This window comes from Schistocerca gregaria, chromosome 7, assembly GCF_023897955.1.
Source record: "Schistocerca gregaria isolate iqSchGreg1 chromosome 7, iqSchGreg1.2, whole genome shotgun sequence".
Classification (NCBI taxonomy): domain Eukaryota; kingdom Metazoa; phylum Arthropoda; class Insecta; order Orthoptera; family Acrididae; genus Schistocerca; species Schistocerca gregaria.
The window spans coordinates 83,913,251-83,985,339 of NC_064926.1; the positions used below are offsets into that span (position 1 = coordinate 83,913,251).

At 44.6% G+C, this 72,089-nt stretch overlaps 4 protein-coding genes across 4 annotated transcripts; all 4 read left to right on the top strand.

Annotated features, from left to right (window-relative positions):
* Positions 1–31,646: 31,646 nt before the first annotated feature.
* On the top strand, positions 31,647–32,540 carry LOC126282293 (uncharacterized). Its single transcript, XM_049981946.1, has one exon. It carries the CDS (start codon positions 31,647–31,649, stop codon positions 32,538–32,540), a length of 894 nt encoding a protein of 297 aa, XP_049837903.1.
* A 2-nt stretch (positions 32,541–32,542) lies between these two features.
* Positions 32,543–33,499, top strand: LOC126282294 (uncharacterized). The gene has a single exon (XM_049981947.1). The coding sequence runs from the start codon at positions 32,543–32,545 to the stop codon at positions 33,497–33,499; it is 957 nt and encodes a 318-aa protein (XP_049837904.1).
* A 1,177-nt stretch (positions 33,500–34,676) lies between these two features.
* Positions 34,677–35,915, top strand: LOC126282295 (uncharacterized). Its single transcript, XM_049981948.1, has one exon. The coding sequence runs from the start codon at positions 34,677–34,679 to the stop codon at positions 35,913–35,915; it is 1,239 nt and encodes a 412-aa protein (XP_049837905.1).
* A 139-nt stretch (positions 35,916–36,054) lies between these two features.
* Positions 36,055–37,212, top strand: LOC126282296 (uncharacterized). Its single transcript, XM_049981949.1, has one exon. The coding sequence runs from the start codon at positions 36,055–36,057 to the stop codon at positions 37,210–37,212; it is 1,158 nt and encodes a 385-aa protein (XP_049837906.1).
* Positions 37,213–72,089: the final 34,877 nt, after the last annotated feature.

The window sequence follows — 72,089 nt, forward strand, 5'->3', positions numbered from 1 at the left end:
ATCATATTTTCAAAGTCTTGTCTTAATACTGTTTCAGTACTTCTACTGGGTACAGTAACACCATCATTCTGTTTTTAATTTCAGAATAGGGTGGACTAAAAAGGATGCCGTTTGTGGTAACAGCATAATATGATTTTGCGTGTATTTTAAAGGAATAATCGTTAAACTAACTGCTAATATGTAGTCTTCCAGATCTGCAGATATAATGAACCAGATAATGCTCTGTATATCGAAAAAGCGAAATTCATCGAAGAAAAGGTAGTTTTCGTCCCTGGATTAAGTTCATTCAGAAATAGATGTAAATACATGTCAAACTTTATTTGTTGCCGTTTTTCCTAAACGAAAGTAAATCTGATAACCATTGAACTGATGCTCACCAGTAAGTGTCAAAATGGCCTTGCCAGCAGATCACTGACATACTTGTCGACATGTACTTTTTCAAAACAGTAATCAGTAATCCTGCACAATTTATTACATATATCCAAGTCCACCACGATTTACGAGTGGTAAATGTACATACTAAAGAACCAGGAGCCCAAAATCCTATACAGTATATTCACTGGTAAGTTTGAAAATGTCAGCAGGAATTTATCAGTGTCAACACGTATGTCCTTAGGAGGATGATACATCCCGAATGAGACGACCTCACAATCCACTTCAGATCGCGATAGCCTTCACGAAGTTATGCTTGAAACACAGTTTAACAGTCCACCCTATATTCTGTATTAGACGCTTCATCCAAAAGTCCCCTGTCTCACCCAGACTACCATCTGTTACTTCAGTAGTGCATGAAACGGTAGACTTAGTAGCTACAGCATCTGCGTCAGAGTCTCCCAAAAAAGGTAAATTTTCTGAGTGCTCTTCTGTAAAGTCTTCGCAGTAGCCAGAACTTAATCTGCCTTGTAGTTACGCCACATCAGTGACGTCATTCTTTTGACCCCCTCCAAAATTAAAAACCAACGAAAAGTTAGTAAGTAATCTGTCTATTACATTCATGTGTGGAGTTTCATCATGCTACATATTTTCAGTAATCATGCTAAATGTGCACTGCCAGCAGAAATATTAGCCCAATGCTATTCTTTATTAGAAGCATCATTTCGTAACATATAATCAGTACAACTGAATGTACATGGAAACTTGATTTAAAATGAAAAATAAAAATAGCCGTAAATATGATTAAATAAGGCCCTCGTGTCGATTTTATGCTTTATAGTGTAGGAAATATTTCTGTGAGCTACCCTTACCGTCGTTTATATCAGATCAATCGACACCTTCACTGCGTAAAAACAACGGTGAAGTCACTGACGACAGTGCCACTAAAGCAGAGTTATTAAACACGGTTTTTCGAAAATCCTTCACCAAAGAAGACGAAGTAAATATTCCTGAATTCCAATCGAGAACAACTGCCAACATGAGAAACATAGCAGTAGATATACTCGGTGTAACAAAGGAGCTTAAATCACTTAATAAAGGCAAGGTCTCCGGTCAATATTGTATACCAGTCAGGTTGCTCTCAGATAACGATGATGCGATGGCTCCATATTTAGCAATTATACACAACCACTCGCTCACAGAAATATCCGTACCTAAAAACTGGAAAATTGCTCAAGTCACACCAGTGCCCAAAATGGAAAGTAGGAGAAATCCGCTGAATTACAGGACTATATCACTAACATCGATTTGCACTAGGGTTTTGGAACATATACTGTATTCGAACATTATGAAGTACCTCGAAGAAAACGATTTATTGACATATAGTCAGCACGGATTCAGAAAATATCGTTCTTGTGAAACACAATTAGCTCTTTACACTCATGAAGTTCAAAAATGGTTCAAATGGCTCTGAGGAGTATGCGACTTAACATCTGTGGTCATCGGTCGCCTAGAACTTAGAACTAATTAAACCTAACCTAACCTAAGGACATCACAGACATCCATGCCCGAGGCAGGATTCGAACCTGCGACCGTAGCAGTCGCGCGGTTCCAGACTGAGCGCCTAGAACCGACACTCAAGAAGTAATGGGTGCTATTGACAGGGGATGTGAAATTGATTCCATAATTTTAGATTTACAGAATGCTTTCGACACAGTTCCTCACAAACATCTTCTAACCAAACTGCGTGCCTACGAGGTATTGCCTCAGATCTGTGACTGGATTCGTGATTTACTGTCAGAAAAATCACAGTTTGTAGCAATAGACGGAAAGTTACCGAGTAAAACAGAAGTAATATCCGGCGTTCCCCAAAGAAGTGTATGGGCCCTCTATTGTTCCTGATCTATATTAACGACATAGGAGACAATCTGAGTAGCCGTCTTAGATTGTTTGCAGATGATGCTGTCATTTACCGTCTTGTAAAGTCATCAGATGAGTAAAACTACTTGCAAAATGATTTAGATTAGATATTTGTATGGTGCGAAAAGTGGCAATTGACCCTGAAGAAAAGTTTGAAATTATTCACATCAGTACTAAAAGAACTCAGCTAAATTTTGATTACGCGATAAGTCATACAAATCTGAGGGCTGTGAATTCAACTAAATACTTAAGGATTACAATTAAAAATATCCTAAAATGGAACGATCGCATACATAATATTGTGGGTAAAAACAAAAACAAAGACTGCGATTCTTTGGCAGAACACTTAGAAGGTGCAACAGGTATACCAAAGAGACTGCTGACACTAAGCTTGTCCGCGGTATTCTGGAGTATTGCTGATCGGTGTGGTATCCGCATCAGGTGGGACCGACGGATGACATCCAAAAAGTACAAAGAAGGGTAGCTCGTTTGGTATTATCATGAAATATGGGAGATAGTGTCACAGACATGATACGTGAATTGGAGTGGCAATCATTAAAACAAAGACGATTTTCTTTGCGACGGGATCTTCTCATGAAATTTCAATCACCAGTTTTCTCCTCCGATTGCAAAAACATCATGTTGACACACACCTACATAGGGAGAAATGATCATCACGATGAAATAAGAGAGAGGGCTCCCACGGAACAATTTAAATGCTCGTTTTCCCGCGTGCCGTTCGAGAGTGGAACGATAGAGAGACAGCATGAAGGTGTTTCATTGAACCCTCTGCCAGGCACTTTATTGTGAATAGCAGAGTAATCACGTAGACGTAGATGTAGATGTACCTCATGCGATATCGTTATCAAAAGACTTACGAGTTAAGAGCGACCCATTCGCAGAATCGAAACTTTCGACAGTATGAACTACCGGTTCGATTTCCAAATTATGTTTAGTTGTTTACGTCACCCACAGTCGACAGGCAACGGGACCTAACACAGGCTTTCGGGCTGGACCAACCGGTTAGCTGGAATTGAATTATTAGTCAGTCAGGCCAAACACGCCGACTTTCGGAATGGAAAGTTTCGCCAACGGGTAGCGTGTCTCCACTTGCGATGGCGCTGATACGAAGATGAACACTGGCTGGAAAAAACTGCACCACAGAAAATACATCTGCCTGGGTCACATACTTATGTGACTGACATTGCAAGATCACAGGTTAATGTAAGTGCGAGATGAACTACTGTAATGATCAAATTCTGGTACATTAATAACCTGTGCAACCGCCAGAATGTTGAATTCACACAGGCAGACGTGCAAGCATTGTCTTTTACAGGTTCCTGAAGTCAGTTTGTAGGCTGGAGTTCCACGGACTTGGTTTGTCAATAGAGTGGAGGTTAGTGCTGGTCGTGGGTGACGCTAGAGTTGTTTACCGTTAACGTTCCGTGTGTTCTCGATTGGAGACAGATTTGATGATCAAACAGACAAAATGACCATTTCGCCACTCTACAGGATGGTGGTTTACAACAGCGGTATGTAGACAAGCATCAGCCTGTTGTACAACACCCCCTGGAATGTAGTTCACGAAGGACAGGACGACATGTCGAATCACCATTGGCGTAGAATTTTGCAGTCGGAGTGCCTGGGGATAACAACTACAGTGGACGAGCGAAACTCCGACTGCACTTGATATGATGCATGGAGACCTTCGCAACTTCAGAGTATTTCACTTGTTGTTGTTGTTGTTGTTGTTTTTGTGGTTGTCTTCACTCCTGAGACTGGTTTGGCTCAAATGGCTCTTGGCTCTAGGGGACTTAAATTCTGAGGTCAGCAGTCCCCTAGAACTTAGAACTACTTAAACCTAACTAACCTAAGGACATCACACACGTCCATGCCCGAGGCAGAATTCCAACCAGAAACCGTTGCGGTAGCGCGGATTCAGACTGTAGCGCCTAGAACCGCTCGGCCACTCCGGCCGGTTGAGACTGGTTTAATGCAGCTCTCCATGCTACTCTATCCTGTGCAAGCTTCTTCATCTACCAGTACCTACTGCAACCTACATCCTTCTGTATCTGTTTCGTGTATTCATCTCTTGGTGTCCCTCTACGATTTTTACCTATCAAGCTGCCCTACAACGCTAAATATGTGATCCCTTGATGCCTCAGAACATGTCCTACCAACCGGTCCCTTCTTTTTGTCAAGTTGTGCCACAAACTCCCCTTCTCCCCAATTCTATTCAATACCTGCTCATTAGTTATGTGATCTACCCATCTAATCTTCAGCATTCTTCTGTAGCACCACATTTCGAAAGCTTCTGTTCTCTTCTTGTCCAAACTATTCATCGTCCACGTTTCACTTCCACACAAGGCTACACTCCATACAAATACTTTCAGAAACGACTTCCTGACACTTAAATCTATACTCGATGTTAACAAATTTCCCTTCTTCAGAAACGCTTTCCTTGCCATTACCAGTCTACAAATACATCCTCTCTACTTCGACCATCATCAGTTATTTTGCTCCCCAAATAGCAAAACTCCTTTACTACTTTAAGTGCCTCTCTTCCTAGTCTAATTCCCTCAGCATCACCCGATTTAATTCGACTGCATTCCGTTATCCTCGTTTTGCTTTTGTTAATGTTCATCTTATATCCTCCTTTCAAGACACTGTCCATTCCGTTCAACTGCTCTTCCAAGTGCTTTGCTGTCTCTGACAGAATTACAATGTCACCGGCGAGCCGGCGCAGTCCGGAACCGTGCGACTGCTACGGTCGCAGGTTCGAATCCTGCCTCGGGCATGGATGTGTGTGATGTCCTTAGGTTAGTTTGGTTTAAGTAGTTCTAAGTTCTATAAGGCAGATGACCACAACAGTTGAGTCCCATAGTGCTCAGAGCCATTTGAACCATCATCGGCGAACCAAAGTTGTATTTCATTTAATAGGCAAAAAAAAAAAAGCTACAGTTTTTGACCTGATGGGTGAAAGGTGTATCTGAATCTAATAGCGTACAAACCTAAGCCAGGACATAAAGCAATCAGTAGTTACATCACTAGATAATTTTCAATGACGATTAATCAGTTACTGAGGCATAGCATCAGCGGCTCAAAAACTGCAACACTCTTTCGGATTCATCATGTAACAGAGAACGAAATTCTAGGAATCTATCACACTGTGTGAGTTGCAGGAAAATCTGTCACGACCAAATATTGTAAGGGAAACGTATATAACAAAACACGTTAAAAAAACCAATAGCTTACACCCGAAACACACAAATTGAAATTAAACATTGGTCAAATTTTTCTGGCGATGGAACATATGAGAGGTGATGCAGAGAGCCTGGGAAGTACTGGTAGCAGCCTGACTGGTCGGTGACTGGCGAGCACCGTGGAGTGGAAGCATAGAGGAACAGGCCAGCGAACGGGACGCTACCCGCAGCTCAGACGGCGAGGTCGGCGTCCTGGAGAGACGGCGCAGGAAACCTGCAGTGCAGCGGAGCAGCCAAGTTTCATATCAGCGCACACTCCACTGTAGAGTGAAAATACCATTCTAGAAACATCCCCCAGGCTGTGGCTGACCCATGTCTCCACAATATCCTTTCTTCCATGAGTGCTAGTCCTACAAGGTTTGCAGGAGAGCTTCTGTGAAGCTCAGAAAGTAGGAGAGGAGAAACTGGCGGAAGTAAAGCTGTGAGAACGGGGCGTGAGTCGCGCTTGGGTAGCTCAGTAGATAGAGCACTTGCCTGCAAAATGCAGTGGTACCGAGTTCGAGTCTCGGTCCGCCACAGTTTAAATCTGCCAGGAAGTTTCAGTTTCATGATCACTTCTCCTGATGATCTCTTGAGTGCTGATATAGTTGTAGTAACCAGTCTTCACGTAACTCTTGTCGACATTATTTAAGTAGTGGCACTGCTGAAGCTACACTACCGGCCATTAAAATTGCTACACTAAGAAGATGACGTGCTACACACGCGAAATTTTTCCGACAGGAAGAAGATGCTGTGATATGCAAATGATTAGCTTCTCAGAGCATTCACACAAGGTGGCGCCGGTGGCAGTACAACAACGTTTCACCAGGCAACGCCAGTCAACTGCTGTTTGTGTATGAGAAATCGGTTGGAAACTTTCCTCACGTCAGCACGTTGTGGGTGTCACCACCGGCGCCAACTTTGTCTGAATGCTCTGAAAAGCTTATCATTTGCATATAAAAGCATCTTCTTCATATCGGTTAAATTTCTCGTCTGTAGCACGTCATCTTCGTGGTGCACGAATTTTAATGGCCAGTAGTGTATATAAAATTTGGTGGTTTCGGTACTGATGCTGTGTGGGACTGACATTTCTGTATATTTCATTGTTTTTGTAGCATGTATGTGTCCTCTCTTTTACGTGTGTAAACTGGAGAAGAACAGTTTAGGGTTTCATCCTATGACACATATGCATACCGTTTCGGAGTAAAACTGCTTATTTCATAGAAAGTAATGTTTATGCATTGATTATCTCCGAGATGCTGATATGATTATCAATTTATGTATGTGTCAAACGCCATGTGGAATAAATAAACTGTTTCTCTTCTTAGTTATGGCGCTGGCACTCCAGAGATTACGTAACTCAGGCAATAGTTGTAATCTGAATTGTAATCACTGAAGTGGTACGTACGGATATCAACGGTAGTTCATGTTTGAACATGGTTCGTGCGTGATGTTAGGTGTAATCCGCGTTTTTAATTCGCTCCCACATCTAGTGATGAGAAGATTGGTATGTACATTCATTTAGTATTGGGGTATTTCGACGGTACCCGTGGTCGAGGAATAGCATAGCGTCTTTGACTAACAATGTAAACGTCCTCAGTCCCAGATTTCAACACCGCCACTGTTTTAAATTTGAATTAAAATCATCAGCAATGGAGGCATAAAATTTCCGTCATTCGAAATCAGTTTCATTCTGCCAGCGGCCTTCTCAACGAGGTGGAGGGGCGAAAAGATCAGGGCACTAGCTTGCCATTGTACTGAAAAACTGATCCCAAAGGTGGTAGAACCATCAATGATCAACGGCATGATGATGCAGAAGGTAATGCAAACCACTGCATTAAAGACACGTGATTTACATTAACATGACATGTAGCCTATATCTTAAAAGGTCTCATGATGCTCTCTCCGGTGGCAAAAGATTTCGGACTAGGCCGCCGATCGGATCTCAGGGGCGTCTGCCAGGTGAAAGGTGACCACGAGAAAAATAGTGAATAATCAACGAAAGGATAACGTCTACGAGTCTTGTCGTAGAATGTCGGAAGATTCAATGTGCTGGGAAGCCAAAACATCTGAAGGCTCAGTCTAGATAACGTGGAAGTCAGTTACCTGAAATGGAAAGAAGACAAGGATATCTGGTCAGGTGAGCATAGTTTAATATTAACAGCAGTAGAAAGTCATGTAATAAGCACAGGATTCGTTATGAATTGGGAGGTGGTGCAGAGAGGGAGTTACGGTGATGTCTTTATGTTAGTTAGGTTTAAGTAGTTCTAAGTTCTAGGGGACTGATGACCTCAGATGTTAGGCCTCATAGTGCTCAGAGACAAGTTATAGTGAACGGTTCAGTTATAGGGTTGTTCTCATCAGAATCGACAGGAAAACCACACATACAACAGTAACTCGTTACAGATTCCAACATCGCAAGCAGAAGATGAAGAGAGAGAAAACACATGAGGGCAGTGAAAGGATAATTCAGTACTTAAAAGCGAATAAAAATTTAATATTCATGGGGCATTAGAAAGCGGTTCTAGGGGAAGAAGAAAGGGTTGGTGGAGGATATGGGTATGGTAGTAGAAATGACAGAGAGGAGAGAAGCTAATAATAGACAATTATCTGTTCAAAAATCACAAAAGGAGGAGGTATACAAGGAAGAACCCGGGATATGAGGGAAGATTTTAGTTAGATTACATGACGGTCAGGTAGAAATTGTGATATCAGACATTGGATTGTAAGGCGTATCCAGAAGCAGTCATCGGTTCAGATCACAGTTTAATTATCATCAAGTGTGGGCTGAAGGTTCAGAAACTAGTCAGAAAGAATCATTGCCCAAAGAAGTTGGGTATGTACTAGGGAATGAAGAGATACGCTTGAACTTCTGTGATAATTAATAGCCCACTAGGCAGTTCAGTTGAAAGAGGACTGATATCTCAGTCACAGAAGGTGGAAAGAAAAACATATGTACAAGAAAGGTAAATGTGAAGGAATACTTCAGCTAACCTATGAAAGAAGGAAGTTGAAAAATGTTCAGTTAAAGTTTCAAAAATTATAGCAAACAGTCGCAATAACGGATAATGCATAAAATATCAGGTAAATTCTGCGATACAGAAATATAAATCACTTAGGAAATAAACAAATAGGAATTATAGAGAAGATAGGGAGAAATGGCTGCATAAAAAAGGCGAAGAAATGGAAAAAGAAATTATTACCAGAAGGACTAACTCAGCACACAGAAAAGTCAAAAATCGAAATTAAAGCAAGGGCGATAGCATTACGAGTGCAAACGGAAGTCCACTGTTAAATCCAGAGGAGAGAACTGATAGGTGGAAAGAGTACATTGAAGGCCTCTATGAGAGGAAGGATTTGGCTGCGGAAGAGATAGAAGAAGAAACGGGAGTCGATAGCGAAGGGGCTTGAATCGGAATTTATAAGGGCTTGGGAAAACTAAGGATGAAATAACTCATAAGAGGTAGACAACATTCCATCGAAATATCTAAAATCACTGTGGGAAGTTTCAATAAAATCACTATTCACGTTGAGGTGTAGAATGTATGAGTGTGGCGACATAACATCTGACTTTCGGAAAAATATTATCCATACTATTCCGAAGACTGCAAGATCTGACAAGAGCGAGAACTATCGCACAGTTAGCTAAACAGCTCATGCATCCAAGCTGAAAAGAAGACTAAGGATGTGTTAGATGACGATCAGCTTGGTAATGGCACCTGAGAGGCAATTCTGACATTGCGGCTGATATTGGAGGCAAGACTAAAGAAAAATCAAAACACCTTCATAGGATCTGTCGACCTAGAAAAAACGTTCGACAAGCTGCAAGATGTTCTAAATTCTGAGAAAAATAGAGGTACGTTTTCGGGAAAGACGGGTAATACACAATATCTACGAAAACACCGAGAGAACAATTAGAGTGGAAGACCAAGAACGAAGGGCTCGGATTAAAAAGGATGTAAGACACGGATTTAGTCTTTCGCCCTACTGTTGAATCTATGCACCAAAGAAACAACGACGCAAACAAAAGAAAGAAGAATTACAGGGCTGTTATATGGAATGAACAGTCCAATGAGTACAATACATGGATTGAGAGTAACTACGAGAAAGTCTAAAGTGTAGTGAAGTAGCAGAAAGGAGAACATCAAGAAAACATAAGAATTGGTGGTAACAAAATAGATGAAATTAACGAACTCTGCCACCGAGACAGTAAAACAACCCGTAACTTACAGGGTAAGGATGACAAGCAAAGGAAACTGGCACTGGCAGAAAGGGTATTTCTGACCGTGACAAGCTTGCTAGTACCAAACATACACCTTACTTTGAGCAAGAAATTTCTGAGAATATACGTTAGAAGCGTGTTATGTGAGGCAAGGAAATTGGGGAAAGCGGATCAAAAGAGTATACGGAAAATACTGATACGAAGAAGAGACCTGATGATAGTACATCTGCGAAGACATCAGGGAATTACTTCAGTGGTAGTAGACGGAGCTATGGGGGATAAAAACTGTTGAGGAACATAGAGATGGGAATATATCGAGCAATTAATTTATGACGTAGATTGTAACAAGTGTTCGACCGTGGTGATGAGGTTGGCACAGGAACGAATTCTGGGGGGTCTCAGCAAAAAAGTCGAAAGAACATCAAATTATAAACCTGACATTCCTATTCATGTTACTAATACTAAACGATGAAATTAGCTTACATTAATGAAATATGCTAATCATTTAGGCATCTCAAAAATTATTGGTTGGATACTTAGTCACAATTTGGGACACGATTGTTTTAGAGAACGTCGCATTAAATTTAGTTCTTTAGGAAAGGTAGTTTCTGGGACTCACCGAATCCACACATATTGTAAAAATGTATATATGTTTGTGCGACATCTGCTTCTAAATCACTGGACAAATTTCAACAACGTTAAGTACACGGATCAAAATGGCTCTGAACACTATGGGACTCAACTTCTGATGTCATCAGTCCCTTAGAACTTAGAACTTCTTACACCTAACTAACCTAAGGACATCACACACATCTATGCCCGAGGCAGGATTCGAACCTGCGACCGTAGCGGTCGCGTAGTTCTAGACTGTATCGCCTATAACCGCTCGGCCCTAAGTACACGAATCAGTTACTGTCCAGTAAGTATCGCTGTGTTGAAAGGAATGGCCTACCTGTCGAAGGAGTGGGGCTGAAAAGTATTTGAGAATGAATGCACTTCCTGAGTTGCGACAAATTTCATACATTATTTCAAACCTTTATGAAACTTTAGAAGGCGGAAGGAAAGATTTTTGTCTCATACTACATTTTCACTGTTCATGCAGAAAAACACCCACAAAGGTGATGATGATGATGATGATGATGATGATAATGACGATGTTTGGTTTGTGGAGCATTCAACTGCCGGAAAGCAGCGCCCATACAAAATCCCAGTTTTTACTAAGTTCAGTTTCTTTCACAGTGCAATCCACCCAGTGTCACGAATGATGATGGTGATATGATGAGGACAACACACCCAGTTCCCGCGCTGACAAAAATCCGCCACACGGCCCGGTATCTAACCCGGGACCCCGTGATCCAGAGGCGCCCACAATGCTAATGATGTTTTAATTTGTTACTACTCTACTGCCAACAGTATTCATTAACACGTTTTGGGGACAATAATCACATATACCTCTGAATGTAGGTGCTAAATTATATCACTCTACGACTCACATTTCAGGGCGCATGCCGTCATAAACAATGAGATACGTGGCAAAAGTGCTGTGTCGTACGTAATGTTTTAATCTTTTACGTCTTTTTTACTAATTCTATTTACAAAACAGTAGATATTATCCAAATACAGTACTGGATATACCTGAATAACTATATCATTTTATGACACATTTTTCCTGAGCTATGACGTCATAAAAGCAGAGCTGCATTTATGTGTACAATTACGTGTGAAATATGTTAAATGTATATGACATGTACGTGATATATGCGTACTCCAGCAAAGCCGTGGGTAGCAAGCTATTAAATTTCTGGATAGATTTCAACCAAACATTGTAGACATATCACTCACTATGTGGAAAGAAATACTGTGGTGTAGAAGACAACAGTATGCTGTTGTGATGGAGGTATAAGTTAGTGATGGAAAGAAAGGTTCGAAGAGAGAGATACAGAAAGCGGGGGAAGTAGCAGATGGATACAGACGGGGTGGAGGTTGACAAGTATAGGGGAAAAGGGAAATGGACAAAGAAAGGAAAGATGGATGAATAGAGAGAGGGAGGAGGAGGAGGACATGGAGAGGGAGAGAGGCGAGAGGGGCGGGTTGACAGAGGGGAAAGGATGCAGGTGGCCTAACAGGCGATCGGGATACACGACCGGCCATTAAAATTGCTACACAAAAAAAATGACGTGCTACACACGCGAAATTTTACCGACAGGAAGACGATGCTGTAATATGCAAATGGTTAGCTTTTCAGACCATTCACAGAAGGTTGGCGACGGTGGCGACACCTACAACGTGCTGACATGAGGGAAGTTTCCAACCGATTTCTCGTACACAAACAGCAGTTGCCTGGTGAAACGTTGTTGTGATACCTCTTGTAAGGAGGAAAAATGCGTACCATCACGTTTCCGACTTTGATAAAGGTCGGATTGTACCTATCGCGATTGCGGTTTATCGTATCGTGAAATTGCTGCTCGCGTTGGTCGAGATTCAATGACTCTTAGCAAAATATGGAATCGGTAGGTTCAGGCAGGTAATACGGAACACCGTGCTGGATCCCAACGGCCTCGTATCACTAGCAGTCGGGATGACGGGCATCTTATCCGCATGCCTGTAGCGGATCGTGCAGCCACGACTCGATCCCTGAGTCAACAGATGGGGACGTTTGCAAGACAACAATCATTTGCACGAACAGTTCGACGACGTTTCCAGGAGCATAGACTATCAGCTCGGAGACCATGGCTGCGGTTACCCTTGACGCTGTATCACAGACAGCGCCTGCGATGGTGTACTCAACGACGAACCTGGGTGCACGAATGGCAAAACGTCAATTTTTCGGATGAATCCAGGTTCTGGTTACAGCATCATGATGGTCGCATCCGTGTTTGGCGACATCACGGTAAACGCACATTGGAAGCGTGTATTCGTCATCGCCATACTGGCGTATCACCCGGCATGATGGTATGGGGTGCCATTGGTTACACGTCTTGGTCACCTCTTGTTCGCATTGACGGCGCATTGAACAGTGGACATTACGTTTCAGATGTGTTACGTCCCGTGGCTCTACCCTTCAGTCGATCCCTGTGAAACCCTACATTTCAGCAGGATAATGCACGACCGCATGTTGCAGGTCTTGTACGGGCCTTTCTGGATACTGAAAATGTTCTACTGCAGCCCTGGCCATCGCATTCCTCAGATCTCTCACCAACTGAAAACGTCTCGTCAATGGTGGCCGAGCAACTGGCTCGTCACAATACGCCAATCACCACTCTTGAGGAACTGTGCTATCGTATTGAAGCTGCATGGGCAGCTGTACCTGTACACGCCATCCAAGCTATGTTTGACTCAATGCCCAAGCCTACCAAGGCCTGAGGTGGTTGTTCTGGGTACTGATATCTCAGGATCTATGCACCCAAATTGCGTGAAAATGTCACCACATGTCAGTTCGAGTATAATATATTTGTCCAATGAATACCCGTTTATCATCTTCATTTCTTCTTGGTGTAGCAATTTTAATGGCCAGTAGTGTACATACACTCCTGGACAACGCCGGTTGCTTACCTAGTCAGTTATACAAAAGTGGAAGTTTTTTAGGATATTACCTAATCTTGAACAAATTTCTACAGAGGTCAACGTCTTTGATGAACACTGTGACAGTGAAAGCTGCTTACCACATGTGGTGGATGAATATCGTCATGACCGTTTATACAGGTGTAGGAACTGTCGCACCAGCTACATCCTCCAGAGGTATCCATGCGCACTTGTTTAGTGGTTATATGTGATTATACTGAGAGCTAGGAAGTGCGCTGCACCCACTCAGAGCCCAGTGGCTTCAGGCTGGTACACAGCGTCACTGCCAGTTGCGGACCGGTCTGGCGCCCCAGCAGTTGGACAGCGGCCTTGGGAAGCTTCGCTGGTGAGGTGATGAACTGAAACCTTACACCAGCGAAGACCTCTCTCTTTCTCTCTCTCTTCTCTCTCTCTCTCTCTCACTCTCCCTCTACACCTTAGTTACCTTTCGTGTGTGTGTGTGTATCGGCAAGCGCGCCTCCACCACTACGCTAATCCTCCAAGTGATGTCCGCAGGTGTACAATACCACTCGTTTTAAAAATCTAGTACTTCATTTCTGCATGGACAGAGTGTCAAAGGCAACTGGAAGACCGTCTGTACAGCATCGGAGCATCATTGTCGTCGAGAGTAAGGACAACAACCGACTACTAATCAAGCTGCGGGCCTATGGGGTATCGTCTCAGTTGTGCGACTGGATTCGTGGTTTCCTGGCAGGAAGGTCGCAGTTCGTAGTAATAAACGGCAAATCATCGATTAAAACTGAAGTGATATCAGGTGTTCCCCAGGGAAGCGTCCTGGGACCTCTGTTGGTCCTGATCAATATAAATGACCTGGGTGACAATCTGAGCAGTTCCCTTAGGTTGTTCGCAGATGATGCTGTAATTTACGTCTAGTAAGGTCATCCGAAAACCAGTATCAGTTGCAAAGCGATTTAGAAAAGAATGCTGTATGGTGCGGCAGGTGGCAGTTGACGCTAAATAAGGAAACGTGTGAGGTGATCCACATTAATTCCAAAAGAAATCCGCTGGAATTCCATTACTCGATAAATAGTGCAATTCTAATGGCTGTCGCTGCAGCTAAGTACCTGGGTGTTAAAATTACGAACAACTTCAGTTGGAAAGACCACATAGATAATATTGTGGGGAAGGCGAGCCAAAGGTTGCGTTTCATTGTCAGGACACTTAGTAGATGCAACAAGTCCACAAAAGAGACAGCTTACACTACACTCGTTCGTCCTCTGTTAGAATATTGCTGCGCGGTGTGGGATCCTTACCAGGTGGGATTGACGGAGGACATCGAAAGGGTGCAAAAAAGGGCAGCTCGTTTTGTATTATCACGTAATAGGGGAGAATGTGTGGCAGATATGATACGCGAGTTGGGATGGAAGTCATTAAAGCAAAGACGTTTTTCGTCGCGGCGAGATCTATTTACGAAATTTCAGTCACCAACCTTCTCTTCCGAATGCGAAAATATTTTGTTGAGCCCAACGTACATACGTAGGAATGATCATCAAAATAAAATCAGAGCTCGAACAGAAAGGTTTAGCTGTTCGTTTTTCACGCGCGCTGTTCGGGAGTGGAATGTTAGAGAAATAGTATGATTGTTGTTCGATGAACCCTCTGACAAGCACTTAAATGTGAATTGCAGAGTAATCATGTAGATGTAGATGAAATCAACAGTCACTATATAGTCTGGGACAGACTACGAAAACCTGCCATCTACTGTTGACCAGGGTTGGATTATCCTCTTAGAAATCGTGGAACCTTCATAATGCTTTGCAGTTGGCGAGAAAGAGGCCTAGCCTTTCCGTTTTTGCTTTTGTTCTACGTAAATTATGTACACGCGACCAGCGTTAGCGAACTGCACATAACTAGAATCGCCATACCACATTACGTTTCCATTAATGGTACTTGTTTCGAATTCCTTGCCCTACTGTGGCGTATATTACGTTGGAATTCACAAGCTTGTGATTGCACACATTACATTGCCTCTTCGGAAAAGACAGACAAACGTAGCCTATAGCTGAACTACCGTCCACGTGTAGTAATGAGAGTAGAAAATACTATGACGTACCCAGCAGAACGTAGAAAGAACAAAAAATTACTCATTGGAGAATGTACGCTCTTTTTATTGTGCACATAATCTTAGTCTCACCTAATGTAGCCGCATTCCTTCGTTTAAACACTCAACCTGAAATGTCTAAGCTTATAGTTTGCATGTTACTGTGACGTGTTGGATCTTTTCTGTGAAATGTGCGAAATGCCTCCCACATTTACGTACTCAAAACACAAACCTCATATTAGTTAGTGTACACCATGTGTAACATTAAACCATAGAAGTCCTAGCGAGTGTGATTGTGGCTCTCTAAAATATCAGCACTGTGGTAAATTCAACTGAGAGCAGTTCTCATTAATCATTAATGTTGCAAATGAAGTAAATTTCCTACACCGCACAATAAATGTTCAATGTATGAACACCTGCCTAACAATATAATGCTACCACAGTGACAGTACATTTTAACTATGAAAAAAAGGCCTTCAAATATGGCTTAAGTTTTTCAAGTTTGAGTAACAGTTAAATGATTTACAATTATAAGATCCAAAAGGAGAAAATCAATTCAGTTAATTATGTCAAAGGCGATTGGTTACTTGAAGCTCAAAAAATATTACGCTTCTCTAATTGAGTTTATCAGTTCAGCAATGGAATACATGTTAATATACGAAAAAATACGGTAAATGGTACAGAATGCTGTGCTGACCACTGGTAGCTACCTCTAACTTCATGAAAAATTGATATGAAACCGGGACTGTCTGTCCAACTCTATGGAGCTTCCAAACGCAAGTACAAAACTCATCGAAGATCCGAATAAGTGACCTCACTTATGAATAAATACATGTTGCAGGATAGACCTCGTAAATTTGGAGCTGCGCAGAGCAAAGGCAGCGCAAACGCTAATATTGACACTTACTCAAGTCTCAGCAAATTACACCGAGCTGCGCCTTGGCGAGTCTCCCTCGTTATAACCCCTTGACCATTGGTCTCCGCACCGTCTTTGGTCTTTCGTCCGTCCCTCTACCCTCCCAAAAACTGAGGACTGGCTGAGGAGGATTCAAGACTTCCTCCACAGTGAGGAGCAAGAATATTCCTGACTACACCAAAACGCAGGAAAAGTCTGTTAAATCTATCGTTAATTGTATGACACTAAATTAACTAGTGGTTGATCCATAGTATTTACTGTGTCTCGACACATTGGCTCAGACATTCTGTTCACAGTCCCTGTGCTGCTGACCCGTGTCGTTGACTGACACCCAGAATGTAAAATTCAGAAATTTTCCCACACCGGAGACGCCAAAGTGGCGGTTTCACGAGTTTGTATAAGCCTACAGGATGCTCAGATTCATTGCAGGGTCGTTGCATTCCTCGTTTGAGAAACATGATATATCGCACATTAATCGGGAATTAATACTTTTGAGAGAGACAGGGCACTTGGAACTTGTGCCAACAGAACACAGCAGACTGTAACTGGCTACATCATGTCGTTGTCAGAAAATTCGTTCACTAAACTTTATCTAGTGCCTTAACAACAAATAAAAAAACTTTCTTTTTGTTCTCGCACAAACTGAGTTCGGGGATTGTTCAAGTGTTCCTTTGCGAGTGGATTTCATCTGACACTACTCGACTGAGTGAGCGATGGTGGCACACATCCTCACGAATTCTTTCGTGCACTAAATTGCCTATCTTTCCCTGAAACAAAAGCACTTTTTTCTGGATCAAGCGGGGCTGCTTTACGAGATGGGACCTTACCAAAGCGATCTCCAAATCGATATTTGTCACTGTTTCGGAGGCGGTGGTGGTATGGCGTGGCCGTGTTTCTCATCAGCACAGGCCTACATTGATGTTTCAAGCATCTTATAGCTTCACACTGCTGAAGAACAATTCGGGAATGGCGATTGCATCTTTCAAAACGATCGAGCACCTGTTCATAATGCACGGACGATGGCGGAGTGGTTACAATACAATAACATTCCTGTAACGGACTGGCCTGCACAGAGTCATGACCTGAATCCGGTAGAACACCTCTGGGATGTTTCGGAACGCCGACTTCGTGCCAGGCCTCACCAACTGACGTCGATAACTCTCCTAAGCACAGCACTCAGTGAAGAGTGGACTGCCATTCCCCAAGAAATCTTCCAGCAGCTGATTGAACGTAAACGTGCGAGAGTGGAAGCTATCATCAAGGCTAAGAATGGGCCAACACCATATTGAATTCTAGCATTACCGATGGAGGGTGCCACGAACTTGTAAGCCATTTTCAACCAGGTGTCCAATACTTTTGATCACGTAGTGTACCTGTCCATAGAGCCTTTTCGGTATCACCGGATGAACAAGTTCCTTGTCTCTGGTACGATGCTCAAAACGTTGCTCTCATACTGGCCACTCTAATAATTTAACATAGTACAGATTTTTTCGTATGCACTAGTAAAGGCCTGCCGGAATGGGTGAGCGGTTCTAGGCGCTACAGTCTGGAACCGCGCGACCGCAAGTTCGAATCCTGCCTCGGGTATAGATGTGTGTGCTGTCCTTAGGTAGTTCTACGTTCTAGGGCACTGATGACCTCAGCAGTTAAGTCCTATATTGCTCAGTGCTATTTGAACCACTAGCAAAATAAACTTGTGTCAAATATCTTTCGACGTAGTTAGACGTAAGTATACCAGATTCTGGCGACGTCACAGAAAAATTTTACCGCCTCGAAAAGAGATCCTCTAATTCATCAGGTAAGCAATTTTCCCACTGCAGAGGCTCTAACTGAATCGTGAAAGTGAAATTCTCTTCATGGCATGTACCAATGGGCTCTCGCGAAGAGGACCTCACAAAGAGTTAAACAGCGTCTCTACTGTCAGCAAACGCAAATGTCTTGCGACGACATGTTCAAATACATTCCTTTAGAGGTTATCGTCATTGTAGTGATTTTGAGTCATTATAATGACTCATTACTTTTATTTAACATAACAAGTGTATACGAATCGGTTAACTTAAAAAAGGAAGTAAAAGTAATGATGATTAGAGTAATATTGTAAGTTTGTATCTTGTACTTAGGTAAGTTGAAAATACTCCGACAGTGCATTATATTCAAGAAATGGAATTTCAGAAACTTACTTTTTTTACAGAAAAATATCTATTTTCCAAATATGGATTTTCAGAAACGTACTCTATTACACGAGGATATGTGGCAGCCTAAGATTTCAATATGGAAAATAAATTAATGGTGGTAGGGTATTTGGCAAAATTTCAAATTACACTACTGGCCATTAAAATTGCTACAACAAGAAGAAATGCAGACGATGAACAGGTATTCATTCGAGAAATATATTATACTAGAACTGACTTGTGATTACATTTTCAAGCAACTTGGGTGCATAGATCCTGAGAAGTCGGTACCCAGAGCAACCACCTCTGGCCGGAATAACGGCCTTGATACGCTTGGGCATAGAGTGAAACAGAGCTTGGATGGAGTGTGCGTATACAGGTACAGATGCCCATGCAGCTTCTCACGATAAGACAGTTCACCACGAGTAGTAACTGGCGTATTGTGACGAGCCAGTTGCTCGGCCACCATTGGCCAGACCTTATCAGCTGGTGAGAGATTTGGAGATGATGCTGGCTAGGGAGCAGTCGAACATTTTCAGTATCCAGAAAGGCCCGTACAGGACCTGCAACATGCGGTTGTACATTATCCTGCTGAAATGTAGGGTTTCGCAGGGTTCGAAAGAAGGGTAGAGCCACGGGTCGTAACACATCTGAAATGTAACGTCCACTGTTCAAAGTGCCGTCAATGCGAACAAGAGGTGACGAAGACGTGTAACCAATGGCACCCCATTCCATCACGCCGGGTGATACGCCAGTATGGCGATGACGAATACACTCTTCCTATGTGCGTCCACCACAATGTCGCCAAACACGGATGCCGCCATCATGATGCTGTAAACAGAACCTGGATTCATCCGAAAAAATGACGTTTTGCCATTCGTGCACCCAGGTTCGTCGCTGAGTACATCATCACAGGCGCTTCTGTCTGTGATGCAGCGTCAAGGGTAACCGCAGCCATGGACTGATAGTATATCCTACTGCAAACGTCGTCGAACTGTTCGTGCAGATGGTTGTTGTCTTGCAAACGTCCTCATCCACTGACTCAGGGAACAAGACGTGGTTGCACGATCCGCTACAGACATGAGGATAAGATGCCTGTCAACTCGACTGCTAGTGACACGAGGCCGTTGGGATCCAGCACGTCGTTCCGTATTACCCTCCTGAACCCACCGATCCTATATTCTGCTAATAGTCATTGGATCTCGACCAACGCGAGAAGCAATCTCGCGATACGATAAACCGCAATCGCGATAGGCTACAATCCGACCTTCATCAAAGTCGGAAACGTGATGGTACGCATTTCTCCTCCTTACACGAGGCATCACAACGTTTCACCAGGCAACGCCGGTCAACTGCTGTTTGTGTATGAGAAACTGGTTGACAACTTTCCTCATGTCAGCACGTTGTAGGTGTCGCCACCGGCGCCAACCTTGTGTGAATGCTCTGAAACGCTAATCATTTGCATATCACAGCATCTTCTTCCTGTCGGTTAAATTTCGCGCGTGTAGCACGTCATCTTCGTGGTGTAGCAATTTTAATTGCCAGTAGTGTATTGCAAACGTTGATGTACATTCTCCAAGGACGTTAATTACATTTCAACTTGTATGTGAAATAAATTTTTTTTTTATATTTCAGTGTTTCGAAGATATTCTCTCTTATCCTAATGTCCCACATTACCATTCAAGTTGTCTTATACCCCTCAAAATTGAAACTGGACAAAAACGAATTATATGAGACCCGAAGACTGGCCACCGTTTCTCCGGCGCGCCTGTCACTGTGATGTTTCCTCACATGGTACTCGCCTTTATTTAATTTTTTGATTTTCAGTTATTTATTTATTGAATCATAAAAACCTGCTACACAAAAAATTGAAACAGAACTGAGTTCATGCTGAATGGCTTCCGCCACTAAAAATAAAGAATATATATTATTACCAGTCGTTGCCTCCTACAAGTTTTTGTTAATTTCCTTTTTGTTAATTAAAGAAGGAAAACAAAACAAACAGGGCCAGAGAAATGAAATAAACTGTGTAACGATACTCTCGAACTGGGCCATGACAAGAATAGCACAAGGATTGGTGAAATTAGCCGAAACCCCTTCACGACGAAGTACAAGGTTCAACATATTGTAAATTAGTCCCGAAACGGTGGCAGGCGCAAACACTTCCAAATGCAGTGTTCATACATTGGTCGAAGGCGTGTGGGTCCCTAACGCCACCTCAGTCTGCAATGTAGCGAACAAAGCGGTCTGACAACCATTCAGTGGTATTTCACTTCACTTTCTGAAAGTAGGAGGGCTATGGGCGCAGCAGAGATAAGGCATTCTCAACGGATCGAGTCAGAAACGGTAATTGCTTTTCAAACGGCTCACGAAATGACTAGTAAGTTGGTGAATACATTCCGGCTGCCGTTGTGTATGACCCAATTTTCCAACAAAGCCAAGTCCTTTACAAGTGTCTGAAGCGCCGGGCTGATGGTATAGTGTGGCACCTGGTAATATGGCCTGAGCACTCAACTCAAATCTCCGCCTACTATCAAGTGGTCGTCATTGCCCTGGAAGAGCAGAGCTATGGTGCGGTATTCTCTTCTTCTGTCGGTGCCGGAGGGAGCATACAGGTTCACCGGACGAACTGTACCAACCTCGGCCGAAGCTAAATAGGATACATGTTACCATGATCCCTTCCGTCAGTAGAATAGCCCTACCTTCTCCACCCACATCAAAAGGCATAGCGTGGGAATCATATTCGTAGTATTCGACACATATTTCTTGAAGGAAAACAACATTCAGATCCGAAGCTGGCAACGTATCTTGCAGCATATGGGTTTTGAGAGCAGAAGTAACGCCGTTGACATTGATCGTGGCGAGGCGGTAACCCTGTTCCATCAAGTCGCAGAGGGTGTCCTTGGTAGTACAGGTGGACATTAGTCGTGGTGTGGAGTGTCGCTAGGACGTAGAGACAGGAAGCGACTGATGTGGATCATGTTGGGCTAGGTGTCTGTCGTCGACAACGTAGACGCTACCAACGGCATCGATCGTCAGGATCCTGAAACACGTCCTGCATCTTCATCTCCTGGGCCCAGTCTCTCAAGGTCGTCGATACAGTTGGATCTGGAGAGGCAGACCTAGTTGTGGACGCATCCCGGAGTCGGGGCTCCGATAATATCCCGTATCCCCACCGTGCGCAGACCGACCGGTAGTAGGAGAAGACGTCCGAACGTGTGGTACACTATTGGCCATTAAAACTGCTACACCAAGAAGAAATGCAGATGATAAACGGGTATTCATTGGACAAATATATTATACTAGAACAGACATGTGATTACATTTTCAAGCAATTTGGGTGCATAGATCCTGAGAAATCAGTACCCAGAACAACCACCTCTGGCCGTAATAACGGCCTTGATACGCCTGGGCATTGAGTCAAACAGAGCTTAGATGGCGCGTACAGGTACAGCTGCCCATGCAGCTTCAACATGATACCACAGTTCATGAAGAGTAGTGACTGGCGTATTGTGACGAGCCAGTTGCTCGGCCACTGTTGACCAAACGTTTTCAGTCGATGAGAGATCTGGAAAAGGTGCTGGGCAGGGCAGCAGTCGAACATTTTTTGTATCCAGAAAGGCCCGTACAGGACCTGCAACATGTGGTCGTGCATTATTCTGCTGAAACGAAGGGTTTCGCAGGTATCAGACGAAGGGTAGAGCCATGGGTCGTAACACATCTGAAATGTAACGTCCACTGTTCAAAGTGCCGTCAGTGCGAACAAGAGCTGACAGAGACGTGTAACCAATGGCACCCCATACCATCACGCCGGGTGATACGCCAGTGTGGCGATGACGAATATACGCTTCCAATGTGCTTACACCGCAATGTCGCCAAACACGGATGCGAGCATCATGATGCTTTAAACAGAACCTGGATTCCTCCTAAAAAATGACTTTTTGCCATTCGTGTATCCATGATCGTCGTTGAGTACACTATCGCTGGCGCTCCTGTCTGCGATGCAGCGTCAAGGGTAACCGCAGCCACTGTCTCCGAGCTGATAGCCCCTGCTGCTGCAAACGTCGTCGAATTGTTAGTGCAGATGGTTGTTGTCTTGTAAACGTTCCCAACTGTTGACTCAGGGATCGAGACGTGGCTGCACGATGCGTTACAGCCATACGGATAAGATGCTTGTTATATCGTCCGCTAGTGATACGAGGCCGTTGGGATCCAGCACGGTGTTCCGTGTTATCCTCCTGAACCCACCGATTCCATATTCTGCTTACAGTCATTGGATCTCGACCAACGAAGCGGCAATATCGCGATACGATAAACCGAAATCGCGATAGGCTACAATCCGACCTTTATCAAAGTCGGAAACGTGATGGTACACATTTCTCCTCCTTACACAACAAAGTTTCACAAGGCAACGCCGGTCAACTGCTGTTTGTGTATGAGAAATTGGTTGGAAACTTCCTCATGTCAGCACGTTGAAAGTGTCGCCACCGGCGAAAACTTTGTGTGAATGCTCTGAAAGCTAATCATTTGCACATCACAGCACCTTCGTCCTGTGAAGCACGTCATCTTTTTGGTGTAGCAGTTTTAATGACGAGTAGTGTACGTTAGGATTGCCCATGTCAGATCGGTTTCTCTTCTGAGGCACTTTATTAGCCATCGTTGCGGTCTCGGACTGTTCCACTGAGTCGGTCGTTATGCGCCGTTTCTTATGGCGCTTTGGCCATTTCTGCTTACGCGCCCCCGCCTCTGTGTCCGGCGCAGGGCAGGGTGTGGACGCGGCATCCTGTTCTTCAACTTCCACCGGCGGTGCGCCTGGGATCGACGAGAGGGCAACAGAGGTATCAGCGCTGGGAGACGCAGGGGGCTCCCGTCTCCCCGCCGCAACGTACGTAATCGACACAGAGGCCGCTATCGATGGCGAATCTGATCGGCTGAGGGTGTCTGCTGAAGTGCTGAAGACGGCGTTGCAGGCAGTAAGTTCGCATATTTGTTCAACTTTTTTTTAAAATTATTCTTTATTTCATAAACAATGCGATTTATACAATGTTTACCCCCCTCCTAAGATGATTAGTGGGTCATAAAATGATACATGAATCAGATTACAATCCAGCTTTTACAGTTACAATTATGTTAGTGAGCTATAGCTTAACTCCTACAATGTGTTAGTTTTAGTTTACTACGACAATGTGCAATTTTATCTAACTGCTTGTTACTTAACTAATCTACTATGATTATTACCTGCAGCGTCACAGGTGTGCCACTTGAGTATAAACCTACTTAGGATAGCCAGGCTCCAGGAGCTAAACCAGAGGAGCATGCCCCTGGCACTGGGCTGGCCAAGGTAACTAATCGTTGACGTTTCCTAAATTAATGTCCTAATCTAAGTCATACGAAACTAACTTAACCTACGTCGTATCCTGTGCTTTATGGTAATCGGTGGTGTTGACCCCCCACCCACCTAGTCCTGTACGTGGCGGATTCCAGCTATGATGGATGTAGGCCAGCCCACGCACAGGCGGTATGGGAATGAGATCTGGTCTCAATCGGTTTGATCTACAAGTTGATACCTAATCGAGGTCCCTCAGGTACTCTGCTAACACTTTTCGTGATACCCCATCTGCCAATGCATTCAAAACGTGAAAAGTGTCTTCTTGTCTGAGTAGTTGAAATGTGTCGTTATTTGGAAGTCTGTGTCGGAGTGTTGTCGCGACATCATTGAGCCGGCCGGATTGTCCGTGCGGTTCCAGGCGCTACAGTCTGGAGCCGAGTGACCGCTACGGTCGCAGGTTCGAATCCTGCCTCGGGCATGGATGTGTGTGATGCCCTTAGGTTAGTTACGTTTAAGTAGTTGTAAGTTCTAGGTGACTGATGATCTCAGAAGTTAAGTCGCATAGTGTTCAGAGCCATTTGAACCATTTGACATCATTGAAGAGAGGACACTCGAAAACAACATGGTCGGGAGTACCCTCCGCCGCGCCACAGTCACACTCGGGGGTTCCCCTTTTCCCAGACCGACATAAATATGTCGGATAGGGTCCATGACCAGTGAGAAAGTGAATGAAGTATTTCATGCCCCTACGCTCTTTTACGTCTGGCAAAAAATCGAAGGTCCTTCTCCCAGATTCTTCTTCCTCCCAAGCCCTCTGCCAAAGTTCCTTCCCTCTGTTTCTTATTTCCCTGTTATCCTCCACCCTCACACCCATTATCTCTATTATTTTCTACATATTCCCCTTTTTTGGCCCAGTCCCACGCCGCTTGTTGTCGTATCTTGATGTCTAACGTGCAGAGCCCCAATATGACTAACTGAGGTCCCTCGGAGATGTTCTGTTAGGCCCCCACAGATCTCAAAATTATGTTTCTCTGGACCCTGCTCACTGTCATGGCGGGCACGACCCACGTGAGCCTGTGTGCCCAGACTCCCGAGCCGTAACCCACTACTGAAGTTAGAATACTGTTATGATAGAGTTTTATGAGGAGGGAGATGAAATTTTTTATGTCCTATGGAGATGAGGATGTTTAGTGGTTGGAGAGCTATTTGGGTTACGGTGTCAATGTGTTTCCCGATGTTCCATCTCTCGTCAATGATAACTCCCAGGTATCGCGTCTCCCGTCAACGAAGAACTGCTGAGCTTTCGATTCTAACAGTAGGATTCCTGATTAACTGTCCTTTTAATAGCAGATATGTACACTCCTGGAAATTGAAATAAGAACACCGTGAATTCATTGTCCCAGGAAGGGGAAACTTTATTGACACATTCCTGGGTTAGATACATCACATGATCACACTGACACAACCACAGGCACATAGACACAGGCAACAGAGCATGCACAATGTCGGCACTAGTACAGTGTATATCCACCTTTCGCAGCAATGCAGGCTGCTATTCTCCCATGGAGACGATCGTAGAGGTGCTGGATGTAGTCCTGTGGAACGGCTTGCCATGCCATTTCCACCTGGCGCCTCAGTTGGACCAGCGTTCGTGCTGGACGTGCAGACCGCGTGAGACGACGCTTCATCCAGTCCCAAACATGCTCAATGGGGGACGGATCCGGAGATCTTGCTGGCCAGTGTAGTTGACTTACACCTTCTAGAGCACGTTGGGTGGCACGAAATACATGCGGACGTGCATTGTCCTGTTGGAACAGGAAGTTCCCTTGCCGGTCTAGGAATGGTAGAACGATGGGTTCGATGACGGTTTGGATTTACCGTGCACTATTCAGTGTCCCCTCGACGATCACCAGAGGTGTACGGCCAGTGTAGGAGATCGCTCCCCACACCATGATGCCGGGTGTTGGCCCTGTGTGCCTCGGTCGTATGCAGTCCTGATTGTGGCGCTCACCTGCACGGCGCCAAACACGCATACGACCATCATTGGCACCAAGGCAGAAGCGACTCTAATCGCTGAAGACGACACGTCTCCATTCGTCCCTCCATTCACGCCTGTCGCGACACCACTGGAGGCGGGCTGCACGATGTTGGGGCGTGATCGGAAGACGGCCTAACGGTGTGCGGGACCGTAGCCCAGCTTCATGGAGACGGTTGCGAATGGTCCTCGCCGATACCCCAGGAGCAATAGTGTCCCTAATTTGCTGGGAAGTGGCGGTGCGGTCCCCTACGGCACAGCGTAGGATCCTACGGTCTTGGCGTGCATCCGTGCGTCGCTGCGGTCCGGTCCCAGGTCGACGGGCACGTGCACCTTCCGCCGACCACTGGCGACAACATCGATGTACTGTGGAGACCTCACGCCCCACGTGTTGAGCAATTCGGCGGTACGTCCACCCGCCCTCCCGCATCCCACTATACGCCCTCGCTCAAAGTCCGTCAACTGCACATACGGTTCACGTCCACGCTGTCGCGGCATGCTACCAGTGTTAAAGAATTCGATGGAGCTCCGTATGCCACGGCAAACTGGCTGACACTGACGGCGGCGGTGCACAAATGCTGCGCAGCTAGCGCCATTCGACGGCCAACACCGCGGTTCCTGGTGTGTCCGCTGTGCCGTGCGTGTGATCATTGCTTGTACAGCCCTGTCGCTGTGTCCGGAGGAAGTATGGTGGGCTGACACACCGGTGTCAATGTGTTCTTTTTTCCATTTCCAGGAGTGTAGATTTACTAGGAGATATTGTCATTTTGGTATTTTGGCACCATTGGTGCAGATTCTCTAAGGCCCAATCAATCTTTGGTTCTATATCCTCGGCTGCGACCGCCGACCAACAGGAGGAGGTCATCCGCGTAGGCTATCACCTCTAGCACTTACTCACTTTGCTGTAAGTTGTCAAATAACGGTTCCATATGCATGTCCCAGAAAAGGGATTCCAAACCGGAGCCTTTGGGACATCCTTTGGTGATTGCTTTCCCAAATCTTCCGCTAGGGGATGATAGCCATGCCTTCCGATCCTTGCAATTGCTCCTCAGAAACCCATATAGCGGTCCTGGACACTCTTTCTCCTTCAGACAGGAGAAGAGCGAAAGCCACCACAGGTTGTCAGAGGCACCACTGATATCCACCATGATGCCAACTACGTACTTATGTGAGGTTGAGCCACAGACCTCAGCCACCAGAACGATAGCATCAGATGCCGACCGCCCCGGATATTTGTTCTACTTGTCCACAGAACATTTGTTTTACTTGTCCACATCCGGGTCAGGTCCTCGGCTGACCGTCGTAAATAATTTTCACCCTGCAGCCAGCGATCGTGAGATACAAAGGTATATGGCGGTGCAATTCAATACGGAACTATCGCACCCCGTTAAGGACGGGGTAAGTTTCGATTTTTCGGCCTTATGGCCCAGGACAGCCATGGGGTCGAAGAGCAAGGATGGCCGCATCCACTGGAACTTCAAATGGCAGCTCACGCGCACATTTCTTATTCCCAGTTGTAATGATTCTTTAGTTACGTGACCATTATGTCACTCCAAATCCGCTTCTACCAGTAATATCTAACTACTTTTCTGCGAAGTAACAGACATATTTTTGTAACAATATTCACATTTGGTTTTATTAATGTATAGGCACTCCGATGTATCGATATGTTACTGTGGTACGGTTCTTGTGTGATTTCATTTCTGTGAGACTGTCATAATCTTTGACTTACTTGTAACCGTTTTGGCGCGAATGCGCACAGAGCAGTCTTAGTTTGACTTTGCAGAAATTAAGTTGATATTTCGCTTTGTAAAAGAACAGTCAAGTCTTGTGTTTGATTACAGTGGAAATTATATATATGAAGAGTGATAAAAGAACTGCTCCCTTGATGATGTGACAATTAAGAAGAAGTATATGTGAATTTAAAATAAGTTACAAGTGGTTCAAGTGGCTCTGAGCATTGTGGGACTTAACTTCTGAGGTCATCAGTCCTCTAGAAAATAGAACTACTTAAAAATAACTAACCTAAGGATATTACATACATCTATACCCGAGGCAGGATTCGAACGTGCGACCGCAGCGGTTGCACAGTTCCAGACTGTAGCGCCTAGAACCGCTCGGCCACTCCCGCCGGCTACAGTAAGTTTTCTAAAAATGTGGATCGTGAACACCAAGTCAAAAGTTATTTCTACCTTACCATTATTCTGACCTGGGATTGTTTGATCATTAAGAATTTCCTGAAAACGCATTTGTTAGGTCTTCAAATATTGCTAAAATACAGATCTGGACCTTCTAGCAGTCAAAGTGGAATCACCCTAGAATCAACAAGATGAGTCATAACAACTTCGACGAAATCTGCGCGGGAATCCATTCAAGATAAGTGCCAAAATTAATGACTTTTTTACAGTGACAACATTATTTCCGTTCTGACGATACCATCTACAGTCTATAACTTTGTTGTTGCCCGATGAAACGAAGATATGCTGTGTGAGCAACATTATTAATCTGATTTCTAACCTGCTTTGCAAGTGGTGGTCTTGTTAGACATTCCAGCACATTCAAGCGTTAGCACACCCACGTTTCCGTCAGATTGGCAGTACATATAACCATCCGTCGAGCGTCTAAGAAGTTTGTTTTAGGTTTCATAGTCAGTCGACTTAAGATATACAACGCTGGAGACGAGAGACAAGTCGATACCTAGCAGCCCTACCGGGTCAACATTCTTCACGTCGTATAAAAATCTCTCAACTTCGTGGTACAAAGGTATATGGTGGTGCAATTCCATACGTAGCGTCGAACTGCAGCATGGTCCCGTCTTTCTGATACGAAAGACCCATCGGATGTCAGGAACGCAACTATAGCTCTAAACACCAGCGTGGTGGTGCGGCAAACAACAACACACCAGGGAACGCGACACGGAGAGGCCGGGACGTACGGCACCGCTTCATAGCCTACGGCTGAATGTGCCAACTGAGCTGCCGAAGCACGACTCACGACCGGTCCGTTTTAACACGTTCGCTGCCATCGGCGGACGAGTGCGCCCGGCAGATACTGGTGCACATGCCGTGAAGGTCACGGTTAAAGCAGCCTCAGACATGGTAATTGGATGTATCTGCAGGCCCCCTGGCTCAGCAGCTGTTGTGGCTGAGCACCTGAAGGATAATTTGGAAAATATTTCGAGTAGATTTCCCCACCATGTTATAGTTCTGGGTGGAGATTGTAATTTGCCGGATATAGAATGGGAGACTCAAACGTTCGTAACGGGTGGCAGTGAAATTTTTTGCAGTGCTTTACCTGAAAATTACCTTCAGCAGTTAAACCGAGAACCGACTCGTGGCGGTAACATATTAGACCTAGACAAACAGACCCGAACTATTTGAAACAGTTAACGCAGAACAGGGAATCAGCGATCATAAAACGGTTACTGCATCGATGATTTCAGAGGTAAATAGAAATATTTAAAAAGGTAGGAAGATTTTGTTGTTTAGCAAAAGTGGCAAAAATCAGACTCAGAGCACCTGACGGCTCAACACAAAAGTTTTGTCTCAAGTGCAGTTACGGTTGAGGATCAGTGGACAAAGTTCAAAACCATCGTACAATATGCGTTAGATGAGTATGTGCAAAGCAAGATCATAAGGGATGGAAAGAGCCATCGTGGTACAACAACCGAGTTAGGAAACTGCTGCGGAAGCAAAGGGAACTTCACAGCAAACATAAACATAGCCAAAACCTTGCAGACAAACAAAAATTACCCGAAGCGAAATGTTGTGTGAGGAGGGCTATGCGAGAGGCGTTCAATGAATTCGAAAGCAAAGTTCTATACACTGACTTGTCAGAAAATCCTAAGAATCAAAACAAAATGTCCAGACACTCTGTGACCAAAATGGTACTAAAACATAGGATGACAAACTAAAGGCCGAAATTCCAAACGTCTTTTTCCAAAGCTGTTTCACAGAGGAAGACTGCACTGTAGTTCCTTCTCTGGATTGTCGCACAGATGACAAAAAGGTAGATATCGAAGTAGACGACACAGGTATAGAGAAACAAAATCGCTCAAAAGAGGAAAGGCTGCCGGACCTGATGGGATAACAGTTCGATTTTACACAGAGTACGCGAAGGAACTTGCCCCCCCCCCCTCCCCCCATTTTGCAGCGGTGTACCGTAGGTCTCTAGAAGAGCGTAGCGTTCCAAAGGATTGGAAAAGGGCACAGGTCATCCCGGTTTTCAAGAAGGGACGTCGAACAAATGTGCAGAACTATAGACCTATATCTCTAACGTCGATCACTTGTTGAATTTTGGAGTACGTATTATGTTCGAGTATAATGACTTTTCTGGAGAACAGAAATCTACTCTGAAGGAATCAGCATGGGTTTCGAAAAAGACGGTCGTGTGAATCCCAGCTCGCGCTATTCGTCCCCGAGACTCAGAGGGCCATAGACACGGATTCACGGGTAGATGCTGTGTTTCTTAACTTCCGCAAGGCGTTCGATACAGTTCCCCACAGTCGTTTAATGAAAAAAATAAGAACGTATGTACTATCAGACCAATTGTGTGATTGGACTGAAGAGTTCCTAGATAACAGAACGCAGCATGTCATTCTCAATGGAGAGAAGTCTTCCGAAGTAAGAGTGATTTCAGGAGTGCCGCAGGGGAGTGTCGTAGGACCGTTGCTACTCACAATATACATAAATGACCTTGTAGATGATATCGGAAGTTCACTAAGGCTTTTTGCGGATGATGCTGTGGTACATCGGCAGGTTGTAACAATGGGAAATTGTACTGAAATGCAGGAGGATCTTCAGCGAATTGACGCATGGTGCAGGGAATGGCAATTGAATCTCAATGCAGACAAGTGTAATGTGCTGCGAATACATAGAAAGATAGATCCCTTATCATTTAGCTACAAAATAGTAGGTTAGCAACTGAAAGCAGTTAATTGCATAAATTATCTGGGACTACGCATTAGGAGTGATTTAAAATGTAATGATCATGTAAAGTTGATCGTCGGTAAATCAGATGCCAGACTGAAATTCATTGGAAGAATCCCAAGCAAACGCAATCCGAAAACAAAGGAAGTGGGTTACAGTACGCTTGTTCACCCACTGCTTGAAATACTGCTCACCAGTGTGGGATCTGTACCAGATAGCGTTGATAGAAGAGATAGAGAAGATCCAACGGAGAGCAGCGCGCTTCGTTACAGGATCATTTAATAATCGCGAAAGCGTTACGGAGATGATAGATAAACTCCAGTGGAAGACTCTGTAGGAGAGACGCTCAGAAGCTCGGTACGGGTTTTTGTTGAAGTTTCGAGACCTTCATCGACGAGTCAAGCAGTATATTGCTCCATCCTACGTATATCTCGGGAAAAGGATAAAATCAGAGACATTAGAGCCCCACAGAAGCATACCGAAAATCTTTCTTTCCACGAACAATACGAGCCTGGAATAGAAGGAATAACCGATAGAGATACTCAAGGTACCCTCCGCCACACACCGTCAGGTGGCTTGCGGTGTATGGATGTAGATGTAGATGTAGACGCGCCTGCGCGGCGAGAGACTCAGCTGTTGCGAGGCACCACTGTTTAGTCGGGCACAACCATTTGGTGTGGTTTGTGTACTATCGGATGCGGTATTATTGCGAATATTAGAAGAAAGCGATTCGGAAACGGAATTGGCCAGTGGGGACGACGGTTCGGAATCCATGAAGAGTCTGACGGAGCCGAGTTTGCTTTACATAAGGCTATAGAAGTGGCTGTGAATCCAAGCGACAGGGAAAGGGCAGACGGAGCCGAGTTTGCTTTACATAAGGCTATAGAGATGGCTGTGAATCCAAGCGACAGGGAAAGGGCAGACGGAGCCGAGTTTGCTTTACATAAGGCTATAGAAATGGCTGTGAATCCAAGCGACAGGGAAACGGCAGACGGAGCCGAGTTTGCTTTACATAAGGCTATAGAAATGGCTGTGAATCCAAGTGACAGGGAAAGGGCAGACGGAGCCGAGTTTGCTTTACATAAGGCTATAGAGATGGCTGTGAATCCAAGCGACAGGGAAAGGGCAGACGGAGCCGAGTTTGCTTTACATAAGGCTATAGAGATGGCTGTGAATCCAAGCGACAGGGAAAGGGCAGACGGAGCCGAGTTTGCTTTACATAAGGCTATAGAGATGGCTGTGAATCCAAGCGACAGGGAAAGGGCAGACGGAGCCGAGTTTGCTTTACATAAGGCTATAGAGATGGCTGTGAATCCAAGCGACAGGGAAAGGGCAGACGGAGCCGAGTTTGCTTTACATAAGGCTATAGAAATGGCTGTGAATCCAAGCGACAGGGAAAGGGCAGACGGAGCCGAGTTTGCTTTACATAAGGCTATAGAGATGGCTGTGAATCCAAGCGACAGGGAAAGGGCAGACCGAGCCGAGTTTGCTTTACATAAGGCTATAGAGATGGCTGTGAATAAAAGCGACAGGGAAATGGCAGACGGAGCCGAGTTTGCTTTACATAAGGCTATAGAAATGGCTGTGAATCCAAGCGACAGGGAAAGGGCAGACGGAGCCGAGTTTGCTTTACATAAGGCTATAGAGATGGCTGTGAATCCAAGCGACAGGGAAAGGGCAGACGGAGCCGAGTTTGCTTTACATAAGGCTATAGAAATGGCTGTGAATCCAAGCGACAGGGAAGGGCAGACGGAGCCGAGTTTGCTTTACATAAGGCTATAGAGATGGCTGTGAATCCAAGCGACAGGGAAATGGCAGACGGAGCCGAGTTTGCTTTACATAAGGCTATAGAGATGGCTGTGAATCCAAGCGACAGGGAAAGGGCAGACGGAGCCGAGTTTGCTTTACATAAGGCTATAGAAATGGCTGTGAATCCAAGCGACAGGGAAAGGGCAGACGGAGCCGACTTTGCTTTACATAAGGCTATAGAAATGGCTGTGAATCCAAGCGACAGGGAAAGGGCAGACGGAGCCGAGTTTGCTTTACATAAGGCTATAGAGATGGCTGTGAATCCAAGCGACAGGGAAAGGGCAGACGGAGCCGAGTTTGCTTTACATAAGGCTATAGAAATTGCTGTGAATCCAAGCGACAGGGAAAGGGCAGACGGAGCCGAGTTTGCTTTACATAAGGCTATAGAAATGGCTGTGAATCCAAGCGACAGGGAAAGGGCAGACGGAGCCGAGTTTGCTTTACATAAGGCTATAGAGATGGCTGTGAATCCAAGCGACAGGGAAATGGCAGACGGAGCCGAGTTTGCTTTACATAAGGCTATAGAGATGGCTGTGAATCCAAGCGACAGGGAAATGGCAGACGGAGCCGAGTTTGCTTTACATAAGGCTATAGAAATGGCTGTGAAACCAAGCGACAGGGAAAGGGCAGACGGAGCCGAGTTTGCTTTACATAAGGCTATAGAAATGGCTGTGAATCCAAGCGACAGGGAAAGGGCAGACAGAGCCGAGTTTGCTATACATAAGGCTATAGAGATGGCTGTGAATCCAAGCGACAGGGAAAGGGCAGACGGAGCCGAGTTTGCTTTACATAAGGCTATAGAGATGGCTGTGAATCCAAGCGACAGGGAAAGGGCAGACGGAGCCGAGTTTGCTTTACATAAGGCTATAGAAATGGCTGTGAATCCAAGCGACAGGGAAAGGGCAGACGGAGCCGAGTTTGCTTTACATTAGGCTATAGAGATGGCTGTGAATCCAAGCGACAGGGAAAGGGCAGACGGAGCCGAGTTTGCTTTACATAAGGCTATAGAGATGGCTGTGAATCCAAGCGACAGGGAAAGGGCAGACGGAGCCGAGTTTGCTTTACATAAGGCTATAGAAATGGCTGTGAATCCAAGCGACAGGGAAAGGGCAGACGGAGCCGAGTTTGCTTTACATAAGGCTATAGAGATGGCTGTGAATCCAAGCGACAGGGAAAGGGCAGACGGAGCCGAGTTTGCTTTACATAAGGCTATAGAGATGGCTGTGAATCCAAGGGACAGGGAAAGGGCAGACGGAGCCGAGTTTGCTTTACATAAGGCTATAGAGATGGCTGTGAATCCAAGCGACAGGGAAAGGGCAGATGGAGCCGAGTTTGCTTTACATAAGGCTATAGAAATGGCTGTGAATCCAAGCGACAGGGAAAGGGCAGACGGAGCCGAGTTTGCTTTACATAAGGCTATAGAGATGGCTGTGAATCCAAGCGACAGGGAAAGGGCAGACGGAGTTTGCTTTACGTAAGGCTATAGAAATGGCTGTGAATCCAAGCGACAGGGAAAGGGCAGACGGAGCCGAGTTTGCTTTACATAAGGCTATAGAAATGGCTGTGAATCCAAGCGACAGGGAAAGGGCAGACGGAGCCGAGTTTGCTTTACATAAGGCTATAGAGATGGCTGTGAATTCAAGCGACAGGGAAAGGGCAGACGGAGCCGAGTTTGCTTTACATAAGGCTATAGAAATGGCTGTGAATCCAAGCGACAGGGAAACGGCAGACGGAGCTGAGTTTGCTTTACATTAGGCTATAGAAATGGCTGTGAATCCAAGTGACAGGGAAAGGGCAGACGGAGCCGAGTTTGCTTTACATAAGGCTATAGAGATGGCTGTGAATCCAAGCGACAGGGAAAGGGCAGACGGAGCCGAGTTTGCTTTACATAAGGCTATAGAGATGGCTGTGAATCCAAGCGACAGGAAAAGGGCAGACGGAGCCGAGTTTGCTTTACATAAGGCTATAGAGATGGCTGTGAATCCAAGCGACAGGGAAAGGGCAGACGGAGCCGAGTTTGCTTTACATAAGGCTATAGAGATGGCTGTGAATCCAAGCGACAGGGAAACGGCAGACGGAGCTGAGTTTGCTTTACATTAGGCTATAGAAATGGCTGTGAATCCAAGTGACAGGGAAAGGGCAGACGGAGCCGAGTTTGCTTTACATAAGGCTATAGAGATGGCTGTGAATCCAAGCGACAGGGAAAGGGCAGACGGAGCCGAGTTTGCTTTACATAAGGCTATAGAGATGGCTGTGAATCCAAGCGACAGGAAAAGGGCAGACGGAGCCGAGTTTGCTTTACATAAGGCTATAGAGATGGCTGTGAATCCAAGCGACAGGGAAAGGGCAGACGGAGCCGAGTTTGCTTTACATAAGGCTATAGAGATGGCTGTGAATCCAAGCGACAGGGAAAGGGCAGACGGAGCCGAGTTTGCTTTACATAAGGCTATAGAAATGGCTGTGAATCCAAGCGACAGGGAAAGGGCAGACGGAGCCGAGTTTGCTTTACATAAGGCTATAGAGATGGCTGTGAATCCAAGCGACAGGGAAAGGGCAGACCGAGCCGAGTTTGCTTTACATAAGGCTATAGAGATGGCTGTGAATCCAAGCGACAGGGAAAGGGCAGACGGAGCCGAGTTTGCTTTACATAAGGCTATAGAAATGGCTGTGAATCCAAGCGACAGGGAAAGGGCAGACGGAGCCGAGTTTGCTTTACATAAGGCTATAGAAATGGCTGTGAATCCAAGTGACAGGGAAAGGGCAGACGGAGCCGAGTTTGCTTTACATAAGGCTATAGAGATGGCTGTGAATCCAAGCGACAGGGAAAGGGCAGACGGAGCCGAGTTTGCTTTACATAAGGCTATAGAGATGGCTGTGAATCCAAGCGACAGGGAAAGGGCAGACGGAGCCGAGTTTGCTTTACATAAGGCTATAGAGATGGCTGTGAATCCAAGCGACAGGGAAAGGGCAGACGGAGCCGAGTTTGCTTTACATAAGGCTATAGAGATGGCTGTGAATCCAAGCGACAGGGAAAGGGCAGACCGAGCCGAGTTTGCTTTACATAAGGCTATAGAGATGGCTGTGAATCCAAGCGACAGGGAAATGGCAGACGGAGCCGAGTTTGCTTTACATAAGGCTATAGAAATGGCTGTGAATCCAAGCGACAGGGAAAGGGCAGACGGAGCCGAGTTTGCTTTACATAAGGCTATAGAGATGGCTGTGAATCCAAGCGACAGGGAAAGGGCAGACGGAGCCGAGTTTGCTTTACATAAGGCTATAGAAATGGCTGTGAATCCAAGCGACAGGGAAGGGCAGACGGAGCCGAGTTTGCTTTACATAAGGCTATAGAGATGGCTGTGAATCCAAGCGACAGGGAAACGGCAGACGGAGCCGAGTTTGCTTTACATAAGGCTATAGAAATGGCTGTGAATCCAAGCGACAGGGAAGGGCAGACGGAGCCGAGTTTGCTTTACATAAGGGTATAGAGATGGCTGTGAATCCAAGCGACAGGGAAAGGGCAGACGGAGCCGAGTTTGCTTTACATAAGGCTATAGAAATGGCTGTGAATCCAAGCGACAGGGAAAGGGCAGACGGAGCCGAGTTTGCTTTACATAAGGCTATAGAGATGGCTGTGAATCCAAGCGACAGGGAAAGGGCAGACGGAGCCGAGTTTGCTTTACATAAGGCTATAGAGATGGCTGTGAATCCAAGCGACAGGGAAAGGGCAGACGGAGCCGAGTTTGCTTTACATAAGGCTATAGAAATGGCTGTGAATCCAAGCGACAGGGAAAGGGCAGACGGAGCCGAGTTTGCTTTACATAAGGCTATAGAGATGGCTGTGAATCCAAGCGACAGGGAAAGGGCAGACAGAGCCGAGTTTGCTATACATAAGGCTATAGAGATGGCTGTGAATCCAAGCGACAGGGAAAGGGCAGACGGAGCCGAGTTTGCTTTACATAAGGCTATAGAGATGGCTGTGAATCCAAGCGACAGGGAAAGGGCAGACGGAGCCGAGTTTGCTTTACATAAGGCTATAGAAATGGCTGTGAATCCAAGCGACAGGGAAAGGGCAGACGGAGCCGAGTTTGCTTTACATAAGGCTATAGAGATGGCTGTGAATCCAAGCGACAGGGAAAGGGCAGACGGAGCCGAGTTTGCTTTACATAAGGCTATAGAGATGGCTGTGAATCCAAGCGACAGGGAAAGGGCAGACGGAGCCGAGTTTGCTTTACATAAGGCTATAGAAATGGCTGTGAATCCAAGCGACAGGGAAAGGGCAGACGGAGCCGAGTTTGCTTTACATAAGGCTATAGAAATGGCTGTGAATCCAAGCGACAGGGAAAGGGCAGACGGAGCCGAGTTTGCTTTACATAAGGCAATAGAGATGGCTGTGAATCCAAGCGACAGGGAAAGGGCAGACGGAGCCGAGTTTGCTTTACATAAGGCTATAGAAATGGCTGTGAATCCAAGCGACAGGGAAAGGGCAGACGGAGCCCAGTTTGCTTTACATAAGGCTATAGAAATGGCTGTGAATCCAAGCGACAGGGAAAGGGCAGACGGAGCCGAGTTTGCTTTACATAAGGCTATAGAGATGGCTGTGAATCCAAGCGACAGGGAAAGGGCAGACGGAGTTTGCTTTACGTAAGGCTATAGAAATGGCTGTGAATCCAAGCGACAGGGAAAGGGCAGACGGAGCCGAGTTTGCTTTACATAAGGCTATAGAAATGGCTGTGAATCCAAGCGACAGGGAAAGGGCAGACAGAGCCGAGTTTGCTTTACATAAGGCTATAGAAATGGCTGTGAATCCAAGCGACAGGGAAAGGGCAGACGGAGCCGAGTTTGCTTTAGATGAAGGTGTAAAAATGGCTGTGAATTCAAGCGACAGGGAAAGGGCAGAAGGGGTGGTAACAAGTGGTAACGTAGCCGAGACAAGTGTTGCATGGCAAAGCGAGCCAGTTGGATTGGTAAACTGCCCGTTTATAAAAAATGAGGGACTGCTAATTCAACCAACCCTAGGATCATTTTCGACTTTTGCTGACGGACGAATTTCTATTGAAAGGTGTAGAAGGAACAAATCGAAACGCAATTGAATCATTCCTTCCTGTGGGAAGCAAAAAACTATCACGAATAAATTGTTGGAAATGTTGACGGTTAGCGAATTGTCTGTCTTCTTGGGAGTTTTCTTCCACATGGGAAATGTAAAGATGAGGAAGTTGCAGGGCTATTGGAAAAATGACCCTTTTTCACGTGAAAGGAATTACCGACAGTATTTCACGAAATTGTTTTCTTCTCATACTTATTTATCTCAGTGTAATCGTAAAGTTCTTGACTGTATCTGCTCTGAGATTTGGCATACATTGTATTTCAGAAGTTTTTTCAAGATCTTGTGTTTGTTTTTGAATACTGTTTCCACTATATTTTTGTCCAATAATATGTCGTTTGTCAATAGGATATTTCGTTTTATTTTTGAATATAAAATAAAAATGTAGCACTCTAAACTGCCACAATTTCCAGGAAAAATAAACGAGACGCACTAGCGCGTCCATGGCCACCCGCTACAGAATATGCCAGATGTGCCACTGTGGCCTTGGTGCGCCTAAAAAAAATTGGTTCACGATAATAATTTTTTTCTTTTACTTATAAAATAAATACATTTTATATTACTTTTAGCAATACAGTTTCAGATTCTATTAAATAAATAATTGGTTACGTCGCGACGCAAGGCCAGTTACAGTGGCAGCGAACGTGTTAATCTGCCAGGAAGCTTCACATCAGCACACATTCTAGGAGGATTCCCCGGGCTGTGGCGAATCCGAGTCTACGCAACATCCTTTCTTCCAGGTGTTTTTATTTACAGTATATATACTGGTCACATATAAATAAATAAAAACTCCTGGATGAAACGATACTGCGGGGACATGGCTTTGCCAAAGCCTACGGATTCTTTACAAAATAGTAAAGATACTTCTTTTGCCACGAAAGTGCGTAAACTCTCTTGCTTTGTAAACTCTTTGGAATATTGTGACTACCGTAGACTGTAAAGTATAGTGGGCATACCTCTGATGGAGACAGACGTATTTATATGATCGACACTAACAATTTAATGTGGAACATTAAGTGGAAATTGTAAAAACGGTGTGATATTTAAAAATATGACAAAGAATAAAATTCAAGATGTATACAGGCAGGATTTCATCAGTTATTTAGCCACCAGGAACGCACAACGTTAAATCAAAATTTCAACCGCTAGAATGTACCCCTAGACGCAATATCTGGAGCCATCAACAACAAGTGAAAATGAAGATGAGTAAAATGTTTTTCTTTTGTATATCGTAAGCCTCTCGAAACTTTTGAAAATAATGAAGAGACTAGGAGAAATTTAATGATTATGTGTTTGAGGGTAAGATTACAAGATGTTTTATTAATTTAAGGTGCTCCGAAGTGGCCGGAGGAACTGTGACAAATGGCTCTGACCATTGTGGGACTTAACTTCTAAGGTCATCAGTCCCCTAGAACTTAGAACTACTTAAACCTAACTAAGCTAAGGACATCACACACATCCATGCCCGAGGCAGGATTCGAACCTGCGACCGTAGCGGTCGCGCGGTTCCAGACTGTGGCGCCTAGAACCGCTCGGCCACACCGGCTGGCGAGGAACTGTGACAGTGGAAACAAATTAGTGATACACAAATACACACTTTATTGCGTTACGATACCTAGATTGTACAGCAACTCATTGGAAGTGCTTGCGGACAGTTACAACTGAGCGGTGACCTGTCAAGGCGTGTGTTGATGAATACAGTGTCAACAAGACTTCGCGCGTCCGAGCGCCACACTGTCAATCACTGCAGTAAACACCTGTCTCTATGCCAAGGCTACAGACGACTCCACTTGTAGACTAGGTCTCGCACTCAGATCTCCGCCACGAACTGCAGCCCTGGGACTCCGTACTAGCATTGTCGTACGCCAATGACAAAACATGGACTGTTCGTTGCTGCCTACGATCACCGCTTATCACAACACTCAAGCCCATCTCGTCAGCAGCGGCACGGAGGTTGCTGATTCGATGGCGCTTGTGGTTGGCGGCGAACTTCAAAGCGCCGCCCGTGGCGCCAGTCAAGAACTGTCTCAGAGTTCAAGCTTCGGTGGCAACCATTGGCGAAGACAGAAAAGCTTAAACAAGAAACGAAATTCAAACTGCTGATTAGCTACTCTGAAGAACAATGAAGAATCGTGAGTAATGTGTCCACGTTGGTGTTCGCTACTATTTACAGTCAATGCCTAGCAGTCCAATTTCGAGCATTACTCTTTACAGAAACTTGCGGACACGGATATATCGTGTGGTGCAGAATGATGTGTGTCTGCAAAGCTGGGCGAATTTACAGAATACGATTTAAAATACATCATTCTCCTATGATAAAATTATATATTTAAGAAGTCGACGTTTGAAGTTAAGGCCTTTGTCCATTTTCAAACTGAACTCGGCCAAAAATTTCTTGCTTTAATCCAAAAAAGGGGAAGCAACTGGAGGGGTATGAGGAAAGAAACTGAAACTTCAGGAGTTAGTGATGTTGATTCAGAGTTTAAAATACGAGCCAAATTTACAAAGAACCTGGCTCTATAATTCCACTTAGAGAAATGTCGTTGAACCCCCTTTGGCCTTGATGCATGCACTGACCGGGCTAAGAAAGGTGCTATACGGTCGTTGTGAGCTCTGCTAAGGGAAGGTAGCCCACAGATATCGAAAATAATTCTTGACGTTCTGGAGACTGACACTGAAAAAGAGTCGACGTCCGAAAATGTACAAATATTTTCTATCGCGGACAGCTATTGTGAACTTGCTGGTGACGGTAATACCTGAACAACAGGCAGACAGTTCATAATGACGCGTTTCACGCGTGAACGAGTTTTGTCCTATTGAAAAATGGCAGCACGATACTGTCGCATTATGAAACGTCCCCTAAGAAAAGTTTTATGAATTACTGCGCTGATAAACCCCTAACGTTATTTGATTTTCAAACAGCTGCGCGAAACTGAACGCGCACAGAAATTTCCGTCTTACTTATTCAGATTATCAATAAACTGACACACAATATTTTTAGCACAAAGAAATCTGACTTTCAATAATTCCTACAAACGAATGGCCCGGACTAACAATAACCTACACTTTTCATGAATCACTTACCCCACAAAAATCTTCGTTACTCGAACTACTGCAATACAGCGAGAGTCAATACTGCCAGCTAAATCAAATATTCTAACTACTGATAGGCATAGTTAGCAAATGAAAGATTTTGATAGAGAACAAACAATGTATTTATCTTAATAGTGTTCAAAAGTCATAATCAGTCTTACAAATTTGCTGTCTCTGATGGACACACGTCCAAATTATCCGCTCTCAAAATTCCGCCATCTCTCTCCCCACTTCCAGCACTGCTGGTAGCTCGCCTCCAACTACGCAACGCTACGCACTGTTCACATCCAACTGCCCAACAAAACAATAGCGGATATAGACACAGACTTAACACAGCACAGTCAGTGATTTTCATATAGTGCGCTACGTGGCGTTACCAACATAAAAACCTAAACAGCCTACTTACAGCATGAGAGGTAACACTTAAGGACACAATGTGATCAAAAGTACCCTGACAAAACCAAAAACATACGTTTTTCATATCAGGTGAATTTTACTGCCACCTACTGCCAGGTACTCCATATCAGCGACCTCAGTAGTCACTAGACATCGTGAAAGAGCAGAATAGGGCGCTGCGCGGAACTCACGGACTTCAAACGTGGTCAGGTGGTTGGTGGCCATTTGTGTCGTACGTTTATACGCGGGATATTCACAATCCTAAACATCCCTAGTTCTACTGTTTCCGATGTGATAGTGAAGTGGAAATGAGAAGGGACACGTACAGCACAAAAGTGTACAAGCCGACCTCGTCTGTTGACTGACAGAGACAACCGACATTTGAATAGAGTCGTCCAGACGTCCGCCCCCGGTAGCTGAGTGGTTAAAAAAAAAAAATAAAATAAAAAAGTGGTCAGCGTGACAGAATGTCAATCCTGAGGGCCCGAGTTCGATTCCCGGCTGGGTAGGAGATTTTCTCCACTCAGCGACTGAGTGTTGTGTTGTCCTAATCATCATCAATTCATCCCCTTGGCGTCAAATCGAAAGACTTAGATCCGGCGAACGGTCTACCCCGACGGGAGGCCGTAGTCACAAGACTTTTTTTTATCTATTCAGACCATCACACAGGAATCCCAAACTGCTTGAGGATCCACTGCAAGTTCTAAGATAAGCGGGAGATGAGAAATCTTGGATTTCATAAGGCTCACATCACGCCGGTAAACTCCAAACGACAACTCGCTTGTAAGGAGCGTAAACATTGGAAGATTGAATAGTGGAAAAACGTTGTATGGAGTGAGGAATCACGGTACATAATGTGGCGACCCGATGGCAGGGTGTGTATATGGCGAATGCCCGGTGAACGTCGTCTGCCAGCGTGTGTAGTGCCAACATTAAAATTTGGAGGTGGTGGTGTTATGGATGGGGCTTGCACGCCTTGATGTTTTGCGTGGCACTATCGCAGCACAGGCCTACATGGATGTTTTAAGCACCCTGTTGTTTCCCACTATTGAAGAGCAATTCTGGGATGGCTATTGCATCTTTCAACAAGATCGGGCACTGGATCAAAACTCACGGCCTGTGACGGAGTGGTTACACTGCAATAGCATCCCTGTAAAGGGTTGGTCTGCACAGAGTCCTGACCTGAACCCTATGGAACAGTCTTGGAATGTTTTGGAACTCCGACTTCGTGCCTGGCCTCACCGACCAATATGGATACCTGTCCTCACTGCAGCACTCAGTGAAAAATGGGCTACCATTGCACAAGAAATATTCCAGCACCTGATTGAACGTGTGCCTGCGAGAGACGCAGTTATCAAGAAGGCAAAGATTGGGCCAACATATTGAGTTCCAGCATTAACGATGGAGGGCGCCACGAACTTGTAAGTCATTTTCTGCGAGGTTCCCCGATACTTTTGATCACATAGTGTACGATGCCTGTGACGTACACTTGTGCCGCGGTTGTACCCTCAACCAGTACCACCCGCCACCTTAAGCCATATCCGAAGGTTCCCCATACGATGACACCAAGAGTAGAACCACTGCGATGCTCCCAAATATTGGTAGAAAGAGGAATCGTCCGATGTCGCAGCCCCATTTCGCATCGATGATTATCTGTGACAATTGTGAACAGCGATTCACCGCTAAAGAACGCGCAACGCTTTTCGTTGGTACCCCATGCTTCCCGTTAACGGAAACATTCCAGCCTCATTCGTTAATGCCGACCCGTGTGGCCGAGCGGTTCTAGGCGCTTCAGTCTGGAACCGCGCGACCGCTACTGTCGCAGGTTCGAATCCTGCCTCGGGCATGGCTGTGTGTGATGTCCTTAGGATAGTTAGGTTTAACTAGTTCTAAGTTCTAGGGGACAGATGACCTCAGCAGTTAAGTCCCTTAGTGCTCAGAGCCAACCTCATTCGTTAATACTGCGGCATGGGACAGTAAAGTCCGTGTCTGGTTGCCTCTAGCGGCCGACCACAATGATTCAGGGAGACCATTACTTGTTATCGGATAGCTTTTATAAATGAGAAGGGGCTACAATGTGTTTGGTATGCAATATGGCGATCCTCCCTTGTGTTGGTCAGGCATGATCAACGGGAATCCTGAAAACTAGAATTCCTGCTCTCTCGCTCGAATGCAGTCCAACATTGCGCCATTGACACATCCAAAAGCTCCATAAATATGGATATTGAACCTTTTGATCACCGTCCAAAGTGAAGGTCCGCTCTGAGGCGTCTTTCTTTGGAGGTGCTGATAATGCTGTCTCACACGTTTACACTTCACCCCCAGGCCTTCAGAGCGACCAGTCAACGCGAGACACTATTGAGACTTGTGTTACGATTAATGAAGGTAAACCCCCACTTGGGAAATGGGGCCAAAATTAGCTAGTTACTGTCGAGTTACAATTTACAATTTCCTTATTGCTTATTTCAACCATATAAAAGTCGTTTCATTAGCACTTGACCAGGAACAGATCGAAAAAGCTAGCAGGCATTAGTGTCTTTTGAAAACAATTTACTTTACAGTTAACGGCAAAGACATTTTACTTAAAACAGACTTTGATAAAGCATATAATAACAAAATTAAAACTTTCCAAGTAACGAAACAAAACACCAATTTGCACACAATTTCACTACCGAACATGTAGCGAGCCACTTCTTTTAAATTTTGGCACAACAAGATATTAAATTACAAGGGATCGCTAACGGGGATGCAGAACTAGCATTTTCAAAGGATGATAAAGTAGATTAAAACAATCAAAGTAAAAATACAGTCATTCACCTTTTACAATAACTAACAACTTTAAAACCACGTAATTTAAAAAAATAACACCAATGCAAGGCAAACTCAACCTTTTTGAACAGTGGCCAAAAACAATCACAGTAAAATACAACCATTTAATATTTTACAATGACTAACAACTACACTCCTAGAAATGAAAAAAAGAACACATTGACACCGGTGTATCAGACCCACCATACTTGCTCCGGACACTGCGAGAGGGCTCTACAAGCAATGATCACACGCACGGCACAGCGGACACACCAGGAACCGCGGTGTTGGCCGTCGAATGGCGCTAGCTGCGCAGCATTTGTGCACCGCCGCCGTCAGTGTCAGCCAGTTTGCCGTGGCATACGGAGCTCCATCGCAGTCTTTAACACTGGTAGCATGCCGCGACAGCGTGGACGTGAACCGTATGTGCAGTTGACGGACATTGAGCGAGGGTGTATAGTGGGCATGCGGAAGGCCGGGTGGACGTACCGCCGAATTGCTCAACACGTGGGGCGTGAGGTCTCCACAGTACATCGATGGAAGGTGCACGTGCCCGTCGACCTGGGACCGGACCGCAGCGGCGCACGGATGCACGCCAAGACCGTAGGATCCTACGCAGTGCCGTAGGGGACCGTACCGCCACTTCCCAGCAAATTAGGGACACTGTTGCTCCTGGGGTATCGGCGAGGACCATTCACAACCGTCTCCATGAAGCTGGGCTACGATCCCGCACACCGTTAGGCCGTCTTCCGCTCACGCCCCAACATCGTGCAGCCCGCCTCCAGTGGTGTCGCGACAGGCGTGAATGGAGGGACGAATGGAGACGTGTCGTCTCCAGCGATGAGAGTCGCTTCTGCCTTGGTTCCGATGATGGTCGTATGCGTGTTTGGCGCTGTGCAGGTGAGCGCCACAATCAGGACTGCATACGACTGAGGCACACAGGGCCAACACCCGGCATCATGGTGTGGGGAGCGATCTCCTACACTGGCCGTACACCTCTGGTGATCGTCGAGGGGACACTGAATAGTGCACGGTACATCCAAACCGTCATCGAACTCATCGTTCTACCATTCCTAGACCGGCAAGGGAACTTGCTGTTCCCACAGGACAATGCACGTCCGCATGTATCCCGTGCCACCCAACGTGCTCTAGAAGGTGTAAGTCAACTACCCTGGCCAGCAAGATCTCCGGATCTGTCCCCCATTGAGCATGTTTGGGACTGGATGAAGCGTCGTCTCACGCGGTCTGCACGTCCAGCACGAACGCTGGTCCAACTGAGGCGCCAGGTGGAAATGGCATGGCAAGCCGTTCCACAGGACTACATCCAGCATCTTTACGATCGTCTCCATGGGAGAATAGCAGCCTGCATTGCTGCGAAAGGTGGATATACACTGTACTAGTGCCGACATTGTGCATGCTCTGTTGCCTGAGTCTATGTGCCTGTGGTTCTGTCAGTGTGATCATGTGATGTATCTGACCCCAGGAATGTGTAAATAAAGTTTCCCTTCCTTGGACAATGTATTCACGGTGTTCTTATTTCAATTTCCTGGAGTGTATAATACCATGTCCTGCAACCATAATGTCCTGGGATTTAAATAATTAACCGACCGGGTGTAATGGGCGGCCACAATTGACTCCCGAAGGATTGTCAGGCTAGAAGCGGACTAACAGACCCACAACGCTCACATTCAGCAATCACGTGGACCTCACGTGAGGCCAGGGGACGAGGAGGAATCAAATCAGGAACCATAATCCCTGCCCAAAAATACACTTCCTCCCAGGCAGTAAGAAGTCAAAAGATCACTGTCCATAATTACACCGGCGACAATGGTTCAAATGGGTCTGAGCACTATGGGACTTAACTTTTGAGGTCATCAGTCCCCTATAACTTAGAACTACTTAAAACTACCTAACCTAAGGACATCACACACATCCGTGCCCGAAGCAGGATTCGAACCTGCGACCGTAGCGGTCGCGCTGTTCCAGACTGAAGCGCTCAGAACCGCTCCACCACAACGGTCGGCACACAGGCGACAGGAAATCCGAACGCACTAGGCCACAAGGCAGAAAAAAATGTAATCTAAAACAATAATCCCTGACCAAAAATACGCTTCCTACCCGTGTAGTACTAATAAGAAGCGGAAAAGATCACTGTCTTATATACACCGATCGCAGGAGGCCCGATCGCAGGAGGCCCCAAGGCAGAAAAGACGCTGGTTGCACAAAACAAAATTCTTCAATTCTAAACCTTTAGCCAACTTAACTTGGAGTTTATCAGAAAACAGCAGGTGAACTCCGATGCAAAAGTTCCTCACACCCGACCGTGTACACGTCGCCAGCGTACCCAACTGGGCACAGTCACGCAGCCACGCGCTCTGTCACCGGAGCCCTCGTCTTCTCCACACCCCGGCGAGATACCACTCCTCAGGTTAGGCGAGTTACTAGTCCATCATTCCCGCCTCCAGACGGAAAATTTAAAGACATCCGTTGCCGCTCCAACCAAGTAGTGGCTCGGAACCACAGCCGTGGCCCCCGGGTGCTCACAGCAAGAGCTTACAGCCTTGTCCCGTCAACTCGTCCCAAACGTCTCGTACCGCCAGGATAGACGACGCGGCTTCTCGTAACAACAGCCAACTCTCCACCACCACGCCACGGCACAGTCTCAACGTACGACATTCTCTACTTCCCAATTTTAAAAACCGACCGACCGACTCGTCACCGCTAGGCAACAAACCGGCCATCCGCGCAAAGATGTTATTCCCTTACGTAAGGCCAATAGGAAGCAACGACTCGAAGATCGATAAGACCAGACACGCCGCCAGAGGGGAATCTCAACAGAATCGTACGCAGCATAACGATAAATCTGAAGGAATCAATTAACGATGGAATGGAAGGACTGAGAACAATCTTAACAGCGCGATATATGTTGAGAGCCGACACACGGCTCAACTATTAACGCCCCTTACATATCCCATCAGATTTGGTGACAACACTAAACACAAAAGACACTGATGCCCTCTGGTGACCACTCTAATTAAAACAGCAATTTCAGTTATTTAGGTAGTAGCCAGTGGTATCTTCGTGTTCGAAGTGACATTGATATCACAGCACGTTTCCTAGGTGTCTGACATTTCTGTCAGCAAGGGCATAAAACACGAAATTTTCACGCTCTTTTACTTGAAAATGGCTATCGTGCTCTCTTTAAGTGAATGATATGAAGGCGACAGTGACGTGCATGAAGTTTTACATGATTGCATGCATTATCCAATGAACATCAGCATCTACAGATACCGGTTGAAATTCGTTTTAGCCTAACTGTAAGAATTTTATCATTGCAGAAATAGTCTTGCGAGAAACGTAGTCGTTCAAACCTCAGAGATCCGCACAGATAACTGTTTAGGAGATGATGTTGGATGGTATGTGAGAAGATTAATCAGTAAGCATTCGCCAACTGTTCCTTGTAATTCATACTTCAAAGAGTGTAGTGTGCAGAGTACCGGAAGAGCATCAGCTGTCTCTCTGTCAGGGAGAACATGTACTGAGACACTAAATGATTGTAACCACAGAGTTGAATACAAGGTGATTCTTTGACGATGTTACAGACTCTCACAGATAATGGATAAATGTATAAATTTGGGGATAAGGTATCCTCGTCCGGAGACCTCCGAATCGAAGGTTACAAGCGAAAATCGTTGTGATACTTCTGACAGTGAAATGCCTGTATTGGTACTGTTGTCGCTGAAACTGTATGGTAGGCAGCTTCCGGATATGGTAGTATGGACAAAAACAAGGAAGACATGTACAGTAATCATAGGCCCTGAAACGAGTACCGTAACAGTTACGAGTTTGAGCTTTTGTTCGTCTTCGATATTGTGGATCACATCTCGTTTACTGAGCAACTCCTTACAGCTCTACGGGCATACAGTTTAGAGAGGATATTTACTGGATACTTTTCTCTTATTCTAGTCTATAGTACCTCCTCCAGGAATATGGAAACGAAAGACAAAATTCGTTGAACAGTATCGAAGATTACCATGTGCTCAAAGCTCGCAAGGAGTGCAGGTCAGAGTCCATATTTACTCAACATTTCCTTCTTGTCTTGGTTCTTACTACCTCGTCTGGAAATGGTCTTAGTCAATCTTAGTAACAGCAGTCCCCAGTACCGATACATGGAATCCACTGTCACAGCTATCAGAACCAGTGTCCTCTTATACGTTTCGACCCGGTCGTTGCCATTTACTCTCCTCCATAGTCCCTGAAAGTTTGTGATACCATCAAGGAATCATCCCGCATATCGTAAGACGAGCACCGAGATTGTGTTCACAACCCTTGAACAGCTGCTATGAGATTAGGTTGTTGTTATAATAAGTGCGACAGCGTGTACGGGCTCTGACGATCGATGGGACTCAGGGTGTATCCAGCCTAGATGAAGTACATTACAGTCAACTGGAAACATATTTACAAAATTGCCGCCGATCAGTTCAGAAAAGCACCCGAAAACGAAAATCCTTCTTATCCGAGCGGTTTCTTGTATCAGTTTGCTACTGCTGCCACGTGAGTCTATTGCAGAATGGCGGGTATATTATTTCTGTGCTGCCTCTTACGTGCCACGAGTGTTCTTTGCTGTTTACACGACAGTGCCAACACTACTTTAGTTGAGACAGCTCTCTGCTGTGCAGTTGGGCACTCGAGAGGTGAGACTGAAGTTTTGGATACTACACTTTTTACAAAAAGTTCGAATTTCCGAAACTATGTAACACAATTAATGAATTAGCAAAAACAGTAGAATTTGTTAATGACGAAAGCAAAATCCACTGTGAAATTTTTTGACAACGACAGTATGGTGAATTGCACAAGTTGCTGCACACTAAGAGAATAGTTTAGTGGTCGGGAGGTGACACTTAACGTGGTGGGTGACTCGGCTGCTAGAAATCAGGATGGGACTCCGTTTCCGCAACGGAATATATGTTGGAGAGCTCGTGGTGGCTGGAATTGTGCGGCAAACCGTCCGTAAAAGTAATAGTTCTCTACTCATGTCAGTTATAAGGATGGAATTGTATTTTGGGGGAGTGTTGTTGTCCTCCGCGACATAGGTGGCCAAGGGCGTGTGAGGTGCTGGTGTCAGCGTTTGCATGGCAGGTATGCAACACGTGCTAGAAGCAAAAACTGCTACCATCATCTTTGACACACAATTACGACGGAAGGCGGATGGAAGGCAGGGACAGACCCTCGTTATTCGGCCACCCTTTGGTCTCAGCAACAACACACCAGGAGAGACAGTCTTTAAACCATGGCATCCTCCATGACTTGAATATAATGGCACACGCCAACCGCAGGCGATGGTCAGCAGCAGTGTAGGTCCACAGAGCCTCCATGTCAGTGAGGCTGGCGCAGGCTCCAACTCACGGCCCACTATCAAACTGACCGTTAACGGAAGGTAGTCGTCATCTACGCCTCCAATAGGTGACCTTGCGGAGCGGGGGTACCAACTTGCCTGTATGGATACCACTTAGTAAAAGAATATATGTGAATACATGAGATGGCCTCAGTCTGGAGGTGTGTTGTCGATGGGCGACGATGAGTTTACTTGCCTCGTTTTTGTCGTCTAGTCATCTTCACCAGAAGCCCTGCCGGGGCTGTAAGATGCCCCCACTTAGGCTTTCAGGGACGCTGGCAAGCGTGTTTCGCGCCACCAGATTACTGAACAAGTTTCCTTTCACCCTGAATACGGTCACTTGTTCAGCTCTGCCTAGTCCTAGGGTAATGGCCGCTTCCCCTCTATGGCGTAGTTTTGCTAACTGAAGAAACAATGGTTCATCAGGTCCGCGAAGCTGTGGTGGAACTATCACAGAAGTCTCGTCCAAATATTTCAAAATATATTCTTGACAAAATATACACATATAAACAATACAGACCATATTTGGAAGTCAATACATATCATATTTTTTAGTTTATCCTTTGTCTTTCATTTTGTAACCTCCAAGAAAAATACAAAAAAATGTCTTACCTGATATATAATATAATCAGTGTCGATAAAATTTCCATCAGGAACGTTTCTCATTTAATTAAAACTCTAATACAGGTGCTGTAAACTCTAAATACCCTTCTGATTCAGACATTTTGTGTCCCATGAGGAAGAACGGTACCATAAAAATTATCAAATCCTCACGCAGCCTTTGTAATGCGTCGCTAAAATGGAGAAAACAGTGAAAGGAGGATAAAATACACAGTGAATCGATCACTACATGAGTAAGGGTGGCGAGAGTAGATTGTTATGCTTCAGCATACTCAGGAATTTAGAACGTTACATTCTGCATAGTGAATTCATCACGATATCAAACATCGAAGTAGCAAGTGATAAATTACGAGATTATCAAACTCTAGAGAAATAACTTCCTTTTTAGTATAAGAGGTTTAATCAATTTTTTACGAAAAATTCTCCAACTAAATATTCCATAAAAAAATTATGATGGTGGTACACGGCCTATAAAATTTTCAGCCATTCGCAATTAGGTGTCGTTTGGCGTATCAGTTTCAAACGTCGAAAAATGTAAGTAAATTCCCAATAGGCCTTGATTGGGGCTTTGATAACTCTTTGAAAAACATAACTGTTTCCGCAATGGGTTTCGCCTACATTAGCTTCGCAAAATTACGTGTCGTGACGAAAATTGTGTATCATTATACCTTCGGTCACAGCTCTGCTTTTATGTGAGCTTCTGAGGAACCTAATTTTACGTGCACTCTAGTATATATTAAGAGACCAGTGACCCGTCGTCGCGCTGCATACATACGAACCTTGTGTAACGCAAACAAAAAGAACGAGTGAAAAATTACTTCATTTTTGCTTGAGAAGCTAATTTAAGACACCGTCATCCCGTATGAATCTTATATTAAACGAGGCTGAAGAATTAATTATTTAATTAAAGTAACTGATAATGCTTTTTGCCTCTCTGGTTCGCACAGTCACTATGAATAAGGAACTAAACATTCATTTTCTAATATTAAATCCTTGTTCTGAAGAACTGAACTTAGCATCCTTTGTTGTCGGAATCAGTTTGTCCCTTTGTAAAGTAATGCGATAAAAATACAGGTTACCCTCGAAGAAAGTAAATCTAATAAATATTTAAACGTTTCTCAGCCTCGTATTTCATTGACTTTTCTTGTTGATACTACTTTCATCGATTTTAAAAATTTCCCACATTAATCCTGTCATCTTAAGGCTGAAAATTAGGATGGTCGACCTAATTTAACGATAGTATTGAGCATGTACACAACTAGTAGCCATAGCTTGTTTTGAATATAATAGGGATTTTACACTGTGTTATTCTACTCAGAACGGAAGAAATAAGTGTAACTTAGAGAGAAAAAGTAAAATTAATTCATTGTCTTACTCAAATTTCGTACAACCAGAGTCATTCGCTCCCACCATACTTCTAGCGAAACAGGCAAAACACTTCGTTAGATACAAAAACAATGTACGGAAATATTACATAAGCATTAAATTTAGTTATCTACAAACTTATAACACAAGCTCTGTTAGTTAAAATAACTTTGTAGATCCACTAACTTATAAAATGCAAACAACTTGCCTAAAAATTGAACAAAAACAGGCGGCTACGGTTCACAGCTTTTCCTCTGAAGTTCTCTCCAGTCCTCTGAGACAAAACTTTAGGGGGAGTTTTATACATAAGCCATGGTCTATCAGCCCGCAAGTGTCAAGTGAAATCAGCACCGGCTGTGAAAGCATACGAAAAAGCAGATTTCCGACAATAATAAGACTGTACCAGTATTGGTGTAAATTGCATGGTTGCCAAGTTTGCCCCTATGATGTAATTGATGTCATTGATCAGATCATGCACTGCGATCACATATTTCCCAAATCTCTCTCACAGCTCCCTCTGATGACACAGTGGACATTGATCAATTGCCCTAGGTACACTGTGCCAGAAAATTAAAAACATGTAGGGAAATAAAAATAGACCAATAGCATTAAGGGTAAAATGGCGATAAGCTCAATAAACTGAGACTGAGAACCTATTCCATTTTCCCTACGTATTTATGAAAGATGGTGGACTTAGACAATCTATTCTACTGGGAACTGCTGTGCTGAGAATAAAATCGAAGTTAGTCGACCTATAGATGAAGGTACAACCCATATAGCTGTCACATTTAATGTGTCTTAAAATTAGAATTCCTGAGTTTAAAATGGTGGAAAATTCTAAAATCTGTTCAAACTAAGTTTACAATGGTGTAGCTCAATGATACACCTTGTACATTTAAATAATTTCCAGATAACTTTACAACAGGGTATAGTCTCAATGCAAATCTCATGACAGTTCTGTTACAAAAGTGAAATTTTATTTAGGACGGCGTGGCCCAGCAGTTCTACGCGCTTCAGTCTGGAACCGCGCGACCGCTACGGTCGCAGCTTCGAACCCTGCCTCGGGCATCGATGTGTGTGATGTCCTTAGGCCGGTTGGGTTTAAGTAGTTCTAAGTTCTAGGGGACTGATGACCTCTTATAATAAGTCTCATAGTGCTCAGAGCCATTTGAACCGTTATTTTATTTATAATATTAAATTCGTTTCATTGAGATAACGTTCATCGAGATTCTTTATATTGCAGTTTCAGACTTCTCCGTGGTGCTCTCCATTGGATGACTGCTTGTACTGACCTGTCTTGACATACGCCATAATGATAAAAAGTCCACTGGGCATCTTCCTTAAAAAAAAAAAGAAATCGTGTCCTCGGCATGTAACAAACAGTACATACCGGTTTAGTGCATCGTTAAACATTTAAGCATATCCATTCAAGTAACTAATTGCTGCTTGTCTGACGTTGTTCAGGCGGGAAAGGGTGGTGGTGTTTCATCTATTAATTTGAACACTACAAACTGAACCGTGTCAACGGCTCGTTATCGACTCTCTACAACCTTCCGTAGTCGTATGTGTCTATGGCGCCTCATTTCGCTCTGTGTATCGATTATCCTTGTCGAGCAACATCTCTGGCGGTGCATCTGGGAGGCGGCGGAAGGCGGAAGGAGCCAATAGGACGAGGGTAAGCGAACAGCTGCCTACAGCAGACCAGAACGCACAACGGCTCCGACTACAAGCGGCCGCTATATTTCTCGGGTGCTTGTTTTGGTCACGGCCTTACCGTTTCTCACCTGTTGCAATTTTTGGGGAGACGGCATCTTTTATGTTATTTCATTCGTCTTGAAGACCGTTGGTTTGTGATTCAGGCGATTCAGTGCTGTTTGCGACTGGATATTTCATGCTGCCCTGACAATATTCAGATTACCTTTGCCTTCTGCACACGCACAGTGGTCATACTAAGAGAGCTTCTGGCTTTGCCTGGTCTTGTTGGGTTCCTGAAAGCCTGAATGTAGTGCGATAAATGATTGAGCCCCCTTTTTTTCATTTTTTATTAGTTGTATATATGTCGCTGTCAGTGCTTGTCTAACGGCGGTTTCAGCGTTGTTTATTGCACATGTAATTTCCTCTCTGAAGCCCAGTTACAGAAGCCGAAGGCACATATTTAACTAATGTTATTTATGCTTTTATTGTAGTGCTGGTCACTTTGAGGGCAGCCCTATCTTATGTAAATGTTGGTGGCCACCCGTTTTTTAATGAGAGTGTTGTTAGTTAAAGTTTGGTCCTTTAGCGTTCTGTAAACACTTTTGTGGTGTAACTTGGTCAGAATGTGCTTCTGGAGGCCTAGGTGAACTTCTGATTGAACTGAAATGTTTAATTAGTCATATGAACGCATGAGTCTAAAATCAGTTAAATTTACTAATTGTATTTCCTGCTGATGGTTTTTTTAGCAGTTGCCTTTTAATTACTTTATTTGTGGTGTGGGGGGGGGGAGGAGTGGGGAGTGGATTTAAACCTTCAATGTCTAATACGCATACAAATTGTGTTATAGATTTCCTTGCTTAAAGTGTTGCATAAGCAGTTAACGGTCGTGCGAATCTGTTTGGTTGCAGTTCTGTAGAGGTAAACTCGTTCCTTCTTGCCTTATTGTAATATACCGCAACAAATGGCTTGGTGGCCTGAAAGTTATCCGGTGTATTTGTCGCTGGACCTCTTATTATAATTGTGACTAGCCAGTTGATTAGAGCTTGAGACAGCCTTTAATTCTCATGTTTTGTTTTCTTGAGTAGAGATCTTTGTTACCAGACTTAAAGATAAGTTGCTACTCTTTGATATGTTCTTCTACTGGCTTCATTTAGAATTGTTAAACCGCATCTTCGACCCTCACTTACTTAGTTCCCTTGTTAACAGCACTAACTTGTCTCAGCCAGCAGCCAACTTCTCTACGTCTCACGAGCGCGGGGACCTGCTGTGTTACGAGCCGTCTTGTCGTTTATTAACTTGTTTCATGGCGTAGGGGATTGGCGTAAGCAGAGTAATTAAGGCCGTCTGTTGGAACGATCAACTTAAGTTCTCTTGGGAATTTTACTCGCTGTATTCTTATTTGAAATTGTACTGTTTGCCTCACAACATCTTGCTTAAAAGAGTTTTAAGTTTACGTAACTGTACTGTACCAGCTTCAACCATTAGGGATTTATGGTTTATTTTTCTTTTAACTTGCTTTAGCCAGAGCTGCGGATGTGTTGCTGCCATCTTGTATCTTCTAGAGGTACTTCAGAGTTATTTATTTAAAACAAAGGAGAGGGGCTATATTCAGCTTTAACAGTATATTCGATTCATTTTTGGCATAAGGTACTATGAAATAACTTTTTGTCCTATATGAAATTAGCTGATTGTATAAACGGTACCATTTTCTGCAATTACCAGCATAGCTTGGTCGAGTGTAGACTGAATTGCAGAAAACGCCCCGAGGCCTCACTTTCACCACTTTTTTATGTGAAATGCTACTGTTCTTTGTTGTGTGTATATTTGTGCTATACATTTTGACATACTTGCTCTTTGGTTGTTGTTCGTTAGGAGAGAGTATGATCTTTACTGCGTTTTTTATTATTTCTTGTCATCTGAATAAATGTAATCAAACGTGAAATGACGTTACTACTCTGGGTTGCCCCGTCACGTTTCCTTATCCTTCTATCCTGTGTAAAGGGCAAAATTCGTGAATACTGAATGGAATGTCTGACGGTTGTTGCATCAGTGAAGACGCAACCCTGGAGGTGGTAGTAAAGGGGGACAGCGGCGTTAGAAGCACGTAGCGAAATCGCAGGGTCTTAAAACGAGGCTAGCCTGCCGGTAAACATTAGCTCACCTTAGTAAAATGGAAAGTGTGTAATTTCATCAAGTGCCGATAGAGTGCTGGTAGGGTTTAGGTGTTGTGACTATCTCCTACTGCCCTCAGTGCTTTGATATTATACGCTTACACGTCGGCATCGTTCGCGTTGTGGAAATTAGCAACCAGAGAAAAATTTGCTTGCCAATTGAAGATTTAGCCAGCTACGATGAACAGCTACAAGGAAATAGCTTTTCCAAATTACTCGTGCAACTTAGAAGAAGAAGAATTTGAGCACCAGAACATGGGTGACAAAGCCTGGACCAACGGGTTCCATTACTGCCGAATTTACATGGTATTCAATTTCGTGGGTCAGCATTATGTGTAGAGCCTCCCACAATCCGAGCTCCGTGGAATTCTATTTGTGTGGAATATAATGCTAGCAGCTATTAACATAATCGGCGAATGCCGAACGGCCAGAGAATTTTTTCATGTGCTGAAGAGTTACAGTCGACAGCACAGAGTGTCAGGCTAATGGATGTGGGGGTCAGTGCTGAGTCACCAGAGCTTGGAGCATACTGGACTCTCATTCGGTAGGACGACAGTTCAAACCCGCGCCCGCCCATACTGATTTAGGTTAGCCGTGATTTTCCTAAATCGCTTCAGGCAAATTCTGAGATGGTTTCTTCGAAAGGGCACGGGCGACTTCCTTCACCATCCTTCCCTATTTCGACGGGACAGATGACCGCGCTGTTTGGTGCCCACTTGCAAATCATTTAACCAACCAATCAGTCAGTGAAGAGGTTGGGGACACAGTGTTCATTGTTTTACGAAAGCAGCTTCTGGTTTTTCATCATTGGTATCCTCATATTGCACATTTGATGTATTCTTGGGACAGCTGTTCATAGTACACCGCCTCAAGCAGATACACTCCTGGAAATTGAAATAAGAACACCGTGAATCCATTGTCACAGGAAGGGGAAACTTTATTGACACATTCCTGGGGTCAGATACATCACATGATCACACCGACAGAACCACAGGCACATAGACACAGGCAACAGAGCATGCACAATGACGGCACTAGTACAGTTTATATCCACCTTTCGCAGCAATGCAGGCTGCTATTCTCCCATGGAGACGATCGTAGAGATGCTGGATGTAGTCCTGTGGAACGGCTTGCCATGCCATTTCCACCTGGCGCCTCAGTTGGACCAGCGTTCGTGCTGGACGTGCAGACCGCGTGAGACGACGCTTCATCCAGTCCCAAACATGCTCAATGTGGGACAGATCCGGAGATCTTGCTGGCCAGGGTAGTTGACTTACACCTTCTAGAGCACGTTGGGTGGCACGGGATACATGCGGACGTGCATTGTCCTGTTGGAACGGCAAGTTCCCTTGCCGGTCTAGGAATGGTAGAACGATGGGTTCGATGACGGTTTGGATGTACCGTGCACTATTCAGTGTCCCCTCGACGATCACCAGAGGTGTACGGCCAGTGTAGGAGATCGCTCCCCACACCATGATGCCGGGTGTTGGCCCTGTGTGCCTCGGTCGTATGCAGTCCTGATTGTGGCGCTCACCTGCACGGCGCCACACACGCATACGACCATCATTGGCACCAAGGCAGAAGTGACTCCCATCGCTGAAGACGACACGTCTCCATTCGTCCCTCCATTCACGCCTGTCGCGACACCACTGGAGGCGGGCTGCACGATGTTGGGGCGTGAGCGGAAGACGGCCTAACGGTGTGCGGGACCGTAGCCCAGCTTCATGGAGACGGTTGCGAATGGTCCTCGCCGATACCCCAGGAGCAACAGTGTCCCTAATTTGCTGGGAAGTGGCGGTGTCGTCCCCTACGGCACTGCGTAGGATCCTACGGTCTTGGCGTGCATCCGTGCGTCGCTGCGGTCCGGTCCCAGGTCGACGGGCACGTGCACCTTCCGCCGACCACTGGCGACAACATCGATGTACTGTGGAGACCTCATGCCCCACGTGTTGAGCAATTCGGCGGTACGTCCACCCGGCCTCCCTCATGCCCACTATACGCCCTCGCTCAAAGTCCGTCAGCTGCACATACGGTTCACGTCCACGCTGTCGCGGCATGCTACCAGTGTTAAAGACTGCGATGGAGCTCCATATGACACGGCAAACTGGCTGACACTGACGGCGGCGGTGCACAAATGCTGCGCAGCTAGAGCCATTCGACGGCCAACACCGCGGTTCCTGGTGTGTCCGCTGTGCCGTGCGTGTGATCATTGCTTGTACAGCCCTCTCGCAGTGTCCGGAGCAAGTATGGTGGGTCTGACACACCGGTGTCAATGTGTTCTTTTTTTCCATTTCCAGGAGTGTAGGTTATAGTGATGAACTACCGTGTGTGTTCGCTAATGTACTCCCATTATCGGCTGCGCTGTGGGCTACAGCCATCCACGTCAGTTGGCGATAGCGATAACTACACTACAATTAATTAAGATGATAACTGTCTGTGCGGTAAATATTTGGGCACACCATATCCTTGAGCCAGGGCAGCAGGAATGTCACTTTTACTGCAAAAATGTAAGGTTTTCTATAGCAGTGTACTTCTTTTCTTTTGTTTGCGCCGGCCGGTGTGGACGAGCGGTTCTAGGCGCTTCATTCTGGAGCCGCGCGACCGTTATGGTCGCAGGTTCGGTTCCTGCCTCGGGCATGGATGTGTGTGATGTCCTTAGATTAGTTAGGTTTAAGTAGTTCTAAGTCTAGGGGACTGGTGACCTCAGATGTTAAGTCCCATAGTACTCAGAGCAATTTCTTTTGCTTGCAAGATTTTTCTACAAGACATACATTGATGGTGGATGTTAGTCAAAGGTTACAACAACAAATGGCATAGCTTCTGCAATGTATATAGAGAGCAAATGCAAGGTACAGTAATATGTAATGCCTTGCTTTGACATGTTTGCACTCTGGGTTATAAAAGTCGAGTGAAAGATCTGTTCTTAAAAATAAATGTGTAGTTTGTTCACTACAGTATGAATTGAAAAAAATATGGCTGTTATGAAAGTAGTTTCTTGGAAATTATGGCCCTGTTGAAAATGATGACATAGTTATCGGACCCAGTTGTGTTATTATGAAACATTTTCATTCCTCAGGTAACAAACGCCGATATATTCACCTTTCCTTTCTGAGGACATACTGTGATATTTATTGCTTAGTTGCCTCCCACAACTGTTGTCTAATTTCTACCTCACATTCCTTCTCTGCTGATATTCAGGGAGTGGTATAATAAAATCGGATATTCCTGTCAATTCTGTTTTGTACAAAGGTTTTTGCCGTATTGCTTATCTTTTATAAGAAATTTGCTTCAATGTTTGGGTGCTGTTGACATTCGCAAATTGCTTATGTTTTACAGAACTAATAGATGTGCATTTCTGTTCACTGTATCTGTCATTTGTAAAATGTGTGAGATACTGAGACACAAATTATTAACAGTTAACATATAAAAAACATTGAGATGTCGCGGTCGTATGTGGCGCCATAGGTACATACCGCTGTGAAAGGCTGGGAAGAATTAATAACAAACTGTCGCCAGACCTCAGCCTCCCCCACTCAAACCAAAGGAACCTCCCTCTGAGCAGAAAGCTACGTGACTTGTTTGACCTGGCTCACAAATGGTTCAAATGGCTCTGATCACTATGGGACTTAACATCGTAGGTTATCAGTCCCCTAGAACTACTTAAACCTAACTAACCTAAGGACATCACACAACACCCAGCCAACACGAGGCAGAGAAAATCCCTGACCCCGCCGGGAATCGATCCCGGGAACCCGGGCGTGGGAAGCGAGAACGCTACCGCACGACCACGATATGCAGGCACCTGGCTCACATGTACCTTGCTAGGTTTACCAGTCATCAGATCACGAACGAGAAGATTCACGGGGCCTTAGACTCCAACAATGGAACAAGGCTATTCTGATGCAGTATCTGGCTGCATTCGAAATATAATAGAGGGAAATAAGAATTGTCGTTGAATTTAGGGAAAATATAATTAACTCTCTCTCGCCAGACCGTGAAGTCACAAGGGAAAGGTATCGGCACCAGTATTATCGTCTAACTTGCAGGTGCATCCGGATGCGGTAGGTTGGGGGATGTGGTCAGCACATCGCTCTCCCAGCTGTTCTACAGGCTTTCCTGACTGTGGAGCTCGGTCAAATATCTCCTCAGTTGGCATCACGAGGCTGAGAGCTCCCTGTACCAAACCGCCCACCAAGGAAACATCCCTGAGAGTACTTGGATTCGAACCGAGGTCTTCTGCACTGCACCCAAGCATGCTGATCGATCAGGTACAGAGGCGAACAGTCCTATTTCAGAGGGATGCAAATTTTCCAGATTTACTTTATTTAAGAATGTTCCGGAAAATGCGGCTACAGTAGAGATAAGGAATTTGCAGATTAAATAAACTATAATGCAGGGATATACTCTAGCACGGTAATGTGAAATGAGTGACTACGAACGATGCATAAAAATGAAAAATCACACCTGCTCTATGTACTGAGCTCATGTAGCTTCTCAAATGTCGTCACAAGGCCGTGTGAACCCTATTCCAGTCCCTGAGCCAAGAAGCATTACGTGCTAGTACTACTAATATAACTTGGCTCATGTGCAAAGCAATCATGCATGCTGCCCACTTGGTTACAGGTTACTGTTAGTTTCAACGAAACACATTTTTCGTGATACCATATGCATTACATGAAGCAGAAAGCTCTACCCATATATTTTTCTCTTGTTATAGTGGTCATTTCTCCCTACGTAAGTCAGCTCCGACAAAATATTACAGCATTCGGAAGAGAGTGCTTGTGGTAGAAACTTCATGAAAAGACACTGCTGCAATGAAAAACGCATCTGTTTTAATGATTGCTACTCCAATTCACATATCATACCCATGTTACTCTCCCCCTTACTTAGCGATAATATAAAACAAGCTGCCCGTCTTTGTACTTATTCGATGTCTTCTATCAATCCTATCTGTTGCGGATCCCACACAGAGTAGAAATGCTCCGGAAAAGCACGGACAAGTGTAGTGTGGGCTGGCTTTTTTATAGACCCATTGCATCTTGTAATTGTTCTGCCAATAAATCACACTCTTTTATTCGCTTTCCCAACAGCATAATTTACGTAATCGTTCCAATTTAACTTACTCGTGACTGTAATCCCTAAGTACTTAGTTAAATTCACAGCCTTTACATTTGTGTAACTCAAGTTCAGCGAGTTCCGTCAGCTGTCGTCTTGTGCAGTTTCTGTTACTAAGTTCCTCCTCGTTCCTTCCCACACATTCACAAATGAGTTCACACATTCCATAATTCAGAGCCTGTTGCCACTTGTCGCACCATACGCACATCTTGTCTAAAACATTTTGCAATTAGTGACGATCATACACTCCTGGAAATGGAAAAAAGAACACATTGACACCGGTGTGTCAGACCCACCATACTTGCTCCGGACACTGCGAGAGGGCTGTACAAGCAATGATCACACGCACGGCACAGCGGACACACCAGGAACCGCAGTGTTGGCCGTCGAATGGCGCTAGCTGCGCAGCATTTGTGCACCGCCGCCGTCAGTGTCAGCCAGTTTGCCATGGCATACGGAGCTCCATCGCAGTCTTTAACACTGGTAGCATGCCGCGACAGCGTGGACGTGAACCGTATGTGCAGTTGATGGACTTTGAGCGAGGGTGTATAGTGGGCATGCGGGAGGCCAGGTGGACGTACCGCCGAATTGCTCAACACGTGGGGTATGAGGTCTCCACAGTACATCGATGTTGTCGCCAGTGGTCGGCGGAAGGTGCACGTGCCCGTCGACCTGGGACCGGACCGCAGCGATGGACGGATGCACGCCAAGACCGTAGGATCCTACAAAGTGCCGTAGGGGACGACACCGCCACTTCCCAGCAAATTAGGGACACTGTTGCTCCTGGGGTATCGGCGAGGACCATTCGCAACCGTCTCCATGAAGCTGGGCTACGGTCCCGCACATCGTTAGGCCGTCTTCCGCTCACGCCCCATCATCGTGCAGCCCGCCTCCAGTGGTGTCGCGACAGGCGTGAATGGAGGGACGAATGGAGACGTGTCGTCTTCAGCGATGAGAGTCGCTTCTGCCTTGGTGCCAATGATGGTCGTATGCGTGTGTGGCGCCGTGCAGGTGAGCGCCACAATCAGGACTGCATACGACCGAGGCACACAGGGCCAACACCCGGCATCATGGTGTGGGGAGCGATCTCCTACACTGGCCGTACACCTCTGGTGATCGTCGAGGGGACACTGAATAGTGCACGGTACATCCAAACCGTCATCGAACCCATCGTTCTACCATTCCTAGACCGGCAAGGGAACTTGCTGTTCCAACAGGACAATGCACGTCCGCATGTATCCCATGCCACCCAACGTGCTCTAGAAGGTGTAAGTCAACTACCCTGGCCAGCAAGATCTCCGGATCTGTCCCCCATTGAGCATGTTTGGGACTGGATGAAGCGTCGTCTCACGCGGTCTGCACGTCCAGCACGAACGCTGGTCCAACTGAAGCGCCAGGTGGAAATGGCATGGCAAGCCGTTCCACAGGACTACATCCAGCATCTCTACGATCGTCTCCATGGGAGAATAGCAGCCTGCATTGCTGCGAAAGGTGGATATACACTGTACTAGTGCCGACATTGTGCATGCTCTGTTGCCTGTGTGTATGTGCCTGTGGTTCTGTCAGTGTAATCATGTGATGTATCTGACCCCAGGAATGTGTCAATAAAGTTTCCCCTTCCTGTGACAATGAATTCACGGTGTTCTTATTTCAATTTCCAGGAGAGTATAATGACTTTACGTGATGGTGTATCTGTTGGATAACGATCGCGTTGGCTTTAGGAAAGGTAAAGACATCAGAAAGACAACTCTGCTGTTGCAGTTGGTAGTGGAAGCAAGACTGAAGAAAAGTGACGACCCGTTCATAGGATTTGTCGACCAGGGAAAAGCGTTCAACAATGTCAAATGATGAAAGATGTTCTAAATTCTGAGAAAAATAGAGGGAAGCTATAGGGGAAGACGAGTAATGTACAATATGTACAAATACCAAGAGAGAAAAATTACAGTCGAAGACCAAGAACGAAGTGCTTGGATAACTAAGTGTGTAAGACCGGGATAGACTCTTTCGCCCCTACTGTTTAATCTAAATACCGATAAAGGGATGACGAAAATATAAGAAAAGTTCAAGAGTGGGTCAATGGTAACATTCCATGATGACATTGCTATCCTCAGTGAAAGTGAAGTGGAATTCGTTATAGGATCTGCGTAATGGAAATAACAGTCTAATGAGTAAAAAATATGGACTGAGAGTAAATCGAAGGAAGACGAAAGTAATGACAAGTATCAGAAATGAGAACAGCGAGAAACTTAGCGTCAAAATTAGTGATCACGAAGAAGATGAAGGAATTCTACTACCTAGACAGAAAAATAGCCCATGACGGTCACGGTAAGGAGAACATAGAAATCAGACAGCAGCTGGCAAAGGGGCATCTCTGCGCAAGAGAAGTCTACTAGTATCTAACACAAAGCTTAATTTGGAAGAAATTTCTGATAATGTACTTTTGGAAAACAAAATTGCATATAATTGTAATGCGGATGGTGAGAAAACCAGAAAAGAAGAGAATCTACTCATGTGGGATGTGGTGTTACAGAACAATATTGAAAATTACATGGACTGATAAGGTAAGAAATTAGGACATTCTCCGAAGAATCGGCGAGGGAAGGAATATACGGAAAACATTGACAAGCAGAAGAGAGTGGATCGTAGGACATCTTTTAAGACATTTCGCATTAACTTCAGTGGTACTGGAGAGAGCGGTAGAGAAAAAAAGACCCGTAGACGAAGTCAGAGATTGGCAAATATCCAGCACATATGTTGCAAGTGCTACTCTGAGATGATGGAGTTGCCAAGGAGAAGAATTCGTGGCGATCCGCACCAATCCAGTCATAAGCCTGATAGCCTCAAGAAAAGAAGAATAAATGGGCTGCGTGTGGGCTAGTACCTTAACTGAGAAGTAAATAACGCTTGCCTCTTTGGTTTTGATTTTTAGCTGTAGGAACAGTCAACAAATATCCTCTCAATCTAGTGGGGTAAAATAGCAGCAATGGGCTCAAAAATTAAGAACACCTATCATGAACCCAAACGAAAGACAGTATACGGAGTATAACCGGTTAAACACTACAATAGGAGCACAATACATTCGTAGCGCCTAGAGCGTTGTGAAAATGTGGGAAGGAACGAGGAGGAACTTAGTAATAAAAACAGTACAAGACAACAGCTGATAGGGAAATTTGTGTGAAAATGACGTACCATAAATACGGTAGACCATTGTGCAGGAACATACATGCTGTGAAGTGGCCAGCTGTTGACTGAGTGATAAGTGGTGCTGGTGGCTGAAATCGGATCTTCGCATCCGCGGCTGGGCAACATGACCTAAAGAAATTCACGTGGCGTGGTCACATTCTTAGGTATCCTTGAGGAACCGTGGAACCGTACTTCCCACTTAGCTGTCAATCCCCTAACGGTGTCATTTATTAATTTTTTTTGTCATCAGTCTACTGACTGGTTCGATGCGGCCCGGCACGAATTCCTTTCCTGTGCCAACCTCTTCATCTCACAGCAACACTTGCCACCTACGTCCTCAATTATTAGCTTGACGTATTCCAATCTCTGTCTTCCTCTACAGGTTTTGCTCTCTACAGCTCCCTCTAGTACCATGGAAGTCATTCCCTCATGTTTTAGCAAATGTCCTATCATCCAGTCCCTTCTCCTCATCAGTGTTTTCCACATATTCCATTCCTCTCCGATTCTTCGTAGAACCTCCTCATTCCTTACCTTATCAGTCCACTTAATTTTCAACATTCGTCTATAGCACCACATCTCAAATGTTTGGATTCTCTGCTGACCGGTTTTCCCACAGTCCATGTTTCACTACCATACAGTGCTGTACTCCAGATGTACATCCTCAGAAATTTCTTCCTCAAATTAAGGCCGGTATTTGATATTAGTAGACTTCTCTTGGCCAGAAATGCCTTTTTTGCCATAGTGAGGCTGCTTTTGATGTCTTCCTTGCTCCGTCCGTCATTGGTTATTTTACTGCCTAGGTAGCAGAATTCCTGAACTTCATTGACTTCGTGACCATCAATCCTGATGTTAAGTTTCTCGCTGTTCTCATTTCAACTACTTCTCATTACCTTCGTCTTTCTCCGATTTACTCTCAAACCATACTGTGTACTCATTAGACTGTTCATTCCGTTCTGCAGATCATTTAATTCTTCTTCACTTTCACTCAGGATAGCAATGTCATCAGCGAATCGTATCATTGATATCCTATCACCTTGTTTTTTAATTCCACTCCTGAACCTTTCTTTTATTTCCTTCATTGCTTCCTGGATGTACAGATTGAACAGTAGGGGCAAAAGGCTACAGCCTTGTCTTACTACCTTCTTCGTAGAGAAGAAATATTCGGTCCTGTCCATCCTGCAACTTTTTCATGAAACACCATGAAAGTCATTCACGCTTTTTCTCAGTACTGATCGTAACTGTAATTCGACCACAGTTGTAACGAACGCTTTTTTGTAATTTCACGAATTTAACCTGATGATACTACTTCTAGGCTACGAAACTGATTATCAAATAAATTATTTACAGGAACAGCCCATTATTTATTAATCAGGATGTTTATTTATGCCTCTAGTTGTCCTTCATAGAAGATAGTGTGTATTTTTTATTTAAATCTGCAGGTTATTGCCCTTTCCATCTTTACAAATGTCAGATGACCTAAACATTAAAGTCATTTGCAACAAATACCAGTAAATCGTGTTAACATTTGCTCTTTGTGTGTTCGTATTTCATTTGCTTAAGTGTAGTGCTCATGATGCACGGATGTGGAACGTGCAACGATGTAGGTACTGGCAGTCTTCATAAATTATATTTATGTTTTCTTTATATTTTTTCTGTTTCCTCTTTTGATTTTTAGTTGCTCTCAGTAGCTGCAAAAGCGTCTGTCACATCACAGAGTTTCAGTTTGTGAGTGGGTGATCTTTATAGTGAGGATGTTTTGTATTGATAAGCTACACTACCTACGCCTTTCAGACAGGAGTCGTCACACAGTAATATAGAGAGGTAATTCGCTGATATCATGTTTGTAGTTAGGCAGAAATGTATTCCGGCTAGATAAAAATAACATGTCTCTGGTTAGCTGATTATACATTGCCCTTTACAGCGTCATATATGGCTTTCATGACAGTAACTCATTTACCTTGACTGTGCATAACTGTAGAATTTTCTTCCCTTATCGTACATTTGGTGAATTGAGCACCCACCCCTGTGTACACAAAATTCAAACAAATAATGTCGAAGACTTAGCTAGCAATACGCTACAGTCCTGTCCAAGTTTATGATGCCCATTTGTTTTATTGTGTCTACGTTGGTAAGTTTAGTGGGGTTCGTACTGACTGAACTTGATGATGTTTTTCCTTGGTTTCATAGCCAGTGATGCAGCAACTCTCAAAAAACTTCCCATATTGTGACGGCATTGCCACCGCCTCAGAGGAGAAATGGATGCAGATTGTAAATGAAGAAGGGCTTGGAGGTGGTCTCCATGATACAATAAAACTGATTATGTTTAGAAAAAGGTTTGAATGCGTTTCCATGTTTTTAATACCCAACAACTGCTATCAGTTTGATGCTGCCAACCATCTATCTCTATCCTGTTCTAATCTTCTAGTATTTATATACCTACTATAGCCAATATAATACACAATGTGTTTATTCTGGTCTCTGTCTGTCCCTTTTGATTTCCCTCCCTACTGTTTTCGCAATGTCGTAGCTAGTGTCTCACTAAATAATCCCTTATTCTGGGAATGGGTTTCCTTTTATTTGTCTCCTTGTTGATTCTTTTCTGTTCCACTTCTTTAGAACCTGATCTCTCCATTTAATTTCTGGCTTTTATCGACAAAACCAAATGCAAATGCTTCCAGTCTCTTCTTGTCTTGATTTCCCATGCTTCACGTTTCACTTTGGTACAATGGTTTCCCCCAGACTTACCTTCCTTGCTACATTATAATTTTGGAAATGAAACTGCATAATAACAAAAAGTTAAATAAGAGATCTGCTTAATTCCACCGCCCTTATTTCACTCGCGCCTTATTAAAACAGCGGAAGATGAGAGCGTCGACGACGAGGTCGTAAGAGAGGGTGAAGAACTCCGATTGGGAAAGGACAACTAAGCAATTTGGCGATGTTGGTTTCAAAGTAACCACCCCATTATTTACTATTAGCAAGTTAGGGAAACCACTGGTACCTAAATAAATGGACTCCCAGGCAAGGAAGCGTATGGCCGTGATTCTGTAAGCGAATTTATGCTGACTTGTTCCGTGCACCTATATAGGGCACTAAAACAAAGAAAAGAGCTTCCGTATGTTACTAATAAAATATTTGTCTAGGAATATTAGCCAACGGCCAACCTTGGTGGCAGAGCGGTTCTAGGCGCTACAGTCTGGAACCGCGGGACAGCTACGCTCGCAGGTTCGAATTCTGCCTCGGGCGTAGGTGTGTGTGTTGCCCTAAGGTTAGTTAGGTTTAAGTAGTTGTAAGTCCTAGGGATGAATCAACCGTGGTCTACGGGTAGCGCCTTTGATTCATAATCAAAACGTCTTCGGTCCCGGGTTCGATCCCCTCCACTGCCTAAACTTTGATAAATAATCAGCATTGGCAGCCGAAGACTTCCGGCATAAGAAGTCAGCCTCATTCTGCCAACGGCCTTCTCAGAGGGCGGAGCGGATAGAGGTTCAGGGCACTCTCTTGTCCTAGGGGTGCGAAATTGCCCCTAAATGCGGAAGAATCAGCAATGATCAACGACATGAGGATGCAGAAGGCAATGGAAACCACTGCATAAAGACACGTAATGTGTATCCACAGGACATGTGGCCTGTAGTTGAAGAAGTGTCATGATGATCTCTCCATTAGCAAAAGGTTCCGGAATAGTCCCCCATTCGGATCTCTGGGAGGGGACTGCCAATGGGGAGGTTACCATGAGAAAAAGATTGAATAATCAACGAAAGGGTAATGTCGTACGAGTCGGGGCGTGGAATGTCAGAAGCTTGAACGTGGTAGGTAAACTAGAAAATCTGAAAAGGGAAATGCAAAGGCTCAATCTAGATATACTAGGGGTCAGTGAAGTGGAAGGACGACAAGGATTTCTGGTCAGATGAGTAGCGGGTAATATCAACATATCAACAGCAGCAGAAAATGGTATAACAGGTGTAGGATTCGTTATGAATAGGAAGGTAGGGCAGAGGGTCTGTTACAGTGAACAGTTCAGTGACCAGGTTGTTCTAAGCAGAATCGACAGCAGACCAGCACCGACAACGATAGTTCAGGTATACATGCCGACGTCGCAAGCTAAAGATGAACAGACAGAGAAAGTGTATGAGGATATTGAAAGGGTAATGCAGTATGTAAAGGGGGACGAAAATCAAATAGTCATGGGCGACTGGATTGCAGTTGTAGCGGAAGGAGTAGAAGAAAAGGTTACAGGCGAATATGGGCTTGGGACAAGGAATGAAAGAGGAGAAAGACTAATTGAGTTCTGTAACAAGTTTCAGCTAGTAATAGCGAATACCCTGTTCAAGAATCACAAGAGGAGGAGGTATACTTGGAAAAGGCCGGGAGATACGGGAAGATTTCAATTAGATTACATCATGGTCAGGCAGAGATTCCGAAATCAGTTAGTGGATTCTAAGGCGTACCCAGGAGCAGATATAGACTCAGATCACAATATTGTAATGATGAAGAGTAGGCTGAAGTTCAAGACATTAGTCAGAAAGAATCAATACGCAAAGAAGTGGGATATGAAAGTTCTAAGGAATGATGAGATACGTTTGAAGTTCTCTAACGCTATTGATACAGCAATAAGGAATAGCGCAGTAGGCAGCACAGTTGAAGACGAATGGACATCTCTAAAAAGGGCCATCACAGAAGTTGGGAAGGAAAACATAGGTACAAAGAAAGTAGCTGCGAGTAAACTATGGGTAACAGAAGAAATACTTCAGTTGATTGATGAAAGGGGGAAGTACAAACATGTTCCGGGAAAATCAGGAATACAGAAATACAAGTCGCTGAGGAATGAAATAAATAGGAAGTGCAGGGAAGCTAACACGAAATGTCTGCAGGAAAAATGTGAAGACATCGAAAAAGATATGATTGTTGGAAGGACAGACTCAGCGTACAGGAAAGTCAAAACAACCTTTTGTGACATTAAAAGCAACGGTGGTAACATTAAGAGTGCAATGGGAATTCCACTGTTAAATGCAGAGGAGAGAGCAGATAGGTGGAAAGAATACATTGAAAGCCTCTATGAGGGTGAAGATTTGTCTGATGTGATAGAAGAAGAAACAGGAGTCGATTTAGAAGAGATAGGGGATCCAGTATTAGAATCGGAATTTAAAAGAGCTTTGGATGACTTACGGTCAAATAAGGCAGAAGGGATAGATAACATTCCATCATAATTTCTAAACTCATTAGGGGAAGTGGCAACAAAACGACTATTCACGTTGGTGTGTAGAATATTTGAGTCTGGCGCAATACCATCTGACTTTCTGAAAAGCATCATCCACAAAACTCACTTTTGTAAGGGTCCTGTTTCTCAATATTGGACTTGTTTCTTTTGTGTCAGATCTTGTACACGACTCTTTCTAGTAGTCCAGAAAGTGTCTCTAATGTGCTGCTTCTCCGCGGCTCTTGACTTCATCGAACAAGTTCTAACTAGTCACAACAGAAGAACAAACTTTGAGGTCGGGTAGTTGGTGGGCACTTACGTGCAGCGACAAACAGATCGGTAATAATGCCAGGAGTCCGGTTTTCTCATTTCTTTTTCTTTTTGGCAGACATCGCACACACCCCACTTACTACTTCCTTATACATTTGCACCGTTTACGTAGTGAAGATAAAACGAGGCTGCTGGTGCCACTCTGAATAGCTTGCAGTGATGCCAAGATACATATTTCAATGAAGCGGGAAAGTATCTTAAAGCATGAAACGTGTCCTCTGTTATGAAATTTCTGGAAACTTACGAAGTATGCATCGTATACAACAACTGCCTGACACATAACGCTCTGTGTTATTATCATTGGACTACTGGAGCCGTTAAGAACTCTTGGTTATGACGCCAGACATCTAAGAAAATATTGCAGTCGTAAACAATTTTCGAGGACAGTCCAAGTGAGAAGTTGACAGTTACATTACTATGCGACTGTTCTGGAACTCAGAACTAAATATCAGTTGCAGGTTGCCTATCTAACGGCTTCCAGACACAACTCAACTTTTATTTTCGGTATTTCTGGTACTTATTGACCGAATTTGAAACATTAAATTTAAAATTCTGTCACAATCTACTCATAAAGTGCTATGCTATTAAGTGAAAAATTCAGCGCAGTAACACAAGTATTACACATCGAAACTTTGTGTCTGTCTCGAGGCAGCTTAACTGACGGCGCGGAAATTGCCGAGTTTTATTCGTACAGTATTTGAGATGCGCCCAGCGGATTAACGGCGTAGGCCGGTGTGCGAGCCGGCCTGGTTGTGGTATTTAGGCGGTTTTCCACATCCCACTAGGTGAATTATGGGCTGGTTCCCATATCCCGCCTCAGTTACACGACTCGCAGACATTTGAAACGTGTTCACCCTATTTCATGGTTTACACCAGTCGCAGACATCTGTGGTATGGGATGGCGGTAAGAAGGGCATCCAGCCATCCCCTTACATTGACCATGCCATACGCTTGTAACAATGCCTCCCAGCGAAAACTGCGGGACTAAACTACAAGCAAAAGAAGAGGATTGGTACAGTATTTTAGACTCGCAATGCTTAACGAGTTTCAATGACTTTCTTCTCGCTGACACTTTCCACAAAATGATGAAAGGCAAAATATTTATCGCGTACTGCATCTTCACCGTTCAAGAATTAGAACTTCAGCATCGAACGCGACGTTTCAATTTATTACTTCTCTGCTAGAGTCTCCATTCGCAGCACAGTTTGTAGACAGTATCTATATATGTTATTGAGTGTACGTGCAAAATTATATAATTTTACGATGCATACAATTCGGAAGATAAACACTGAGATACGTGAAAAACTGGCTTTTGCTTGAAATGGAGCGCAAATTACCCAGATTATATTCATCCATTGTTTCAAAATGTGAGCACTTCCAACAAGCTTTAATCATAGTCTCAAACATTTTCTACAAATTTTATCTCGTACATGCTGATCGTCTAATATTTAAGACCTTAACTCACCTGTAAGGAAATCTGACTTTTAAAGCCTTTTCATACATAGGAGCTCGATTCTTTAAATAATCGGGTGTTTTCTAGTTTTCAAATAAACCAAACTCTTGAACATGGCTGTTATTCAGCAACTGTAATCTAGTTTAAACATAGGATTATTTCCAACCGGATGGCTGTTTAATCCTATATTGAAAATAAACCATAGTGGTTGTCCTGACACAGTTGTCTGAGGTATGTTCTTCACTAATCGGCTGCAACAGTCTTTCTTGGTGGTTCATGCTCATCTCACTGGATAAACGCTGTATTGTCTTACGTTCAACTAGCTCCTGATCTAGGATTTATAGATCTCTAAGCTGAACTCTTTATAAAGTTTAGTGACATGTAACCTGCAAAACCAGACACTTTGAGTAGTTGTCGAAGCAAAAGCCCATAACGAACTCCAAAAAATTTCATCATATGATTTTTGAATTAATGAAAAATAAGACTTAAAAGACGAAAAGAATCTAAATCATTAAGACAATCAAGAATATTTCTCAACATTGGTATGAGCAACAACTTTTTACAAAAAATGAATAAGTTAGTACCACATCCATGCAAAACGTCCCTGCAAGAATACAGTATTTTAAATATAAGCAAATATGTTTGTTAGGCAAATGCACGATAACGAAAAGAATGTATCAACTAAACAAATTTTATCTGTATTTCATTCATATCCAATGTTTCTTTCCGACTGTTTATCCGAGATGTGTGAGTGAAGCTAATTTAGACTAAAAGACCTACATTGTCTTCCTTGATTATATAAGCACTCCATCTTCAGGCCAAGAGTGTCCTACCAGGACCCTCCGACCGCCGTGTCATGCTCAGCTGAGGATGCGGATAGGAGGGTTGTGGGGTCAGCACACCACTTTCCCGATCGTTATGCTGGTTATTCTTGATCGAAGCTGCTACTATTGAGTCGAGTAGCTCCGCAGTTCGCATCACGAGGTTGAGTGCACCACGAAAAATGGCAACAGCGCATTTCGGCCTGGATGGTCACCCATCCAAGTGCCGACCACGCGCGACAGCACTTAACTTCGGTGATCTCAAGGGAACCGGTGCATCCACTGCGGCAAGACCGTTGCCTGATCCTGTAAGGTCTTTAGTTAAATAGACAGCGAACAGCTATGGAGTGTACTAAAAATGAGACCCTACCTCAGACACTTTATTTGGTATTATATAAGTGTACAAAGGCAAATGTTGCTTTAGATCTGGAGCATAGCTTAGGGAAAGAAATTTTAATTGGTCAACAAATACGTCGTGGCTGCAACATCGCTCCAACGCTCGTCAATATGTTTGTGGAAAGAATGATTAGGAAATGGAAGGAATGAGTGCAGAATTCTATTATACTGAATAAAAGTGTGTACTGTTAAGCTGAAAAGTATCCGAACGACCTGAATTGAGTTACACCTGATTTACGGCCCCACATAACGTACCCTTCTTGCAGGTCTAATAGTCTCTTTTCGGTACAGTCGTTTGACTATATACCACAGCTATCACTAGAGACCACTAGTGAAAACTTCTTTACGGTAACTGATTGAGATGTAGATTAATTTACCAGGA

Excerpts from the sequence above, each read along its gene's own strand:
- LOC126282293 (XM_049981946.1), top strand. The coding sequence starts at position 31,647 with ATGGCTGTGAATCCAAGCGACAGGGAAAGGGCAGACGGAGCCGAGTTT.
- LOC126282294 (XM_049981947.1), top strand. The coding sequence starts at position 32,543 with ATGGCTGTGAATCCAAGCGACAGGGAAATGGCAGACGGAGCCGAGTTT.
- LOC126282295 (XM_049981948.1), top strand. The coding sequence starts at position 34,677 with ATGGCTGTGAATCCAAGTGACAGGGAAAGGGCAGACGGAGCCGAGTTT.
- LOC126282296 (XM_049981949.1), top strand. The coding sequence starts at position 36,055 with ATGGCTGTGAATCCAAGCGACAGGGAAAGGGCAGACGGAGCCGAGTTT.